Source organism: Cavia porcellus, unplaced genomic scaffold (assembly GCF_034190915.1).
Source record: "Cavia porcellus strain 051 isolate PalLab524CR breed Dunkin Hartley unplaced genomic scaffold, mCavPor4.1 scaffold_3, whole genome shotgun sequence".
Taxonomy (NCBI): domain Eukaryota; kingdom Metazoa; phylum Chordata; class Mammalia; order Rodentia; family Caviidae; genus Cavia; species Cavia porcellus.
The window spans coordinates 9,938,322-10,010,410 of NW_026947486.1; the positions used below are offsets into that span (position 1 = coordinate 9,938,322).

At 41.8% G+C, this 72,089-nt stretch overlaps 1 long non-coding RNA gene across 1 annotated transcript; it reads right to left on the minus strand.

Moving 5' to 3' along the window:
* Window positions 1-26,096: 26,096 nt before the first annotated feature.
* LOC134475412 (uncharacterized) lies at window positions 26,097-58,709 on the minus strand. Its single transcript, XR_010046510.1, has 3 exons — window positions 58,631-58,709; window positions 49,414-49,982; window positions 26,097-26,311 (listed from the first exon to the last, which is right to left on the minus strand). It is a non-coding gene; the product is annotated as an uncharacterized LOC134475412 (long non-coding RNA).
* Window positions 58,710-72,089: the final 13,380 nt, after the last annotated feature.

The following is a 72,089-nucleotide window of genomic DNA, read 5'->3' on the forward strand; positions in this document are numbered from 1 at the left end:
GTACCAATAAAAAAGGAAAAAGATTTTTTAAAAAAAGGTATTACTACTTTCTTGGTGATGATGATAAATGCAAACAATCATATTTGTAGTGCTGTCATAGTTATGCTTAGAATGTTGTTTTAATGTAGAGCACCATGCCTCCCTGAAGCAGTCATCCTTACATTTTGAGAAAGTGTTCTCTTCAGTGTTGAACTCAGCCTGCTTTTCACACATCACTGCCAGTATGGAGGATAGCAGAGAGACCCATGGGCACCTACAGAGCAGCAGTTTCATCTGGGCAAGAAATGTCCATTCTTTGTCCCATGTGGCTTGAGAGCAACTCAGGAGAAAATGATGCTATACAGATTGGAAACAAAAGAAGACATTGAACAGAAAGGTTCACTGGCTTTGAAGAGTGACAGTCTAGGGACCTTAGAGGAAGCAGGCATGTTCACCCATAAAGGACAGGTGATGTAAAGCCTGGGTGTTACTGGCCACTCAGATCTGCACATTCAGGTTTGTGTCCTTGCCCCTGACCAAACCAAAGAAGAACATTTGCTCTGGTGCAAAGGAAAAAGACCTTATTCAAAGCCAGCTCTGAGGAGACGGAAGGGATTCATTTGCTTCAAATTACCCTCTGTGTAGTTATATAAGCGTCTTTCACAGCAAGGACCAGAAGGGAGCGGGAATACAATGAGACAATACCAATCTCCAGGCTTTTTCCCTCCCTCCCAGCCACCATTCTTTCCCCTATGAAGAAGAAACTAGGCCCTGGACATCCTGGGGACAGTGTCCACCTATTCCTTTCATTTACCTGGGCTGAGGATAGGAAGGAGTGGTGAATATGACTCCGGAATGCGGAAGTTCAGGAAAGCAACTGGTCTTTAAAGAAAATAAAATCTAACTTTTAAACTTACATTTTGCCATGCTTAGCACATGAGGGTGAGGTAGGTGCATCTGAGGGCCAGGACCCATAGGGGTCTAGGTTTCAGGGAGAGGAGGCCATTAACACCCCACCACTGCGGTATTGCGTAACAGTCCTGGCATCAAAGAGGATATTCAGAAAATTGCTGGGTAAGAATTACAAAGCCCAGGGCTGGTGGAGCATGAAGATCAGAACAAGTTAAGGGTCCTGCTTGCTGAGCCTGAGGCCCACACTGGATTTGATGATTAACCAATTCTCTTGTTGAAAAATTCAAAGGTTGGCCACTAATTGAGGTTTCTAATGATACAGCTTTGTTAAAGTGCCCCCAAAGTTTGGAAGGCAGAGATCCGTAATTGTTCATTTTCTAGGCAATCCACAAGCCTCAGTCACTGTCCTGCCAGGCACTGGGATGGTAGATGGATGCATCCTCTAGAACAGAATTGTTTCTTCCAGGCCTCTTAGGGAAGGAATTCCACACAAGACAGTGCTCAATAGGCACAACTGGGCCCATCTTCTCACATTCTGATGTAAAAGGGCCTCATTAACTGACCCCAAAAGGATGCATAACCCGGATCTTAATCCTGGGCTCCTTCTATATTCCCCCTCCTCCCAAAAGGAGAGAGCTTTTATATTACTTTTATTTTCCTTCACCACTCTATATGGGGAATATTGTTGGTCATTAAGTTTACCTTTGATATTTGAGATTATCTATATTTTCATTAATATCTAATTAAAATTTACCATCTCCTTGGCTTGCCATTGCAGGTAAAAGGCTGTGGTACCATTAGCAGTGCTGGCCACTGAAGAATCACTGAGGAATTTTGCATTATGTGAGACTTGTGATAGCTATTTCAAAATGCCCTTCATGGTCATCACTTGTGAAATTATAGTATTCGTGCTCACCAGTGGATCTGGATATTTAATGCATCAATAAAGATATACATAGATTTCTATATGATTAAATTTTTATAATGCTTAGTTAACTATATTTCAAGTGCACTTTATTTTCTTTGTTTATAAGCACAGTTCTAAGAGAAGTCTACAGGCATCACTAGACTGCCAGAGGGCCCGTGCAACGGAAAGTTCAAGAAACTCTCATGTAGAGGGTAACTGGGTTGTAAAGAGCCACAACTAGATCTAAGTCAGGGATCAGAAATCAGAATTTGAAATTGAACTTAATATCTGGAAAAGACTTTGATCTCTCTTCTTTTGTCTCATCCTCCCCCCCTCCTTCCTTCCCACCCTCCTTCTTTGCCTTGCTTCCCCTCAAGCCATGTGCTTATTAGTTGTTCATTATGTTTTGTCAGCTATCTGTATTTGCAGCGGGAGTATTGCCCCTGTTGGCGCAGTTCACCAAGTTATTGAAAACACTTCATATCTCTTGTTCTAACCTTCTGCGCCCATTTTTGTTGAGTCACACAGACTGCGTTCAGTCTGACTATAAGGAAACCTGACTCACAAAGGTTGTAGATTTGATATCAAGAATGTATTTGAAGAAAGAATATTTCATTGCCCGGGGTCACTGGGGAACAGAGTCTAGTCCCCAGATATTTTTCTGGTCCTGCCTCTATTCTGACAGACACTGCATATAAGAGCTAAATTTTCTGTGTTCTGAGAAATCCTAAGTAATGCATGTGCGGAATTGCTCTTCCTCACTGAGGACCAGATGAATGATTATTGGGTGTCACATATGTTATCTCTTATGTATCTTTAATAAAAATAACAATGGCTACAACTTACAGTAGCCTGACTGTGTTCAGGAACCCTGTGGTAAATCCTTCGTATTCATTATTTCATTTAACCTTCCTACGACCCTCTGAGGTAACTCTTGAGCATTCTTTGCCTCACTGTACAGAGGAAGGAATTGAGGTGCAAAGAATTTCAGTAAATTTCTCAAGGTCACACCACTAGAAAGAGGTAAGGCAAGTTTCACACAAAGACTTGTTTGATTTCATAGCACTTAACCACCTGCCATCATGCTGCTCTGTTTTAATGGTAAGGGGAAGTAAGACATTTAATAATAGAACTTGGGCAAGGTGGAAATAAAGATGAGTTAGCACTGTTGCATCACTCTTACAGGGACCCGACCCTTCTTTCAACTCCCTGGCCTTTACACTCCGGAGGTGGCTGAAATACTGATATGCCTACCTAGGGAAAAGGGGGACCCTCCCAGGTAGGATTAGAAGAGGGACTGAGAGCCTTTTAGAGAGTAAGGAAAAAGCCTCTGAAAGCAGGCAGTTTGGTGGTTTTACTTCTAAAGCAACGAGCTAACCATCCAATGAGTAACCTTGAGCTGGCTTTCAAATCTGCTCTCCTTACCCCCTGTGGTTTAAACATCATGAACTGTTCCTAAACCCTGTGTTGTAACTAGCCTGAAGCACTGTATGACCTTGTACTCTTAGCAACAAGCCCACTAACCAATTAAAATACAGATACGCTGGGTGGGTAGAGACTGCCCCATCCCTAAAGATAGGACCACTGCCCAACTCCCCAATGCCTGTTATGTAAAGGAGGAGATGTCTATTTTGGCTTAAAAATTCAGAGGTTGCAGTCTGTAGTTGGTCAGCTCCTGGGCAGAAACATCGTGGAGGAGAGTGATGGTGGAAGAAAGTTGCTTGGATCATGGTAACCAGGAAGCAGCGAACAAGAGCCTAAGAGAAAATAGCCAGATATAGCACACCCATGATCCACACAGACACACCCAAAAGAAGCCTCTGTGTAACAGTTAAAGCAGATCTTCAACTTGATTGGTTTTGGAGCCATCCAGGGGACTAATAAAGCACATTTCTGGGTATATCTAAATGGGTCTGTAAGTCTATATCTGATCACCTGTCTCCTTCCTCCCTGGCACTGTTCCGTTCCTCTGTTCTGCTTTCTGGCTTGCATAAACCAAGCATCTTTGCTCCAACATGAAGCTTTCCCCTTGGAGCCAAAAGATTAAGGATTGAATTCTCTAAAACTGTGAGTCAAATTGAACCTCTCTTCCTTTAAGTTGCACGTGTCAACTATTTTGTCTCCATGATGGGAAGTGATTGATGCACTTTACTAGTCTCCTAGGTATCTCTCAAGCCAATTAATTTGGTGAAATTGCCAAGAAGATTATGAGCTCCTCAATCCAAGATTGGCCCAACCAAATAAAAGTTTCTGTTCCTGCTTCAAAACCCAACAACTAGTTTCCAGAAAGCTCTAGGTTGTGATGTGAAGGGAGAATAGGAGATAGACTGCAAAAATTGGCTGGTCTTAGAGGGCTAGACACCAACAAGCTCTGTGACCTTGGGGATGTTCCTCATCCTCTTTGGGTCTGGATCTGCTTTGTACTACAGGGAGATCGGCTGCTAGTTCAGACAGTCTATGATGCCATGGTTTAGAGAAGGTAAGATAATACTGCTGTGGGAGACTCAGTGTCAAGTAAATAGCAGCCCCTTGTGGATACTTACCTCTCCAATGTTGTGTCAATCTTCGTCTGATAATATATTGTGTCACCATACAGTTTGATTTTACTGTTCATTCCACTGCCATTCAGCTCTGGATTTTAGCCCCAATGTGGTGCTAAGGAGCTCTGATTCAGGAGTAGGACTGCATAAGCTCACGTTCTCACTCCATTGCTTACTGTCTATGCCTTAGTTTCCTCGTTTGTTAAAAAAAAAAAAGAAACAAGAAACTGGGCTTGACAGAATATACCAGCTATTCCCTTTCACAGGCAAGCAGGCTATGCTTACCCTGGTAAGAACTGTGGGAACCATTGGAAACTCTGCGATCTGAAGAGAGATGAAGGAATTAAATTTGAGCTTTAGTAGGATCCATTTGCCAGCAGTGCCCTGGATATTCTGAAACAGTGGCAAGTGGGAGGCAGACCTCTGAGAATCTATTGTTCTGCTAGGAGTTAGGGAAAAGGACCTGACCTTTGGGTGGTAGTAAAGAGGAAGACTTAGACGGGAAAGACAATGCAAGGCATTCAGGCTTCTGAACTTGGTGATGATAGCAGGTCTCTTTAACAGTAATAGCAGAGTCTGCAGGAGGAGCTGGTTCAGGAGAAAAAATAGCTAGGAAGAAAAGGCATTTCTTTCGGTTATGAGATTTGCTAATAGCATGAAATTTTAACTTTTGTAATGCAAAATCTAGCTAGAGTTGTCATAACAAGACCCCGAGATAAGGACTTACGTGCATGGTGTTTGTTAAGAAGTACTCCAGTGGAAAACAACAAGGAAGTGAGAGAGACAAGAAAAGAAAGAGGAAGAAGCCAGGCAAGGGCACACACAGGTGAGTCCCAGCCTCAGGCTGATCTGCAAGGGAGCTACGGAGTATGAGCAGAGCCTCCCCAGGTAAGGTGTCCGGCCTTCCAGGGTCCTGTCCCCATCAATCAATGGCTGTAGGAAAACTCCCAGGTCCTTCCAGTTCCCAGCACACTCGTGCCAAGTGGCTTCCTTCTCTCAGCTTGGGGTACTGCCCTCTTGGAGGGCAAGCATAGGTGCTGGGTGCTTGAATGGAAGCAGAGTAAGAGGAGTGGGGTGCATACCCAAAAGGTCAAAGAGAGCCTGAGGATCCGGGCGAGTGCCTGGACTATCTGCTGTTGCAGTGAACACTGTCTTGGGAAAAAACAGTGGTTTGCCAGTGAGGATTTTGGCCTGGCTGGCCGTCATCTTACCTCAACCATCTGCTGCTTTCAGAAATAGGATGTAGAATCCTAGATGAGGGTGTACTGTGCACCTCACCTTGGATTTGCCCTGTGCAGTGAGAAAGGGGAAGTCTTACAGCTTTGTTCCAGGAGGAGCAATCACTGGGCTGGCACATGCTCTGGCTGCTGGCATATCCCTGACGCTCTAGCTTGGGGTTGGGGTTGGGGTTGGGGTGGGGCTGCGATGTGCTCAGGCATGCAGAGGGCTCTGAGCCCAGCTCATTATCACTGTCAGTGTCCTGGCTTCCAAGACAAGGCAGACATTAGTGCTTCGGCCCCTGGCTGCCCTCTCAAAGATTGCCACTTGTTGGCAGCCAAGGACATTGCCTTCATGTGCTAGCTGATGCTCGGGCCATTAGTCTTTCTGGAAGACTCCAGAAGCAGAGGACTAGCCATCCTGTAATCACAAGTGGATTACTTCGGCCCTGAGGACCCTGGGTGTGAACTACAAAGTAAGAGGGGTAGGGAGATCCTCCTTCCTCCTTGCAAACACATAAATAACAATAATGAAAGCGATGAGAATATAAAAAGGCACCAGAGAGCCTCCTTCTCGTGCCTAGCAAGTCACTTTCCTACCCATTTGGGCCTGGGCCTGTTGAGTGAGGTTCCAGGCCAGATCCTCAGGTTAGCCAGAGACTGAAAGGTTAAGTCCTGGTATAAGGGAATATTTAGGCACCTGCTCCAGCCTCTGACTGCCTTCTGTTCTGATGAGTCCATGGATGTGCTATGCCAGCTGTTAAATAGTTTGTGTCCCACCCCTACTCTCATAGACTCCTTCCCATCCCCTTCTCCTGTGCTCTCAGTGGGTCCTTACCTACCCAAGTTCCGGGAAGGCACAGAAAATAGGCCTGGCTTTGATCTTGCCTTTCAAACAGCACACAGACAAACCAACAAGCAAAGAAAAGGCAGACAGCTAGGCATCTGCTCAGAAGTCTGGACAGTGTCTCTGATAGAATTGTGGGGGACCAGCAGCAGTTGAAAAGACAAGTATGAAATAAATGACCTTTATTTTGAGAATGTGGGGAGAGATCCCCAATCCCGTGGGGCGTGGCATCCCCCCCCCCACCCTGGGGTCGGGGATCTCTCCGTGGAACACATGGAGTGGGGGCATACATGTAGCTTAGGTGGGGGGTGGTGCCTGAGGGGCATTAGGAATGCACAGGTAGCCCATTGGCACTTGTTTGGCACCAGGGGCAAATTCCTAGGGGTGGGGAAGATAGAGTCACAGGTAAATTCCTAGGGGTGGGGGAGATGGAGCTCCTTGGGTCCCCCTGCTTTACCTGCTACAGTGTCCTGTCTGGGCCAAAACTCTTTCAGTCTCTTATTCTCCTCATGCTCCAGAGCTGCCATCTAGGGGCTGTCTTGTTCCCAATGGGGCTGGTCTGGAGTAAGCTGGCCAATGTGGCACCCTCTTCCAGTGTGAACTATGCCAACGTCCCTCAACCATCACCCCTCCACAACCATTCCGACTCTGTGATTTCCTCAGGTTTGGCATCCTTCCACAGGAATTCAGCTGATAAATGAACTTATACTCAAAGATTATTGACTTAATTTGTTACCTCCATCCAGGAGCTATTTGCATTGAAAAGAGATCCAGCAGGGAGAGGGCAATGCCTAACTGCAAAGAATGCCTTTCTAAAGGTAGGCTTTCTGACAGAGTGGCCTTCAGGAAGCCTCCTTCCAATCATCAGAGGTGACCTTTCTTTCAGTAAATGCCTGCTTCAGGGACTTCCCCAAGTGTAGTGTGCACACAAACGACCTGGGGTGGTTGTGAAACCCGGCAGATTCTTAGACTCTACAAACTTGATTTAATCCGTTCAGGTAGGGCCCAGGGATCTGCATTTTAATGGACTCATCACTTTCTGATAATGCAGTTCATGGATCATACTCTGGAAAAGCACTTTGACAGCACATTAGTTTGTCAGGTTTGCCATAACAAAATGCAACACTACAGGACTCAAGAAAATCAAAATGAATTTAACCTCAGTCCTGAAGGCCAAGAATCCAAGATAGAAGTGTTGGCAAGTTTGATTTCTTCTGAGTCCACGCTCCTGGGTTTATCTGTAGTGATCTTTTCCCTGTGTCCTCCTGCGGCCTTTCCTCTGTGCGTGTCCAACTGTCACCTCTCTGTGCACTCAGATTTCCTCTTTTCTTTCTTTCTTTCTTTCTTTCTTTCTTTCTTTCTTTCTTTCTTTCTTTCTTTCTTTTTTTGTGGTACCAGGAATCAAACTCAGGCACACTGGTGCCACTGAGCTATATTCCTGGCCCATAGATTTTCTCCTCTTACAAAGATACCAGTCATGTAGGATTGAACCCACTCCAACGACCTCATATTAATCACCTCATGAAATACTGTCTGAGGTTCTGGGGGATGATATCTTTGGCAAAGTTTGGGAGAACACAGTGCACGTAGAATCAAAATCCTATGAAAGCACCAACTTTCCCCCAATTTCCAGTAATTCCAAGAGAGAAAACACACCCAGGTTGAAAAACGTTGTGCAGAAATCGCTGAAATCAGTCAAGAAAAGGGAGGTACAGCGCCCCCTGTTGGTGCCTCTGGCCCCTGTGTAAGCAACCACCCTGGTTCACCCTCTAAATCGTCGTGCCTGTTGTTATTCCCCTGTGGGTTTAGAAATAGTCTTTCTTCTTTCAGCTTCATGGGAGACAACAGTCTTTGGCACAGGAACCAGTGTGCCCGCCAGAGACAGCTTTTGCCTCCTCCTTCGAGGATGTTTCTTTCCCAAGAAAAAAGCGAAGACCCTTCACCCTCCCCATTCATCATCACCGCGGGCAATCTAATTACAGCCTTGTCTTAAAAGAGGAACTCATTTACAATGGAGACTTCTTCCTTATGAAAATGTAACATCTTGAACTATGTTTTTATGGTCCCCTTTTACAAAAATAAAAAAAGAAATTAATTAATTTCCTTGTACACAAGAAAGATTCAGGAGGTCTTGCGGGTTGCACGAGGAAAAGACATTTCTCTCTCTCTCTCTCTCTCTCTCTCTCTCTCTCTCTCTCTCTCTCTCTCTCTCCCTCTCTATCTCTATCTCTGTCTCGGCCTCCTGCTGTGTGACAGTGAAATGCTAAAATGATTTTGGCAGGAGAATATTCTCAAAGGCTGTTTTTATTTCAGCAGCAGAAGAGTATCTCACAAGGCAGGCTGCACCTCTGCCCTGTGGGGCTGTTTCTAATTGCAGGAGGTGAGTTGCAGAAATCTTTCCCTGAGCAGGGTGGGGAGACAGCAGCAAGGAACCTGAGGAAGATAATCGCGTCTGCCACACTCAGCGCTCACCACTTAAAGGAATTAACTTGTTGGAATAAAATATTTCTATGGGTGCAGAAAACTATGCATTAGAATAATGAGGCTGACCCCTTCCTTATGCATTGCAATCACCGGCGTTTGTTTCTTCCCTCTCTAATCACAACATGTTATCTTCCTCCTCGCTCACACCTCTGTAGGCAAAACTGGCTGTGAATACTTTAGATTATCACCTTCTCATTTTCAGTGTGAAATAATTGCCCAAGGATGGAAACTGACACACAGAAATGTGGATTTCAGAAGGCAGCACTCTCCTTACGTAGGATAGCCCGAGTAAAATGGAGACAGATGGGTTACTTCGCCCATCCCTGCACTTAGCCCTGCAGAAAGAGACTTGTATTTTCTCAGACCTGGATTGATTTGAAATTTTAAAGACAAGTGGAATTTTGATACATTTTACTAAAAATCTATCCTATGCAGCAGCAGAAGAGTGGAGGTTTGGGGGGTAGGCTTCATTGTTTTCACTATTGGTTGATTTTCTCTAACTGGGCGCTGTGAGACCTTAGGAAAGTCACTTCAATTCTCCATACCTCAGTATTTTCTTTATAAAAACGGGACAGTAAGCTGGGCATGGTTGCACACATCTGTAACACTAGTATTCTGGAAGGCTGAAGCAGGAAGATTGCAAATTTCCATCTAGGAAACTTAGAACTTACCTCAAAATAAAATAAACTTTTTAAAGGCTGGGAATGTACCTCAGGGTGAAGGCTCCCAGTTCCATTACCCAATACTGCCAGTGGTGGTGGGCAGTAATAATAATGCTTAATAAATGTAAGGTGCTCAAAACAATGATCTGCGTGTGGCAAACCCTAAACATCAGCAACTCATACTTTTGCCCTTGGAAAGAAAGAGCCTTCCTTCTGCCTTTCAGTAATATTCATTAAGCCTTCTGCTCATACATAAGAGGTAACCTAGGCCCTGCCCTCAGGGAGTTTCAGTTTAGTGCATGTGCCAGATGTGCGAACGGTTTATTATAAGACAGATTTCAGTAAACACTGAGCAAGGATGAGAGTGACAAGGCGTGAAGGCTAGGGGAGACAACGTGAAGGAGGTGACAGAGGAGAACAAAAGAAAGGGGTTCGGACTGTGGAAGGAAGCAAGAATCCAGGCAAAGGAGAAGAAAGCGCACCGGACACACTTTAGGGAAAGGTGGGGTCACCTGAGGTAACATACATATGAATGAATGAGAGTTGGGGACCTCCTCTGTCCTGCACTTGTATTTCTAGGTAAAAAACCAACTGCAAATTGCTGGAGTAATTAAGTGCTCTGTATAGTTTTTTTCTTTATTTCTTTGAAAAAAAATTGAAAACTACTTAGAGATGAGCAAAGTCCTGTAGTGACCAACTATCATGTAGCAGAAAAAGCCTCCCCCGCCCTCCTCCTGTCCAGACAGGTCACTTATCACACCCAGTGAACTCTTTGTAGTCAACACAAACGTGCAGCTACCTCTGGGGTACGATGTGGCCGCTATTTAACTGTCACGTAACATGACAATCGAGTGTCCTATTAGAGCTAAAATTTAATTGTGAAGATGGGTACCATATTTAACTGCAATCCTGGGGGGAATTTAGGCTGACAGGCTGTAATTACCCAAACTGGAACCTGTCCAGGACCCACCTACTCTTTGCCAAAATAGCTATGGGAGTTTTAACCACGACAGGCAGGCAGGCAGGCAGGCAGGGGAAGCCAGCCTGTGGTTCGGCAGGCGGGGAAGCAGCTCCTGCAGCGCCACAGCGCCCCCTAACCAAGCTCCAGGCAAGCGCAAGCTTCCCCGCCCGGCGAGCATCCCTTCTCTGACCCTCTGCACTCCTCAGCCTTGCGCACCGCCGCTCTGAGCCCCCACCTGGATCCGATCCATCACGGTTATCAGAAACTTGCCATTTAAGGTTATGAGGCTGTGGGACCTGCAGTCAGGTTCTTGCCACCTCTTATCTCTGTCTGTCTGTCCTATATGTCTCGCTCCAGGTCCGGCTGCTACTCTCTTATCACGACAGAAGTACTTGTCCTGCTAAATAATTACCCACCAGAGCACTGTGTTTTCATCACCAGCTGCTGTTTCTACATCGAGATCAATTAAAGGCAATTTTTAACCAGGGAAGTGAGTTGGTCGGGCCGGTTACTAAAAACCCATTAGAATTCTTCCTGCAAAATGCATTGTATTTTGATCTTCCAATGCAGCTTTCACCAGAAAACACTTAAAAACTTGGTCAAGAAGAGGTGAAACTGACTTTCTGATGTCACTGAAGGGTTAAAAGGGGGAAAGTTCTGGGCTGCAAGCAGCAGTGTGAATAAATGTGGTCTTAATTTAAGGTTATGGATTTATAAAAAGCCTAGTTTTTTGTCTTCTGAAGTCTTTGCATTCATATCAGTTAAAAATAATTTAGACAGAAAATAAATGTTTGAGCAAACTCAAATTATTATGTGCATTTTAAGTAAACCTGTGTTTTCTGCTGCAGACATGGCATACGAATTATAACATTAATAATGATCATGATAATTTGTCAGTTGATGATATTTTCCTTCAGACCTTCTAGGCTGTTAGTTTCTGGCCCCGCTGTTTAGCTTAGCCAGTTTGTCCTTCATTACAGAGCTGATGATAACCACCCTTACTCCCTCCACAAGGTGAAAAGGCTGAGCCCTGTGGTTCTAGTCCCAACTCTGCACTAATTAGCTGTGTGACCTTGGGCCGGTTGCTTAACGTCTCTGGCTTGTTGTCAAAGAATGGAATGGTTTCAAGGAGAATCAGCAGAGCTATAATGAGTACAATCAAAAGATATACAGTAATGTCATCTGGAATTTTTTTTTCCTTTCTTAAAGATACAAATTCTGAAAAAAGAGACTCAAAGAATCAATTTCAACCTAGCAGGTATTGGTCAAGGCACAGTCTGAAGTTAGACTAAAACTAATTTTTAATTACCTGTAGGATGATTCTCCATGCAGTTTCTAAGGACACGCACACACACACAACAGGTGTATGTCAGCAGGAAATCTTCCTAACATGCTCACTTCTCTGATTCCCTGAAAAGAGATATATGCTACTGCTCTACAAAGGCAGCAACAACATTGTCAGAGCAGAAGTGTCTATTCAATTCTTCTAACAGTATAATATTATGTAGCTACTCCCAACTTAACAAAAATATGTAAGCTTGAAGCTGGAAAATTGCTGTCTCAAGAGGTCAAAAAGAATTAAACATCAAATATTTCATATAGTTTGAACTAAGGTGAAATGTGCTATAGTTTGGATCTGGAATGTACCCCAAAGGCCATGTGTTAAAAGCTTGGTCGGGGCTGGGGATTTAGCTCAGCGGCATAATCGCCTGCCTTGCAAGCAGGCAGTCGTGAGTTTGATCCCCAGTACTGGTAAAAAAAAAGGAAAAAGACCAAAAAAAAAAAAAAAAGCTTGGTCAACAGCCTGTGGTGTTACTAAGAGGTGATGGAAGAAAGAAGTAGGATCACTGATGAAGGGAGTTATGGACCCTAACCACTCCCACCCCCACCCTACCCCCGTTTCCTGGCCACCCAGGAAGTGAGCAACTTGGCTCTACCACATGCTCCCCAGCATTGTGTTCTGCTCACCATTGGCTCAAAAGAAATGGAGTCAACTAACTGTGGGCTGAAACCAAGAGCCAGAATAAGCCTTTCATCTTTTTTCAGGTGTTTATCTCAGGTATGTGTTACAGTGACAAAGTCTGTCTAACACACAGTGTATGTAAGATACAAACATACACACACCTCATGATAATAATAATATAGTACAGAGAGCTGTGATTCTTCTGTATTCTTATTTCTTCAGCAAAGCTCAGAAAAAGATTAGTAAGCCCTTCATATTTCTCTCCTAACATTTAGAATTAGACAACAAAAGCCTTAATAGTAAGAACTTTGGCATCCTAGGTCATGTTTTTAAATGTGGGAACAGTCTGTGATTGGATCCTATCATAGAGCCAGAGTTGACTTGTGGGAAGATCACCCAGAGGCACTGGTGGGGCCGCTGGCTGCCTCCCAAAGGACTGATACCTCGTGCCCTTGTCAAGAGTGATGGCAACGGAGATGGGCTCTCTGAGCCCTCCCCATTTAGTTCATTCTAAGATTTGAGAGCATAATGTATGTCCCTGGGGACACATTCTTTTTTCATTAAGAATTTATGAGTTAATTGGCAATTATTTTTTTACTAGCAATTTAAAAAGTAAAAATACAAGTATTATACCCAATAATGGTTTCAAGGGCAACTAATGTGATAGATTGTTCAGGGATATTTTCAAAAGAAAAAGCTGCAGCTACGTGGGTTAGGAAAGCATCCATGAAAAAAGTGACTGGATTTCACCACAAGTTGTGAACTAATGGTTCCAGACAGGAACAAGCAAATTTATCAGAGATTAGATTTCTTCATTTCATAACTTGCAATTCTGTAGTTTGTTGTTGTTGTATTTTCCACATCTATGAACCAGCCAGAATAACTAGACAAGGTGCTTCCTAAAACATATATTTAAATAATGACTAGATATTTTCATTGCAAAAAAAATACCAATAAATTATGGATTAATACAAAAGAAAAAAATAAAAACCACCTATAATCTCATCAGTCAAAAGCTATTACAGAATCCTTTTATCCAGATGTTTTCCTATACATCCACACCAATATTTTTAAAAATACTCAAAAAACAAATAGTTCTGTGATCCCCCATTTCTAGTTTTCTTTTTTCATTTAATGGTAATGACCTATCATAGACACTTTTCCTTCCATATTTTAAGTATCTACATAGTATTCCAATGTATGTTAAACTGATTAGCTACTGATGCACATTTAGATTGCTTATACTTTTTCTACTTTAAATATTGCTGAGACAATCGATCTTGTCATGCACAACTTTCTTCGTATAGTTGTTTGACTGTTCTTTACGATTCATTCCTATAGATAAAAACTGTGAGTTACAAAACAAGGCTTACATTGGGCATTGCCAAATTAATGACTTTTCAGAAAAAGCTTTCCCTATTTACAGTGTTAATGGCAAATGCCCATTTCTCCTTACTTTACTCGGTAAGATAAATGTATTTCATGTTTGTCAATCTGATCAACGAAAGAAAATCCAAGACGCTGTTTTATTCAACATCTCATTGATTACCAGTGAGATGGAACCTCTTCAGCCTTCATATATAGTTTATTTGTATTTCTTCTTGGGTGCATTGTATGTTCAGTCTTTTTGCCTATTTTTGCCATTTGGGTGTTCTACATGTTCTTGTTGATTGTAAGAGCACTTTATATACTAAGGATACTTTCATAATCCCTATATATGTAAAAAATATTTTACTCATTCTTTCATTTGTCTATTGTTTCTGTATTTTTTCAGTGTCAGAGTTTTACTCCTTTGTGTATTGAAGTGTTAACTTTTTCATGAGGAATTTAGTGTTCAGAGTCACTATAGAAAGCCAGCATATTCATCTGCATTTTATTTTTCCATATCAAAACACACTACAATTACAGCTCTCTTTTTCCTCCAAATTATGTTGCTTGTTACTTTGCAGAGGGTCTAGAGTGAAGGCATTAGACTTTGGAAGCCAGAACCGAGGAAACCTGACTATTAATAGTAACACTTCACACTTCTATTTCCAGGGAACTGTACAATCACTAATAAGTGCCTCCTCCTTAGCCCCATGAGTCATCATGCCTGCTATTCATTCACCCTACAGGACACCGAGGCACAGGAGTGGGAAAGCGGTGGCATTCCGTTTGGCAGGTGTCATTCTTTCTGGCCAGGACTTAAATCTGGGCTTCTGTCTCCTCTGTACTTAAACCAAGGTGAGACAATTCCTCCACAATGACTGGCAGTTGCCCAGCACACAAAGAGGTTGAATTCTCTGGGTGGAGAGGCACTGTTGTTCCTTCCCCTTCCCCAGAAAAGATAAGCCATATACCATACAGGACAGTTTGCAGTCTGGGACCTTCTGACTTTAATTTGAACGATGGAAGGGATGGTACCACTTAATTCACTGTTAATTTTTGACCAACAACATGCCTACTGCAAGTGCTGGGGAAGGCAAGAAAAGAGGAGAAAATGTGTAAAAGGAAAAGGCTTTTGAGCTCGATGAATGGAATGCTCCAGAGCGTGACCCTGTGGCTAACTCACATGAAACTCATTCATACCGCAAAGGTTGACTGGGCTTCGTCTGTGTGCCAGGCCTTCACCTATGAAATGGGGACACAGTGGTACTTTACAGCCTCAGTGGGGTTTCATCTGGACTGCTATGGGGGCAGCACAAAGGAGCCATATGGAGGCAATGATCTCTTTGCTGGGATCCAGGAAATGTCCAGGAGTTCATCGGGGGCAGGGAAATCTGGAATGGTGAGAGATGAAGGCATCATTCAGATTTCTGAAAATAGTGCAGAGAGGGGGAAGCCAGGAAAGCTGGACTCAGGAGAGATCAAAGCTACAGCACTGTTTCTTACTATCTAAGGAGAAGGATCTCCCTGTGTCGCAGACTGATGCTAATGTACTAAAATGCATAAAAATTAATTAAAAATCTAGGAAGAACTAGGCACAATGGCATATTCCTGTAATCCCAGATATATACTAAGGAAGCTGGGACAGGATTGCAAATTCAAGCCTGCCTTAGACAATTTAATGAGACTCTGTTTCAAAATAAAAAATAAAAAGAACTGGGAATGTAACTCAGTTAGAATGCCGGTGAATTTAATCTCCAGGACCACTAAAAAAAAAAAAAAAACAAAAACTACAAAAAGGCATTCAAAACACAAACTCCGTGTTGTACATTTTGTGGTGCTAGATTTAGAAGACAGAAATTACTCTGTCAAATTGCTAAAAATGTTTCCTTTATCCTCAGTTTCTGTAGTCATCTTTTTTTCCCTCTTGGTGTGGTACTGGGATTGAACTCTGCAGCTACCTCTGCAGCACCCCCACCCCCTCTGGCTTTTTTTCATTTTGAGACAGTCTTGGTAATTCAAGAAGTTGACCAGGGTGGGTTTGGATGCAGTGCTCCTGCCTCAGTTTTCTGTCATCATTTCTTTATTGATCAGCAGCAACCTTCGCTTGCTGGTACTAGTTAGCAAACCACACATTGTGAGGAGCCCTGAGCAAGGGAGAGAGATGGGGGTCAATCGCGTCAAATGCTGCCAAAGTATTAAGTAAATGAGGTCTGGTAAGTGTCCTGTGAATGTAGCAACACGCAGGTATTTGCAAAGAGATGTTTCAGTGGAGTGGTTGAGACAGAACCCAGACCAAGTTGGTTGAGGAGTTCCTCACTGTTCAGAGCAACTAAAAAATGCAGAAATGAAGATAAACTGTATTATAAGGCTCTTAATGCTGCTAAATATCATCCTTGTTTGCACAAAACATTTAACAGAAATCTGTGTTGTGACATGAAATAAGAACAGATCGTAATGTGATAAAGTATATCCTATAACAAAAGCATCAGTCTTAAGTCCAGAGACATGGATGCTCAGTGGAGTCAGACAATCACAAACCTGGTGAATTTACACATGTCATCAGTCCCTTCTGACCCAGTTTCCTATCTGTGCTCAAGGGAGACGTTGTGCAAGATCTCGTCCCCATGTTTGTAGTCAACTTTTGTATCCTCTGATTTTAATTTTAAATAATCACTATAAATATTGATGCTCCTGAAAAAGATGCAACTTACTGGGAGTCAATATGATCTGCTGAATCCTTCTGTAGCGCTTCTGGAGCCCCACTCATTGCCCGAAAACAGGTACCAGCAAGAACTTTCTTGATCAGTTACAAGTAGTAAAAAGAAATCTGCCTCTTCCTACAAAAGATTTAGGAACCAGAGTCTTAGAGTTAAAACTATAAATTCAACCTAAAATATAGAGATGAAAACCCAACCAAGTCTCAGAAATGCCAGAAATTTTGAGAATTCAGTCTGTGATCTGCTCAGATTTCTAATACTGATTAGATTGACTCTCTGGAAAACCTTGTTTCTGCTGCCCTAGGAAAAAAAGCATAGAAACTATAGGTTCTATGTCCTTCTTCTGGAAGCCAGGTAATTTATGGGAAGCGAGTGTTGGAGAAGACCAAGTTCAAAGTGATATTTTGTTTTGAAAAATTGCCCATCCTGTTCTTTGTGCTAATACTCTAATGTTCATGATGATAGTGTAGAGCTCACAATTTGACCCTGGCTAGCAAGGAGAGGAAAAAATCGTAAGGCATCTTTGGGAAAGACAACGGAGAAGGCAGTGGAGAGTCAGGGTAGGCAACAATGTTATGGTGGTAGTGCAAGCTGGAGGGAAGTCTCAAACAGGTGGTTTTCCCTTTTCTACTCAAATACCTTTGAAGTCCAGAGATGCTGGCTGGATCCCTAGTCGTCATCTTTGTCCTTTCTATTACTAAGAAATTCACCTGTTGATCTGTATTTAGTCTCTGATATCACAGCATCCAAATTCACTAAATTATGAAGTGTCCCTGTTGGTCTTCCTCATGCGCATTATGTATTACCACTGAGCATTACTCCCCTTTTATAGAGCTTACCATGACTGATCATGCATTTCATATTGGGCAGAATTAGTGGAGTTACTGCATAATCTCTCTTTCTGTCCCTCTGTCTCTGTCTCTCTCTGTCTCTCTCTCTCTCTCTCACACACACACACACACACACACGCACACAGACACACACACACACACACACACACACACACACACACACACACACATTTTATTCAATCCCAGCACAAGAAAGCCTTTGGGTGGGCCCAGGTAAACAATGAATCACCACGTGCTCCCTGCAGAGTGGCTCCCTAATAACCACCAGGGTTGAAAGCGGTCTCTGCTTTCTGCAGCCCTCTTATAGCTTCATACTCTCCCCTGCCTATTAGCTAAACTGGAACAAGCCATTGGGGTGCCTGCAACCAGATCTGGCTGAAGAAGTGCCCAGCTGTTGCTCTTTCCTCTCTCCAGTTTTCAGCCCCCATCATGTGGACTCATTATGACTGTGATCGTTGCTGATGACATTAATGCACTGTGCTGCTTCTCCATCGCATGTGCCATCTGCTCCCATCAGCCCTGTGGGGTAAGTGGTAGGTAATTGTTTCCCATCGGTGGTAGTCCATTTTCTCAGATAAAGGATGTGAGATTCAAAAATAAACATCCACTCTGAGTCATTGCGACAAGGCTAGTGTAGATCTAGGGGCAGCCACCCCATCTATTGCTGGTAGTAGGTGAGGCTGCTTTCCCCTGTAATTCAAGTCGAAGGGCAATTTGATTCATTAACAGTGACTCAGGGAGGAGGAGGTTCAGGGAGAGAGCAGAGACAAAAAAAATCCTGAGTTAGTATAAACCAGCAGGGTTAGTGCAAAAGAGAAGGGGAGAGATGGAGAGAGAAACTGGCGATTCATCAGCAAAGGCTTGCGAGTGGATGGGAATGAAAGATAAGACCCCTGGACATTCACAGTGGGAAAGAGCTTGGGCCACACAAGCTCAGCTTTCTCATTAGCTGTGGCCATGGCTGACTCACCAGGGCCTTCAGGTTCCAGACCAGAACTGAAATTGGGCCTGCAGGGCAAGGGAGTAGGGTGCAGAAAGCAGCAAGCAGAGAAGGCAGAATGGGGAATTTCCAAAGAGAAACAGACAGCCCAGCTCACAAATTACCATGGGGCAGAAGCATCATGATTTAGTTACATCTTCTCAGACTCCCAGGATGACCAATAGGGTTTGTGCTTTTTTTTTCAACTTTTTCATTTTTTTTTAAGGAAATTGCATCCTGTGGTTCACTTTTAACCTGTTTTCCCTTAAGCACTGCCAGGGCGTCCTCAGCTTGACCTTTACGTCCCCTCAAAGCTCATCTCCAGATACATCGGTCATTTATGAAATAAATATTTATTGTGATCCTGCCGGATACCAGGCAGCATACTTGCTGGGTGGGTGCTGTTGGCCTCAGGAACTGGAAGCACCCAGATTGGCTACTTGCTAGTGTTGCCTATGCAAAGCTATAAGTGTCCTGGACTTCTATTTTCTCCTCTCTGCAATGGGATAACTCTGCCAGTTTCCTAAGCGTCAGTGTCGAGGGAATCAAATATGTGCTGAGCTCAGGTTGCAGGCATTAAGGCCCTGGAGAAACACAGGGCTAAGACGACCAGCTTCCCTCCTGTGAAACTCACAAAACTCACAGGTACTGGACTTCTTCCACCCTCCAGGTCCTCCTCTCATGCCTCCTTGTGCAACCCTGACCTGTTGCCTGCATCTGCTGGCTGAGGCTGATTTCACACTTCCTGTGTTCAACTGCCTGTCCCCACTTGCATGACTGCTTTGTCATTCCTTGGACAGGGTGAAGGGAGACATTCTTACCAGGGCCATTCCATGGCAGCTGAGCTGGTATCCAGAGATAAGGGAATTCTGTTCCCCAGCTGCGTTTCTGCCAGTGTCATGCTGTTCCAGTCAGGAAAAGGAGAGACTCTAATACCAGGCTTGCTCCAATTGCAGCCAAGCCCACTAATTGATTCATGTTATTTTATTTTCTGTATTGGTGGTTAGGGCCCCAAGCAATTTTATGCAAATTTATGAACCTTATGCAAATGAGGGCATCCGTACACTAATTACACACAAAATGGAAGCTTTACGGGCACCTCCCCCATTCAACTGTGCCCTGACCCCCTCTCATCCTTTAAATGGCTCCCCAATCCCCCTATACCCACATAAACTTGAGATCAGCAATTCCCTCTCCACACCTCCCAGTTTGCAGACCACAAAGTGGTCATTTTGGAATATGTGAGGGAAAGGGCTGTTTGCAAGGGCTGGTGGCTGCCTGATATCCCAGGAAACCGCAGGTAGCCTTCGGGCACATCCCATCCAGCTAATTTTTATTTTAAATCTTTTGAATTCTATCAGCTTTTTTTTCCAATCCTCACAGGAGTGGTGAGACCAGTGCAGGGCAGCCTGCCTCCTGTCAGAGACTCACATCCGGCTTGGCAGGGTTCCTTTGGGTAGGGTCAGGGCTGCATGCAGACTTTTCACCTCCAGAAGACTCTGACTCCAACCTCAGGCCTGTTTTTCATTCCAGTTCACTGGCAACTAACTTTGGAAAGGTGCTGTCTTAGATGGAGTTCCCGAGAAATAGGTCTCAAGGTAGGAAGCCAATGAGATGCTCTGGAGTATGTGGGTATCACTTAGTGTCCACTTTAAAGCAAGGGGAATTTCTGTACTAACATACACATACACACACACACACAGAGAGAGAGAGAGAGAGAGAGAGAGAGAGAGAGAGAGAGAGAGAGAGAGAGAGACAGACAGACAGAAAGAAAGAAAGTTTACAGGTATCAGCTGCCAATAGTGCAAGGGTGGTAATCCCCGAAGTGTTTTTGGCTAAGACCTCCATCAATGCTCAGCATCTGGGGGTGAAGGGAGTGGCCCAGGTGGGGCACTAGCTGCACATCCTATAACATTTCTTCGTTTCACTGAATTTAACGTCCCAGTAAGACATGCATTTACATTACAGTGTCCCCATTTTATACCTGTGGCTCCTAACATGTAGGGCTGCTTGCCACCTGCTTGGTGAACCTCTGACCCAGAGTGGACCGCATGTGACTTCGATCCTGGTCTCCCAGACTCTTCTGCTGGCCTGTCCAGATGGGCAGTGGGCCAAGACCTTTGTCTCCAGCCACTTCCATATCCAAGGTTAGGATGTGCTGCTTTAGAAGTGTCTTACACAGCTAGTTTTTCTCTGCAGCCCTCCTCTCCTTACTCTCCCTTTGCTATGTGGTCTTTTTGAAAAGTTCCTCAGAGTGTGTGTGTGTGTGTGTGTGTGTGTGTGTGTGTGTGTGTGTAGTTTTTGGGGTGGAGGTATGGCGATGGAATCCAAGGGGACAAGAATCAGAGTCCAAGCTTTCCCTGCTCTCTGCCCTCTGCCCTCTGCCCTCTGCCCCTCCGCCCTCGGCCCCCATTCCTGTACTTCCTTCCCGTTCAGCCCCTTCCCCCACCTTCATCCTCCTTCCTCGGGGCCTCCCCTTCCTCTCTCATCCCTTCAACTGTCCTTCTAGCCCCCTCCCCTTCCCTGTCTCCTTTCACTGATCTTACTCCCTCCTCTTCTCCCTCCCATTCTCTCTCCTCCATTCCTCCTGTCCTTCGCTTTCTGCTCCCTCTTTTTTCTTTCTTTCCCCCAACTTCTTTTCCTCTCCCGTCTCGTCTTGTTTCTGCTCTTTCCTCTGGGTCCTTTCTTGTTCCTTTTTCTCCCTTTTTGAAACATCCCTCCTCCATTTCCGTCTCCAGTGCCTTCCTTCCCCCTTCTCTGCTTATCTTCCTCTTCCAGCCCCTTTGCCAACCCACTTGTCTCCGCACCCTCCACCCTTGACTCACAGAGGACTGTCACCCTCTCCCCAGCTGCGCTCTCAGACAGCAACCTGGGGAAGGTGAGAGAGGGGCGTGTTGTAGCTGCCGAACCCTCCGAACCTATGGAGAAGGCTGCCTGTCTCCCTGGCGCCGGGGTTTCCGAACAGCACGTCCTGAGCCCGTCCCCACCCGCTGAGGGCCTGGGGCCGGGAGTCCTCCAGTGACCACTGTGTTTGGTGCACTGGGGCCGTAGGGCTTGCGGGGCTCTGGCGGGAGAGGAAAGCGAAGGCGGTACTGTGATCCGCCTCCGAGTGCAGTCTCGCTCGCTAGGGGCAGGACGAAGAGGGGGAGTGGGTGAAAGAGGGGAGGGGTTCTGGCGGGGAAGGGTGTCTGGATCCATAGGAACAGCCTGTCGCCAAGGCTGGCGACTCGCAGAATGGCTAGAGTGGGAAGGCTCTGCAAGTCCGCGCACCTGCCGGAAGAGAAGAGCAAACCTCCATGCTGGGCGCTCATTCTCGCCGCCCTGGGATCTTGACTTACTGGGGTCTTCTAAATTCCGCCCTCCCAGGCCCAGCGTTCGGCTGCCCACACCCCCTCTATCCCATCTGCCTGGTCCCCAAACTCCTAGCCCAGTGCCCTTCCCATCTGCCCCTCAGCGCTTCTGGATTCTGTTAATTACTGAGTGCCAACTCTCCTTCCTGATTTCTTCTCCCCTTTGGGAACCTACTCCCCTCTTTGGAATTTTATTCTCTGGTTTCCTGGTTGAATCTTGTCCACTCAGAGTCCACTATTAATCTCTGATAAGAGCTTATATATCTAAAACTGCCACGATTTTAAGAATTGCTTTCCCATGAATTCACCCATTTTATTGTATGTATAGCCACTGTAGAAGTCAAAGAAGCCACTAGCCCATTTTACAGATGAGAAAATGAAACTCAGGGAATCAGTGTTCTTTCTGACACGAAGTCTCTCCAGACTGTCACATAAGGCGGTTCAGATCATGCACTGCATAAAAGCCCTGCATTTAAAGAAAGAACTGTTCAGATGGGAGGAATATGCTCAGATCTGAGTGTGATTGAGCATTTATGAAGATATTGGGCCTCCGGGGCAAATCCAGAAGCAATGATAGAAGTGCACATTTCTTCCCTGCAGAAAATTTCAGGGCTTGTACACGCTCATAGAAAACATTCATAAGATACCATCAAAGCTGTAAGAAGCACATAGGCATTTCTGCCTGCCTTCCTTGTGTAATCAGGCTTCCTCAACCTTGCTCGTGTGCCTTCGCCATGAGAGCAAAACAAAGGTAGCTACTAGAGAAGACAGGTATTCTGGTTGAAGCTGTCATATATCTGAGGGCTTAGCCCCAATCACCAACGCTTCCTCTCTGCTCTGCAGTTGCTCATGGGCCCAGGAAGAGCAAGCTAGTCTAGTCCAGCTCAGATCAGTAGAAGCACATACGCTACTATGCTTGGGAGTGCTTGTTACACAGTAATAACTGATCCATGCATGGAAAAAGAACAGACTTTTGCTGGAAGAAGCAAAAGGGTTAGATGTCTCACTTTGAACAGTAGCCCAGCCGAATGGGGTCCTAAAGAGAATAAAGATTCAATGCGTGCTTTCCAGCTTTCAGAGTTCTGTCACAAGCATTTCTGGTTTTCACAAAACACCCTAAGGAGAAAGAGAGACAGCTGATTTATTTCCAATCATCAGATGAGAAAACTGAGTCTCAGGCAAGTTTCATGACTGGCTGGAGGGTCAGCAGCTAGTAATAGATGGAGTCAGAAAAGCAGCCAGGCCAGTTGGCTCCAGTTCTATGCTTTTGACAATGCTCTGTGTGAAGTTTGTGGAAACAGAGGTTCAAGGAAGAACTGCTACTGCTGGGTGCAAGGAGGTGGAACAGACAGAAGGAAGGAGATGGGCCTCAAGTGAGAAACACAACCACCTGGGGAAACAAGAAAAGAGCAACAGCTTTGCAAGGAATAGACATTTATGCCTGTGGGATCCCTGGGACTTATTCTGAGGCTGTCCCAAGGCCCCTGGGCTGCCCTTCTAGGAAGCTGCTGTTCACTACCAGATCACAGATGACCCATATTTCCTGAGAATTTTTCTCCATGCAATGGACTGGACAAAGAGTAGAAATGTAGTCAGTTTCTTCAATGTTATTACAGTAGCATTTACCATGGGGCTGGCATTGGGCCAAGTTACAGATGAGCAAACCAAGCACCTTGTAATTAAGTTGTACAACTGGCAAGTCACAGGGCCAGTATTCAAGTGTAGGCGATCTCTCTTCAGAATCTGAGCCCTGAGTCACCACACTGACAGTGATCTCTCTGCACTTAGCGTTCTGCTCATCAGGATACTCCAAGTGGCTCAAAGAATGGATGAGAAGAAAAATGAGACCACTTTGCATGGACAGCAGCCATGGAGGCAGGTCCATATCTCCAAGGTAGGTAGCCACAAAGGTGGACTTTGTTTTCCTTCCTTTGCCTACAGTGGAGCATGCACCTATGTTTCTGGTCTTGCCTATTAATTCTGGCCACATCTTGAACAATTAGGAGCCTACTCTTATGGGAGCAGGAAAAAATGTGCATGTTTTCTCTCCTCTACATAGGTTTGCATAACTTGCAGTATAAGTAACCCTGGTTAAGTTTTTGGTCTTGTTGGTGAATATCTCAGAACTGGTTCTGCAGGTTAGTTCCATATGGAGAAATCCATATGGCTTGAAGGGTAGTCTGTTTCCATGAGATGTCATCTCCTGTTTGGGGGCAGGAGAAGTGGCCTCATTAGGTGGTGATCTGTAAGTCTCTGCTTCTCCTGGAATGAGTACAATGACTAGAAGTCTTGTAAGCAATTACTGAAGAGGTCTGAAATAGGACATAATAAAAACTGGTAGCCAGATGTCCCTGAAAATCTTGTCTCAGTCTTGAAGGGGGATAAGCTTAGTAAATTTAGGCATATTAGTATTAGTATTACTAATGTATTAGTATTAGTACTGTGTCTCTACGTTTAGGTAGAGATTAATGCTTATATGCATAGCTGAGCAGGGATCTGACCCAGAGTTTTAAAGTGCTGATCAGAGACACCAAACTTTATTCTGCTTTAAGTTATCCTTTGGGCCTTTGAAGGCCCGACTTCTAAGCTCCTGTTATATAAGTGATAGTTCCCAAAGGGCTTGGTAATCCTCTCTGTGTGCCCCAGCCCCCTGCTGCCACTCCTGTTCCTTTGGGTCTGCTTACACCAGGTATTGGATCCCTCACGGGCCTAGTCCACAGGTGCATTCTCTTTATAAGACTACCATCTGCAATGCATGGCTCAGCCTCCTTCTCCTGCTGGAGTGCTAAGAAATTAGGTGCAAGGCACATCAGTCTCATTCCCAGTGTAGCTATGTACTAAGACCAGACAGTATTCAAAAGGTAACCCACCAGCAACAGGCAAAGCGTCCATGTCCGATGCAAAGGTTTGGGTTTGGTAGACACATGCTTCCTGAAGATATAGAGTGAGGAATGTACCTCTAGCTCCTCATCTGTGCGCATCAGTTACTAGCTGAGATGCGATAAGACAACCGAGTAGCCTCCACACGTCCCTTGGCCAAGAGAGAATAAAGTCAGGTGCATCTGTGTTTGAGGTTTCTGCTCACTCCCTGGAGTTTCTCTGTAAGCTAGAAGTGCTTTCTGGAGCTTGATCCCCAGGTTCTGGCCTGTGTAGACAGGCTGCATGAGAAGAATAGTTTTAAGGCCACTGCTTATGGTTTTCTTTTTAGGGAACACCTCTTCAGTCTCCATTTACACAGAGAGTGATGGACGGAGTCCCCAAGGACAGCACTCCCTATATCCTGCCTGCTCATCCTGGACAGAGCAGAGCACCTCCCTGGGCCCCTTCTGATTCCAGCTTTTGAGAGGATTTAAATAAAATTAAACAAGATTGAGACAATACACGAGGGAATCAGGGTACTTCTTGCCCCCTGCTTAATCTCTAGGGGCTTTACACCCTTATCTGGACATCTATGTTCTAGGGAAATCTTTAGGAAGCTCCTGGAAGAGACTTCCCTTTGCTGTGTGCTATGTGCACAGGGATCTCCTAGGTGTGGCTCCTAGCAGTAATGTCCAGCCATGATGCCGGGAATTAAACTCATCACAATGGGAAAGGGAAAGTGTTTTCTTCAATTTCGTTTCTTTTGATTGAGAATGCTGTTTTGATTCTGCCAGAGCCCACAGGATTGCACTGGGCATGACTATAATAAGCCCCACTCCTCTAATCTTCAGTAGGACACATTTCCTGTGTGGCAGGCCAGTCTGGGCAGCCAGGTGTGCTGACCTCTTTGCAGAACTCTGGCTTCCTTCCGGTCTGTGAGACTCCAGCAAAGCTCCATTTCCATATTCTCCGGCAATAACTAATTAGCAATTATAAAGCTCTTTGAAATATGAAGTGCTGCATGATAATATCTGTAATGAGCCTGATTCTTTCCCTCTTGCAGGAGGGAGGGGGAGTAGGTTTTACACCCATTATGGGGGTGTTGAGGGGAGGTCAGCTTCCTTTCCTTGACCTGCCAGCAGCCCTGGTCTCTCTGAGTGGACTGGAGAAGGGACTTAAGTTTAGGCAACTAGCCTGGGAAAGCAGCCCACTGGCAAAGCAGCGCTGTTAGCCTATTCTCCTCCATTCTTCTAGCCAGCTCCCCATCTGCTGCTTATCAGATCAGCTGAGGCTCTGCCCTCCCCTGGGTGGGGAAAGGGGGTGAGGATGATGGATGGAAAGGGGAGAAGAAAAAGGTGGAGTTAGGCTGAGGAGAATGAGTTGGGCTCGTGGTATCCTTAATGTGATTTAGAATTTCATATTAATATATCACCTCGGAAAAAAATTAATGAGAAACGTGAAGAAAATAGGATAATGAATATGATAATATATGGGGAGTGCTTTGGGCTTCATGGAACAAAGGTGCAAGGAATTATTGCTGTGATTTTCTCATGGTGCATATATATTTTTATTAAACTCTTTTTTTAAAAAAATGCCAGTAGATTCGCTTCTTTGCAGGGTATTAACACCCCGCAGAGGAGTCGTTCTTCAGTTAGTTCTCAGAGCTTCACCCCACCTCTTGGCTGTTTTCTTGTGGCTTTTCTAGAGTCTTCCAGCTTAAGGGACACAGAGAGTAGATTACAAGAGTTAGTAGCTTTGCCCAGGATATCTGTGGCACACATGCCTGAGGAGATGCTTTCCTGGGCAAATGGGGCTCAGGAGGATGGCAGGGATGGGAGGGAGTGTTTAAAACAACCCAGAATCAGAAATCAGACTCTAGCTGGGCAAAAAATTTGGGATAACCTGAGGCAAAGAGCAACTTTAGTCTACCAGCCTTTTCCTTTACCCAAGAGGCCGCTTAAGTCAGACATATTTTGATAATTTAAATATAATTAAGTGAAAGTTCCTAGGTAGAAGAGAACTTTGTGAGGCATCTTGCAGAGGGCCACAGAGACTAGAACTGAGAGGACAATGACAGTCTCAGTCTGTGTATCATATACAAAAGTCCCTCGACTTACAATGGAGTTACACCCCAACAAACTCATCATTGTAAGTTGAGGATGTCATAAAATGCATTTACTGTACCTAACCTACTGCATATCTCATTTTGGCATCATAGTACACTGTAGGACATTGTTTTCCCGCATGATCGTGGGGCTCACTGGGAGCTGTGGCTCACTGCTGCTGCCCGGCATTGCCAGAGATATCACATCACACAGCAGCATCCCAGGAAGAGGTGAAAATTCAAAGTATGGTTTCTACTGAATGTGTATCACTCCGTAATGCATATCTCCTACCCCTGCACTCATTTAACTGGATACTCTGTGTGGGTAGAGAGCAGGCTAGCCGTGCTCCAACAAGTTCCCCAATGTGCCCAAGCTGAAGGATGCCTGTGTTGGAAATAGTATTCCACAAGAACCTACAGGTTATCCTGCTTCAGAAGAAAATAAAGGGGGTCACTCCCTGTGGTAACAGTGCACAAGAACTATGTGCAAAAGCTAAATAGGAAGCTCTGAAATACTGAATGTGACTGTTTGAAAAGGGTGGTGGCAAGAAGCCCATTTGTGATATGTCTGGGGATAACTTCAGCTGACCCCATGGAGAGTTCTGGAGCTTGAATGGTCCACCAGAGTTGCAATGAGTTGAGACAGGACAGCCAGACCTTCATGTCTCTCCTCAGTGTTCAGTCACTGGACTAAGAAGAGCCTGAAAGGGATGTGAACTTGGCATAGAGCTCTTAGCAGCTGAGACTTACCCTGAGGGGATTAAGAGCTGACAGCTATCTAAGGACAGTGAGTAGTGAGCCTACTGGGACATCACAGTGCCCATTACTTTGGATGTGTAGCTTTAGTTGCTTCAGGTAAGCAGAAAGCCAGAGTGAACCCCCCAGCTTCATTCTCATGCCCCATCATGACTCAGGCCTCTCACTCTGTCTGCTACCTTAACTGTAAGGAAGGATGCCTCACACCCAGGCAGCAGTCCACAGTGAAGCTGCTGAGCACCTCAAGGGCATAGGTGGCAGAAGGCTCTGGGCCTCCTTCTTGCCTCTGCCACCTGCTGAATGACCTTGGTCAAATGTGTGTGCCTCTTTGAGTCTAATCTTCAATAGAAATTGCTAGGAGGATTAGACATGGTTGCTCATAAAGGGCTCAGGAAATCATAGAAACTAATTCATTCAGGAAATATTTACTGAGAACTCACAATATGTCAGACTAAGGATATTTTTCTGCCTGCTGGGAGTCAAAACACTAATGGGGATCTAGAAGTTCAATAAAATATGTTACTACATATTGTGGTAAGTGATTAGAAGGAATAGAAGAGGGTGTTAAAGATACAAAATAATTTAGATGGAGACAGTGACGTGGCGAGGCCTCTTTCCAGCCGTGATGTTAAGCTGAAGAATCAAGAATGAGGAAATCTTCTGGGAAATTGTAATGATGGGGAAGATATTTTAAGCAGAGGAAGTAGCAAGTACAAAGGGTCTGAGGCAGGAAGACGCTCAGCTGCTCAGAGGAGGATGATAGGAAATGAGGGGGAAAGTTTCAGATTTTATGTATGGTGAAGCAGGAAGCCATTGGAAAACTTTACACTGGAAATCGCACCTCTGATTTGGCTGTTGTGTGGACAGAGAATGTAGGGTTAGCAGTGAGAACAGTAAGGGACCATGGTTACATTTTGTCAAGAGACAAGGGCAGTGGGAACAAATGGGGTCATGGAGGTAGAGAGCTGTGGACAGACGCCAGATAGACTCTAGACTGACAGGACTTAGTGATTGTTTGGAAAGCAGGAGTGAACAAAAATAAGACATCAACTTCAGCTCCTTGGTTTCTGGCTTGAGTGACTGAGTAGAGGGTGTGTCATTCTAGAATGTTCCAAAAGATATGAAAGGAAAGAACATAGGGGAATGGTACTCAGTAAGGTCTAGTTATCCTAAACCTAATTGAATAAATCCTAATAAACAGAGTAAAGCATTTCTGAGCCACCCCAGGGGCTGCTTAATTCAGGCAGTAAATAAATGGGATGGCTAACAGGAAGTGTATCATTATGCTCAGTGATAAGAAAAGGGAGAAAGAAGAAGAAAATGACAAAGAAAAGCAGATGATGGAGTAAACTAACAAGAGATAATATTCAGTGAGCATTTACCATGGATCATATGCTATTCTAAAAACTCTAGACTCATTATACTATTTATTCTTAATGAAGCACATAAAATATTATTCTCATTTTACGTGCAAAGAAATGTAGAACCAGAGAAGTTATGGAGCTTGCCTAAAGTCACAAAGTACCTCACAAGCCCAGCTGACCCTAACGGACATCTACAGGGGCCCCATCAACACTTTCACATATAACCTCTACTCTTGTGCAGCTTTGAATCTATCAGCAGGGAACCTCAAGATTCAGAAGTTCAATAACTCACCCAGAATTGCTCAACTACCAAAGGACTGAACCAGCATTCAAACTCAAAGCTAATTCCAAAGCCCCTAGTGTCACCATTGTACCTTTCCCCAAAGGCATTCCAACTGTCTTTGAGTGTAAGCATACTTCTCATATTGTCACACTGTGTGACCATGGCAGCATAAAAGATGAATGATTACTCAGAGATGAGACTTAGTTCAATCACGGAGAGGCCCAAAGGGGCTCCTTCAACTGAAAGTGCCCAGCATCAGGGAGACTCCCAGGAGAAGCCCTGAAGCTGGGAACACTCTGGCTTTTATTTAGAATATCAGTGGAAGTGAAAAAAGTAGAAGAAAAACATTTTGGGTAAGGAGCTGTCTCAAGGCTAGAAGTTTTTCTTGGGGGAAAAAGGACAATGGCCAGATACAACATGTCTCAATAATGTAGACTTCTTATTGTTTAACCATTCACTCCTCACAGAGCCTGTGTGCTTTTGCCCTGCAGTTTAACCATTCTCTCCTTGGTCAAGTCCCCCATACTATATTTCACTCCAATAGCTAACTTTTATATTTGTGATAAATGGAGCCACCAGATATCAGTTCTCCCTCTCATATTCCTTGATCCCCATCACCATCTTGGGATTCAAACCTTCATCTCTCATTCATTGGTCCATCTCAGTGTATGCACCCAGCCAGCCAGTACTTCTTGAGACCCAGTTATGTGTTTAGTCGAGCTTTTGGGCCTGTGGAATGTACCAAATGAATATAATGTAGTGCCCTGACCTTGGGGATCTTACAATGCAGTTGGAGAATAATCAGTAACATTTATGTAACTCTTTTTTAGTATCCAGGACACTGTCACATGCTTTCATCATCAGTCCTTACCATTCCTTAAGGTGAGGAATCTGAATGCTGCCTATATGAATCCCTTTCCCTTCCCATCACTGGGACAAAATACTAGATACCCACAATTTAGAGTGGTCAAAAAGCAAAGAGAGAATGGAGGACATGGAGATGAGAATATACCCATTCAGATCACACTCCTAATGATCCACCCCTTCCAATTAGGCACTATCTTTGAACTTGAGACTTTTGGGGGACATTTTAGAACTAAACCGTAATACTGCCAGTAATCAAAGCACTTGGAAGAGGGTCCTGAGGCCCAGAAAGAAGTACATCTGCCTGACACCTTGACTGTGGCCTTGTGAGATTCTGAGCAGAGAAGAGAGGTAAGCCATACTCAAATTCCTGCTCTGAGAAACAATACAAATATTCATTGCGATAAGCTCCCAAGTTGTGGTACTTTGTAGGCAACACAGGAAAAAGATTCTGAGGGACACAGCAATATGTCCCATCCCACAGTCTCCCCACTGTGTGATTCTGACAGCCCTCCCATTGAGGGAACAGACCCATAGAGTTCTGGAGTACTTCTGACTCCTTGACAACATAGGACAGTGATAGTGACACTGATTTTGAAGTCAATATCATAAAAGTGTGTCTTCCATCTTGTCACTAGGTTGCTTGCAGTTGGAGCCTGAGCTGCCACATGAGAGGTCTGCCTACTCAGATACAGCCATATCATGAGGAAGCTGAAGCTCCATGGTTCAATGGCAACACTCTGATTGGCTAGCCATATCTTCAGGTTAGCGTAGGCTTTGGACATATGAAAGAGCTAACCTTCAGATGCTCTCAGCTCCAGCCTTCCAGTCTTTCTAGATGAAGTTCTAGACATTTTGAAGCAAAAACAAGCGAACCCCATTGTGCCCTAGCCCAACTCCTGACCCACAGACTGTGAGCACAACAAATCATTGTTGTTCTCCATTAGTAAGTCTGAGTATAGTTTGCTACACAATAGTAATCAGAAAACATGGCCAAACCCCAAATCCATAAGATATCAAAGTAAATTCTACCTACTCTATGGAGAAGAACTTCAAATTCTCATGACAAAGGCCATAAATATACAATTCTAGCACGGTCCCTAAAGGGCTGAAAGCAACACCACAAGCTGCCATACAGCCTTCTAGCCGTTTGTCTTGAGGATTCCACTGAGGCTTAGAGAAGTTTTCTGCTTTTTCCCTGATCACATGCCATGTTGGTGTCAAAGCTTCAGAATCAACCTTAGTGAATATTCAGGACTATCCACATCTATGGCTTTCCAAACCCTGATCTACCCTGATCTGGGACTGGTTGCGTGAACTTGACCTGAGAATGACCTTCTCAGTGAAAGAGGAACCCAGAAAATGTATACCATGAATGGTTTATTTAGCCTTTAGGAGCCCCTAGCTGGTACCTGCTGTAAATGGTTGCATAGCATCAGGATTTATTGGACTTCAGCATCTTGTGTGTCTTTTTTGTGGCTGTACACCCATGATGGGCCACCATTTTTTTTAAAGATTACAAATATAACATGCTAAAATCGTATTTGTTACATTTATACATATTTATATCACACATTTGCAGTATATAGAGGCTCTCAGAATATATATTATTTATAAGCAGTGCTGTGGCTCAGGTTTGTTAGAAAGGCTCAGAGTGAGTGTGTGTTTGTAAAGTGCTCTGAGGTCCTCTGGGATAAGGGCAGCTATGTAAGTGTAAGTCATTATCATTAAACTAAAATGCCTTCCTCCGATTACTGACAGCACCGAAGAGGTTCTCCCGCCTCCCCAGCCCTGTGCAGGGCCTCGTAATGCTGGATAATATAAAGATAATATTACTGTAATAAGTGCTTTGTAGCATTTATGCCTTTATTAGCAGCAGCCATATTGTAAGAAAGGGAGAGGACCCCAGAAGTGCTGAGGGGTTGGTGCTGATGGCAGAACACTCAGAGGAGCAGAATCCTAGGTCCAAGTTTGAGGAGGGGATAGTACAGTATGCCACCAAATTCTCATGCATCATCCCTTCCTGCAGAACCTATTATAAATTTCAGTTGACCCCGAAATATGCTAGAGTCCAGATGGCTCATTGGTTGGGTCGGGTTGCAATGAATGCAGGGACACCCCAGTGCATTTAAAGTGACCATCTGACCCCAGATCCTGGAAGCCCCAAATTCCCCTCAAGATGCTCATTTTGATTGCTGTGCATCTGAGAGAACCAAGAGACCTATGATGAAATTAACTTCCATAGCTGAGCAGTATCATTGGTTGCTCCCTTGTGACTATGACAGATCACAAAATGTAGAAAGTACTTTCAAACAGTTCTTACATGTTACAGTGAACTCTTCCCCTTAGAGTTGCATGGGGTTGTTCCATGTCTACACGTGTGTGACTCTTTCCATACAGGGTACATTTATCATTCTGCCATCCATTTGCAATAGAGAGGTCCTCAAAGGAAATGTGTTCATGATTGTATGTGTATCTCAGGACATTGAAAAATCTAGGACAAATAAATCAACATCCACCACCTCATTTGACCTTTCTAACAGCTCTGTGAAACTAGTGTTATTCGGCGTACAACCTCAGCTGTCCGGCGCCCCTGACGCTGCATCTGTGTCAGACCCGTCCTCACGGGTCATGGCCCAGTATTTCCTGATGGCCACATTCAGCACTGTGAGGTGTGCAAACCATTAGCGCATCCCTCGCCCACTGAACCCTGCCCAGTGAGCTCATGCGAAATGATCATGTGGAGCTGCCGCGCCTGGCCATAGGTCTGCAGAGGAGGAGCTGGGCAGATCTGGGGTGCCCTCACTGGCCTCTCTGTGTGTCTGGAGGACTCTGGATTTCTGCGCCCAGACTGCTGGAGTTCCCTCAGGCTTCCAGGTGCAGTGAAGGAGAGAGGTGGGTTTGAGGCTTCCACATCAGCCTCCCCATTCCCGGCTTCATTTGGAGACCTGCTGAGCTCCCGATAGGTGGGCTGGCCCACACTACCAGCCTAGCCCAGCCTGTTTAGCTGCCGCGCCTGGCCATAGGTCTGCAGAGGAGGAGCTGGGCAGATCTGGGGTGCCCTCACTGGCCTCTCTGCGTGTCTGGAGGACTCTGGATTTCTGCGCCCAGACTGCTGGAGTTCCCTCAGGCTTCCAGGTGCAGTGAAGGGGAGAGGTGGGTTTGAGGCTTCCACATCAGCCTCCCCATTCCGGCTTCATTTGGAGACCTGCTGAGCTCCCGATAGGTGGGCTGGCCCACACTACCAGCCTAGCCCAGCCTGTTTAGCTGCCGCGCCTGGCCACAGGTCTGCAGAGGAGGAGCTGGGCAGATCTGGGGTGCCCTCACTGGCCTCTCTGCGTGTCTGGAGGACTGTGGATATCTCTGCAACCAGGGAGGGTCCACAGGTTCCTGAAGCACTGCGGCCTGTGGTGAGTACCCTAACCCGGCTGCGATTGAAGAACTGTGGAGCTTCCAAGGGGCAGGTGGGCGCACAGTGTCCCTGAGGCCCAGCTTGTCTGGAACTGCGGAGTTCTGAGCAGGCAGAGGAGGGCCACTGGTTCTGTAGGCCTAATGGCTTGGAGTAGCACGGCGCCAGAGTCCCAGTAGCTCCAAACATAGAAGGGGATTTTCAACAGATCCTGAGGAAGCTTTCAAATAACACTTGAAACACAGAAATATAGGAAAATGACAAAACGAAAGACCAAATTACAACCTCAAACCTCCAGCCCATCTCAAGAAACCCTAGGAGCGATGTATATGGAAGAAAATATATCCCATCCACCTCATATATCGGACACAATAGCCACTGAAATTGACAAGCAACTCCAGGAAGCTTTAAAGAAATTCAAACTCGAAATAATCTCCCAGATAAAAGAAGAAATGATAAAAGAAATGAAAGAGATTCTAAATATATCTAAAGAAAACACAGATAAAAAATTGGAGGAACTAAACAAAAAGATAGAATCCCTAGACGAGCAATATAAGAAACAAACAGAATACATAATGCAGATGCACAGAGATATACAGGAAATAAAAAACTCCACTGAAAGTTGTAAAAACCGCCTTAATGAAAGTGAAGATAGAATTTCAGACCTTGAAGACAGGATTGCAGCTAGTGAACAGGAAAGGAAAGATCTTTTGAAAATAACAAGGAACCAGGAAACAACAATTCAACAACTGCAAGACGATGCAAAGAAGAATAACATAAGAATGATAGGGATTAATGAAAGAGAGGGAGACAACATGAAGGATGTCAGGAGGATATTTAGAGAAGTAATAGCTGAAAATTTCCCAAGCATGAGATCAGAAACTGACATCAGGATCAGTGAAGCATATAGAACTCCAAACAGTCATAACCAAAATAAAACTACACCCAGACATATAATAGTCACCATCCCAGAAATCCAACACAAGAATAGATTATTAAAAGCTGTCAGAGAGAAAAGACAAATCACTTATAAAGGAAAACCTATCAGAATCACAGCAGACTTCTCAGCACAAACGATAAAGTCAAGAAGAGCATGGAGTGAAGTATTCCAGATCCTAAAGCAAAATGATTTCCAACCAAGAATGATATATCCTGCAAAACTATCATTCAAAATAGATGGTGCAATACGATACTTCCATGACAAAGAACAGCTGAAGAACTTCATGAACACCAAACCAACCCTGCAAAAAATATTGAAAGACAGTTTAGATACACAAAGGAAAAAACCACTAAGCAAAGCAAATAATTAAACAGAACAGAAAGATAAAGATGCAATAGCAGAGAGATAACATTCCTACAATTAACCAGCACTTAACAGTAATAACCATTAATGTAAATGGTCTCAATGCACCAATCAAAAGAAACAGACTAGCAGAATGGATCAAGAAACAAAATCCAACCATATGCTGTTTACAGGAAACCCATCTAACCCAGAAGGATACTCACAGACTGAAAGTCAAAGGATGGAAAACAATTCTTCATGCAGCAGGAATCCAAAAAAAGGCAGGAGTAGCCATTCTGTTTGCAGACAACGTGAACTTTAAACCAACAATGACCATAAAGGACAAAGAAGGTCACTACATACTCGTAAGGGGAAAACTCCAAGAGGAAGAGATAACTATCTTAAATATATACGCACCAAACTCCAGAGCACCCAGTTATATAAAACAATTATTAACAGAAATGAAAACTCAAATTATCAGTAACACAATTGTAACAGGAGACCTTAATACACCACTGACACCAAGGGACAGATCAACCAGACAGAAAATGAGCAAAGAAATAACAGAACTGAATCACACCTGTGAACAAATGGGTTTGATAGACATATACAGAATGTTCCACCCAACAACATCAGAATACACATTCTTCTCAGCAGTACATGGATCATTTTCTAAAATAGACCATATATTAGCTCACAGAACATATTTAAGCAAATGCAAAAAAGTTGAAATCATCCCTTGCATATTATCGGATCATAGCGCTCTGAAATTAGAAATTAATGACAAAAGATACTGCAAAAATTCCACAAACACATGGAAACTAAATAACACACTCTTGAGTAATGAGTGGGTCACAGAAGAAATTAAAGAAGAAATTAAACAATACCTAAAAGAAAATGAAAATGCAGATACAACTTACCGGAATCTGTGGGATGCAATGAAAGCCGTTCTGAGAGGAAAATTTATTGCACTGAGTTCCCACATCAGGAAAACAGAACGAATACACATAAATAACTTGATGCTACACCTCAAACAGCTAGAAAAAGAAGAGCAAGTCAAGCCCAAAGCCAAAAGAAGAGAGGAAATTATAAAAATCAGAGCAGAAATCAATGCAATAGAGACTAAGAAAACAATCCAAAGAATCAACGAATCAAAGAGTTGGTTCTTTGAAAGAATAAATAAAATCGATAAGCCCCTAGCCAACCTTATTAAAAAAAGGAAAGAAAAAGCTCAAATTCATGCAATAAGAAATGAAAAAGGAGAAATCACTACAGACCCAATAGAAATACAGAGGATCATCAACACCTATTTCGAAAACCTCTACTCTCAAAAGTTTGATAACACAGAAGAAATAGACAGATTCTTAGAAGCATATGAAGTACCAAAGCTAGATCAAGAGGATATAAAACTGTTGAATAACCCAATCTCTGCTAATGAAATTGAGAATGTAATTGGGTCCTTGCCCACCAAGAACAGCCCAGGCCCAGATGGATTCACTGCAGAATTCTACAAGAAATATAAAGAAGACCTAATGCCGACACTCCTCAAACTATTCAATGAAATTGAAAGGGAAGCAATCCTTCCTAAGTCATTCCTGGAAGCAAATATTACTCTAGTACCAAAACCTGAGAAAGACCCAACTATAAAAGAGAACTATAGACCGATCTCCCTAATGAACACAGATGCAAAAATCCTCAATAAAATATTGGCAAATAGGATCCAGCAAATCATCAAGAAGATTATACACCATGACCAGGTGGGATTCATCCCAGGAATGCAAGGATGGTTCAACATACGCAAATCAATAAATGTAATCCACCATATCAATAAAGCCAAAAATAAGAATCACATGATCATCTCTATAGATGCAGAAAAAGCCTTCGATAAGGTCCAACACTTATTCATGATAAGAACTTTACAGAAAATTGGAATAAATGGTCTTTACCTCAATATAATAAAGGCCATTTATGACAAACCAACAGCCAGCATCATACTAAATGGCCAAAAATTGAAAGCCTTTACTTTAAAGTCGGGTACAAGACAAGGATGTCCTTTATCACCACTCCTATTTAATATAGTACTGGAAGTACTAGCCAGAGCAATTAGGCAAGAAAGAGAAATAAAAGGGGTAAAGATAGCAAAAGAAGAAGTTAAATTATCATTGTTTGCAGATGACATGATACTCTACATAGAAGACCCCCTAAACTCCATTGAAATACTCTTAGATACAATAAATAAATTCAGTAATGTGGCTGGATACAAAATCATTACTCAGAAATCAATAGCATTCCTATACACGAACAACAAAATTACAGAGAGGGAAATAAGAGAAACTGGACTATTCACATTAGCAAGCAAAAAAATGAAATATTTAGGAATTACTCTTACGAAAGAAGTGAAAGACTTATACAGTGAAAATTATAATACACTGAAAAAGGAAATTGAAAATGATCTCAGAAAATGGAAAGACATCCCTTGCTCATGGATAGGAAGAACAAACATTGTGAAAATGGCCATTCTCCCAAAACTGTTATACAGATTCAATGCAATCCCAATAAAAATATCATCAACATACCTTATAGATCTAGAGAAATCACTCCTAAATTTCATCTGGAACCAGAAGAGACCTAGAATCGCAAAGGCAATTCTAAGCAGCAAAGACAAAGCAGGAGGCATCACAATCCCTGACTTGAAGTTATACTACAAAGCAACAGTAGTAAAATCAACATGGTATTGGAATCAAAACAGAGCTGAAGATCAGTGGAATAGATTAGAAGATACAACCACAACTACGAACACACTCAACCACCTTATTTTTGATAAAGGAGCCAAGCAGGTTCACTGGAAGAACGACAGTCTCTTTAATAAATGGTGCTGGAAAAACTGGCTCTCCATTTGCCGAAAACTAAAGCTAGACCCATGTCTATCACCATGTACTAAATTAAAATCTAAATGGGTCAAAGATCTGAATATTAAAACAGAAACACTAAATCTATTGGAAGACAAAATAGGTAGAAACCTTGGAGACATAGGAGTAGGTAAAGAATTCATGAACAGGACTCAAACCGCACGGGAAATACTTCCCAGAATCAATAACTGGGACCACTTCTTATTAAAAAGTTTCTGCATGTCAAAAGAAATCTCCAGCATAGTGAAAAGAAAACCCACAAACTGGGAAAAGATTTTAGTGAACTCTCTCTCAGACAAGGGCCTCTTGTCTAAAACATACAAAGAATTAAAGAAACTCAGACCTCCGAAATTCAAAGATCCAATCCAAAAATGGGCATCTGAGATGAATACGCAATTCTCAGATGAAGAAATGCAAATGGCAAATAAATACATGAAAAAATGCTCATCATCATTGGTCATTAGAGAAATGCAAATTAAAACCACACTGAGATACCATCTCACTCCTGAAAGAATGGCCAGGATCAAGAAAACCGACAACAAATGCTGGAGAGGCTGTGGGGAAAAAGGAACTCTCCTGCACTGCTGGTGGGAGTGTAGACTGGTACAGCCTTTGTGGAGATCTGTCTGGAGATTTCTCAAAAAGTTGGGACTGGAAATCCCATTTATTCCAGCTACTCCACTTCTAGGCATATTCCCAGAAGAACTGAAAGCATCATACCACAGTGATTTATGTGCACCTATGTTTATAGCAGCACAATTTGTAATCGCCAGATCTTGGAAACAACCCAAGTGCCCATCAACTGAGGAATGGATAAAAAAGTTGTGGTATTTCTATACAATGGAGTATTATTCAGCTATAAAGAAGGATCACATTGAGATATTTATCAATAAATGGGCGCAGCTTGAGACCATACTCATAAATGAAATAAATCAATCTCGCATGTGTGAATAACCGAATAGTTTCCCTAATGTAAGTAATGATTCAAATATATAAAAATATGTGGTAATCATGATTCCCCATTAGGTGGCCTTGAAGCCTTATAAAGTTTTCACTCATTAATTAGAAAGGCTTTATTCTGGGCTTCTTGATATGAAAATATTTGAAGCTAGAGTATATGAAGTTTTACCCAAGTATTTCAAGGAAAAAGACACTATGGTAACTACTATTAAGTCAGGTTATAAGGTGGTGAAGTACTAGGTTATTGAAACAGTCATGCTGTGACCTCTATTGTTATATCGTTATGTCCTGTTTTATCTCAATCTCCCCCTTATTGTTTCAAAAAAAAATTATTTAGTCATTTCTTATGTTTGTCTTAATTAAAGAAAAAATTCAAAAAAATCAGGATATATAAATAGTAACTCTTTTCGATTTCCTATTAACTTGTTTTGAAGTCCTGTAGTACTCCCACGATCTTGTTTTGACTGATTAGACTCTGTTCCATTCTATATGATAGTATCAAGTTTGAAGACATAGGCAACTACTTTGAAGACAATAAGATTCACTAAGATACCCATTCTGGTTTGACTATTGTCTTCTTTGGAAGTCCTGTAATGTTTACAATGCCTAAGTTTTATTGGTCTTGTTCTCTACTGTTTTGTCCAACTTTATAATATCTAATAAGATAGACAATTCTTTTTAAGGAAACAAGGGACAACGTTGATAACCATTGTTGATAAACTTGTACTCTGTTCTACACCATGTGCTATGTCTATCCTTGGTATTGACTGACAGCTTTGTTTTGCCATATTTGACTGTATTCTTCCCCCCCCCCCCAAAGAAAGTAATAAGCACTAAGGAGTAATAAAATCCAAGATGTGTAAATTTTGTTGTAAAAAAGAGAGGGAAAAAAAAAAGAAAAAGAGCTCTAACGGATATAACAGCAAGTGTGTTTGGGGGTGTTAAATAGCTGACTTTATCAATGTTTTTGGAACATTGAACACAGCTGTTTGCAGTCTCCCTGTTTGAATGTCCACCTTGTGTTCTTTGATACTGTGATTTGAGGAACTATTTTCAAGAAAATAGTGTGTAATCTACTAGCAGGTAATTTCTTACTGTTATGGTTTTTTGTTTTGTTTTGTTTTGTTTTGTAGTTCTGTATTGCGTGTACCCTTACGCCGCTTTGGTTTGTTTTGTGCTTTTCTCTTTTTCCTCTTAAATAAAAAAAAAAAAAAAAAAAAAAAAAAAAAAAAAAAGAAACTAGTGTTATTCTATCATCATCATTTTGTAGAGGTAGAAACTAAGATTCAAAAAATTTGAGTAGGCCAAGACAAGTGTCAGGAGGATCAAATTAGAATCCCAGCCTTTGATCTGAAATACATGGTCAAGGGAGAATTGGTACACCAGATAAGGATCTACCTTCCATGATTTTAATTTGGAGGAGACAAAATCAGGATGGAAAAATCATTACACTGGTTATCCAGTTGTATGACAAAGCACCTCAAACATACTGTGAACAATCACAGTAGTGATCGTTTCATCTTTAGCTTTTCCAGTTCTGGGGTGAGTGAGTTCAGCAAGGTAGCTCTCTCATATAACTGCAGTTGAATGGCTGGACATGGGAGCATCTCTAGAGCATGAGAAGACTCCAGCAGCTGGGGCTGCCACAGCTTGCTTCCTGGGCTGTCTGTGTGGTCTCTCCACACAGTCCTTCCAGAAGGGTGCTTCAGCTTGGGGACAGCTGGATTTCTTAAGTGGCAGCTTAAGGCTCCCAAGGAGAGCATCCCCTGAGAGGGAGCCAGATAGAAGCTGCACTGCCTTTTATGATCTAGCCTGGGAAATTTTTTGCTACTTTTGTAACTGTTTATTGGTAGTGAATCAGGAAATCCAACTCATACTGAAAGGAGGACAAGAATTAGGCTCTGCTTTTTCATGTTTTAAAAGCAGCACCTCTGTCAAGACCACTCCACATTTGAGGCTCCTTTCAGGACCAGACCAGCACATCGGCAGGACGTTACCCTCACCCAGCCTTTCCATTCACCTTCCTCCTACAGTTGGCCACACCCCCAGTCACCTTAGTACAACATGGGAGGTGACCCAGGCTCTGGCTAATGGCTTCATGCTCATGAATAACACCAAAAGGTAGTGGGCCAGTGTTTTTGTGTCCTGATTAAGGAGTCACAATAACCCTTAAACAAAAGTCCTAGAAAGGGGAGCACAGTGGGAGATGCTCTCCAGGTGGCAGCCCCAGCGACAGTCCCCAGGCGGAGCTGCTGAGAAAGTGTGTTTGCCTTTTGGCTGAGATGCTTTAAAACCCCACTGTCTCAGTTTCATTTTGAACCTGACAGATAAAAGGCCGACTTTGACTGAGAATATTAACTTTCTGGCTCCTGCCCAAGAAAGCTGAACAGATGAGGAAATAATATAAAATAAAAGGCGTCTGCAAACACTGATTGTCGGCTGCTTTCCATAAAATACGCCCACTGTTATGTGTAACACTTGCCGAGTCTTTCATTTCTGGGCCCCCTCCCTCTTTTTTGCTCCTGGTGCTGAACGCACTGCCTTCTCTTATTTAGGGAAAAAAGACATAGAGGAAAGAGTGCATGTGCTGAAGACAGCCCCAAGCTTCTCTCCATGAGGCACTAAACAGGTGAACCCACAGGCTAAAGCTTCCTGGGCTCCCCGAGGAGAGCAAAGGAGACCCAGTCCCGGCGCCAGGAGAACATGGCTTCCCAGCCCCTCGCTGGTGCCTGCTCAAGGCCGCCTTCAGGCACCAGGGGAGCAATGCCTGCCAGGAAGGTGCTTCTAGCTGTGAGACTTCCTCCAGGCATCACATAGGGGCCCCTGCAGCCACTCAGAGACCCCCTCTATGACCATCCGCTCAAAGGAAGAAGGAAGAAAAGGGAGGGAGGGAGAACGGGAGGAAGGAAGAAGGAAGGGAGGAAGGACAGATGCTGGGAGAGAGGCTCAGGAAGTGATTCTCCATTCCCTGCTCCACAGCTGCTGTTTAGTAGCTGCCCCTTCGGGTGATTCTTAACTCTGAACTGGGTGACTGAAACAACTGAACATCATTGCTTGTGGTTCTGCAGGCTAGCAGTCTGAGATTAGAGTGCCAGCAAGGTTGGCTTCTTCCAACGGCCTTCAGGGAAGCATCTATTCCGGGCCTTGCCACAGAGACAGCAGTCTTGCCCCTGTGTCTTCACCTTGCACTTCCTCTGTGAGTGCCTGTATCCAAACGTTTTCTCTTAAGGGCATGTGCCACTTTGGACTAGGGCCCAATCTAAAGCCCTCACTTTAACTTGATCATCTATCTACTCTGTCTCCAAGTACAGTCCATTCTGAGATACTGGAGCTAAGAATGTCAACATATAAATTTTGAGGAAGACACAGTTGAGCTCACAGTTCAATAGCCTCCAACACAGAAATAACAGCAAGTGCATTTTTTCAGCTACACTCACAAGAGCAGCCTGCAAGTGCTGATCAAAATACATGGTGAATGTTTACATTTTAAAAATGTATTACAGTAAAAGACTTGCTGCCACTAATCCCTCTCAAAATTTTCCCCCTCGGTTTGAACACAACTATTGCATCATTCTTGCCACTTGCTGAAGCAGTTCCAAAGGCCTCTTTCATGGGTGCCTGTAGGTGGTATGTTCATAAACGTGCTAAGTGCTAAGTGATTCTGTTTAGTGCCATCTGATGGAAAAGCAGGCTGGTGGAAACACTGCCGTGTATCCTCATTCACCACATCTGATACCATGTGACTTCTGGTTTTTCCCCAAAGTCAAAATGACCAAGAAAAGTAAACATTTAAAATCAACTTAGGGCATCAAGTCAGCTACAACAGTGCAACTAAAGATACCCATGAAAGAGGACTTTCAGAACTGCTTCAAAAAGTGGCAAGAAGGATGGGAATAAGTGTGTTTGAACAGAAGGGAAATATTTTGAGAGGGACTCATGGCAATGCATCTTTTATTATGATAATTTTTAAAATGAAGCATTTACCATATTTTTATCACACATGGGCACCTCATAATTTTGGCCCCCTGCCTCAGCCTGTCATTGTATCTGGTTGCCTCTGTAGTTTGTTCTCTTTCAATTTTTCAGTCAGTGGAAGCTCAGAGTCTGCAAACACAAGCAAATAGCCAGGAAGGCAAGGAAAACAATGTTAGAGGACATCAACTCTCTGCACTGCCACCCCAGTACTACACAACCAATTTGGTTCATAAGGGAAAGATTGGACGCTCTAGGAAGATAATATCATACTAGAGAAAACAAGTGGAAGATAGCTTTCTGTCTTGAGAACTTCCAATGCATGGTTGGGGCAACAGATAGAAACTAAAACCCTACTACCAACTACACCTGGGATATAGGACACAAAATTATAGTTGTTCACATCTTATTTTGTTATCTATAGAAGGAAGAAAAAGATATCTAGCTATTCAAGATCTGAAATATGTTTGATTGAGTCCAGTCCACCAAAGTCTGGTCCTTTTTTAATTGGTTGTATCTAAGAGGTCAAGCTAGCCTAGCCTAAGGGAACTACTTCTTCCCCTAACCTCAGGGCGTAAGGTCAGAGTTCCAGGAAGTGAAAGAGAGCCCAAGGGGGCCTGTGCTCACTCCTTGCAACTGTAACCAAAATCAGTTGCCCATACAACTGAGATTATTTCTAGAAGCTTTATTTTGTTCCATTGCTGTGTCTATCCTTGTGCCAACAGCATAGCTATCTCTAGTATGGTAGCTATAAAGGAAGTCTTAAAATGATTTATTATTCACTATTTTAAAACTTTGTTTTAGCTATTCTAGTTCTTTTGTCTTTCCATGTAAATTTTAGAATAACCTTGCTTATATGTGCAAAAATTCCATTGCAATTGTATTAAATCTATAAATCATTTTGGTAGCAATTTACTATGTGATATTTCAAAAATCTATGACCATGGTGTGTCACTTTTCCATGATATACCACTTTTTCTCCACTTTTTAAATTCTTCTTTGATTTCTGTCATCACTGTCTTACAATTTTAATTATACAGATTCCGTACATACTCTATTATATGTATGCCTAATTAGTTATTTTTGGAGCCACTATAAATTATGCTGCTCTTTAAAATTCTGTTTTAGTTTTGTATAAATGTTTATCTACAAACTTGTTAGACTCGTTGATTCTAGGAATTGTTTTCTAATTTAAAAGTTTTAATTGGTATATGTTTGCAATGCATGTAGATTCTTTCAGGTTTACTACATAAACAATCATGTGGCCAGCAAGGGAAAATTTTTCTTTCTTTCCAACACACACACCTTTATTTCTTTTTCTTGCTTTATTGCATTCTCTCATTCACTAGTGTTAAATTGGAAGGGCACTTATGGTCATCCTTGTCTTGTTTCTGATCGTAAGGTGAAAGTATTCCATTTTAAGCTATTAAGTATGACATTAATTTAGTCTTTTTGCAAGTTACTCATTATTTTGCTGAAGAATATTCCTGTTTGTAACTTGCTGAGTCTTTCATGAATGAATGTTGAATTTTATAAGTGCTTTTTTGTTCAGCAATTTACATGATCTTAGGTTTTTTTCTTCTTTCAACTGTTGATATTGTGATTTACATCTCTTCATTTTTGAATATTATATTTTTGAGTTAGACTCTGCTTGATTAAGTTATTATTTTGTATGTTGTTATATTCAATTTTCTAAGGGTTCACTGAAGATTTTTACATATGTTCTTGAGAAATATTAGTGTATAGATTTCCATTCTTGTAGTCCTTTAGTTTGGCTTTAGTATCTGGAATGTTGGCCTCATAAAGTGAGTTGGAAAGTGTTTTATCCTCTGCTGTTTTCTAGAAGAGTTCATAGAACTCACTTCTTGAAGTGTTTAGCAGGTTTACCATGTGGGCCTAGAAATTTCTTTTTTGGAAACTTTTAATCTATGAACTTGATTTCTATAATAGATAAAGGAATTTTCAGCTCATCTATTTTATCTTGGGTGAATTTTTCTAATTTGTGCATGATAAGGACTTGGTCTATTTTATCTAAATTGTCAAATTCATGTGCAAAGAGTTATTCATATTATTCCTTTATTATCTTTGTTTTTCTTGAGACAGGGTCTTGTAAAATTGTCCAGGTTGGCCTAGAATCTTCAGTCTTACTAGAGATAGTCTATTGACCATTTTAATGCACTAACTTTTTGTTTGCTAGGTTTTACCTATTATTAATTTATTTTTTATTTCATTAATTTCTGCTTTTTATTAATTCCTTCCTTTTACTTGGTTTGGGTTTATTTTGTACCTTTTTTCTAATTTCTGATGGTGGAAGCTGTTTGTTATTATTTGAGATTCTTTTCTACTTTAAGCATTTAATATTATAAATTTTCTTCCAAGCACTTCCATAGACACATTACGCAAAATTTAATGTGTTATATTTTAATTTTTGTTCATTTTGGTTACTTTAAAATTTTCCCTGATATTTTCTCTTTGGTCCATTGACTATTTAAAAAGTATACTTTTAATTTTCTCAGAATTTGAAGATTTTCCTGTTACCTTTCTAATATTCATTTCTAGTTTAATTCTATATTGTTTAAGAGCATGCATTGTATAGTTTTAATTCTTTTAGGTTTGCTAATAAATATTGTATATTGCCTATTGTGGTGCATGTTTCATGTTCACTTGAAAAAATGTGCATTATGTTGTTGCTAGGTGGTATGTTCTATAAATGTCAATTAGATCCAGTTGGATGACATTATTGTTCACTTCTTTTATATGCTTGCTGATTTTCTGCCTACCAGTTGTATCACGAAGAAAGCAGTGTTGAAAAGTTTCTCACTATAATTGTGGATTGGTCTGTTTCTCTTTTCAAGTTTTTCAATTTCTGATTCATGTAGTACAAACGCTTTTATTAAGTGCAAGCGCATTTAGCACTGTTATGTCTTCTTGGTGAATTGATCCTTTTATCATTATGTAATGTCCCTCTTGATCCCTGGTAATTTTCTCTGAAGTCTTCTTTGTCTGATATTAATATAGCCACTCCAGCTTTCTTTGGTTTAATGTTTGCATGGTACATCTTTTTCCTCCTTTCACTTTTAATGTACCTACATCATTATAATTGAAATGAGTTTCTTATAGAAAGCTTATGTTTGGGTTATATTTTGATTTTCTAAGCATCATCCTTTTAATTGTGTTTGGGCCATTTATATTAATGTAATTATGGATATGGTTGGATTAATTCTGCCATTTTGTTATTTGGTTTCTTTTCATTCTTTCTATTTTTTTATTCTTCAGTATCTGCTTTCTGGTCCAATTTGTGGTGATCAGAACATTAAGTAGTTTTTATTTTGGAAAAATATTAGAGGTATCAAAAAGTTGCACTGACAATATAGAAAGTTATTATATACTCTTTAGTCAATTTTCCTTAACGTTAACATCTAACATTCCCATGGTACATTTTTAAAAATTAAGATCATAGCTGGCATGTCATTAATTAAATCTAAACTTGTCAAACTTTGTCAAATTTTCTACTAATTTCATTTTTCTATTGTAATATTCAATTCAGGATACCACATTGTTTAGTCAGTGTTATTTGAACATCTTTAGTATTCAATTCTATCTCTTGTAATTTTGATGATATCTTATATATTATTTTAGTGATTTCTTTAGGAATTAAAAAATATGTACTTAAAATTTACACTATCAACGTAGAATTAATATTTTGCCATTTCAGTTCAAAATAGAAAATTTATACCATTTAGGATCAGTTTTCTCCATCTGTGTTATAGCTGTTTTGTATGTCTTATATATTACATTAACTTACATTAAAAACTCTACAAGGTAATGTTATAATTTTTCTTCAATGATCAAATATTTTAAATATCACAAAATAGAAGAATAATCTATTATGTTTATACAGGTATACAATATTGCCCTTGCTCTTCTTTTATTTCTAATAGTCGAGCTTTCCTTGCATTATCATTTTTCTGTCATTTGAAGAACCTCTTTTAGCAATTATTTTAGCATAGATCTACTAGTTACAAATTCTTTGTTTGCTACCATCTATTATCTTTATTTCCACCTTCATTTATTCTTAAAGCATAGTATTGCTCAATTTAGGAGTGTGCTGACAGTCTTCTTTCCTTTTAGTGCTTTAAAGATATTGTGCCACTTTCTACTGGCCTCCATCATTTCTGAGGAGCTATCCATAGTCATTCAAATTGCTGTCTCCCTGCAGGTAATGTGTTGTTTTGCTTGAGCAACTTTCAAGAGATTTTCTTCATCTTTATTTTTCATCAGTTTATGATGTATCTAGGCATGGATTTATTTGGATTTATTCTGTTTGGGATTCACTTGGCTTCTTGAATACTTAGGTTTACGTCTTTTGCCAAACTTGGGAAATGCTATAATTTGGATCTGGAGTGACCCCCAAAGTTTCATACATTAAAGATTTCATCCTCTGTTTGGCACTATTGGTATGCAGTGGAACCATTAAGAAATGGGACCCAATGGAAGAAAGTTAGGTCTCTGGGTTAGTGGGTAATACGTCCTGGAATGGAATACTGGGATCCTATCTTTACTTTACTTCTCTCTCTCTCTCTCTCTCTCTCTCTCTCTCTCTCTCTCTCTCTCTGTCTCTGTCTCTTTGGCTTGCTCTTGCTTTTGCTCCTCTCTCTCTCCTTCCTGGGTAACATGAGGTGAACAACTTTGCTTCACCGTGTGCTCCCATCACCCACAATTATCAGCCTCACCAAAAGCCCAAAATGATGGGGCTAAAGGACCATGCTTGAAATTATGAACCAAAATAAACCTTTCTTCCTTTTAAATTGATTACCTTAGGTACTTTGCCTCAGTCTCAGAAAACTAGCAGGTAGTTTTCAAACATCATTGCTTCAAATGGCTTTCTCCTCTTCTATGAGTCTTTGACAACATTAATGTTAAAACTCATATACCTGATGTAAATACAAGATCATTTTTCAGTCTATTATTCATATGAGACAGTTTTTATTGATCTATTTTCACTGTCACAGACTTTTTCTCATATTGGATCCATTTCTTAAACTTTTTATTATTTTCATTATTCTATTTTTCAATTTTAGGATTTCCACTGATCATTCTTTGTACCTTCTGTGTTAACTTTTGTTTTAAGAGTGTTTTTGATTACTTGCTTGAATGATTTTTTAAACAGGTATTTCAAATTATTTTTCAGATACTCCCCAAAAGCACATCACTGGTACCTGTTGATTTTCTGTTTACATGAAAGTTGAAATTTTCATGGTTCTTCATAAGATGAGTAATTGGAGTTGTATTCTGGACATTTTTAGTGTATTACTCTATGAAACCCTGGGTTTTGCTTGAATTTTATGGAGTGCAAGTATTTCATCTAGTTAGGTCCAGGCTGTAAGTTATCACTGACATTCTTTTGGCTATGGATCCTATGTTAGTCCACTTTTCAAAACCTTTGCAATATACTTCAGATCTGTCCTGAGTGTCAGTCATCCAGTAACCTGTCTGGGACCTAGGCAGCGGTGTATTTCTTAGTTTATTCTTAGTCTTTTTGGTATGCTAATTAGGAGCTAAGGTCGATATGTACAGGCTTAGAGTGACTGGCCATGAAGTTTTAAACTGTTTCCAGTAGAGGATAACAGAATGAAGCAGGAGATAGGTATGGAGGGTCTCTAGATAAAACAGAGCCACCATTTGTGTTAAGAATCTCAGAAAGGGGTTATTTTTTTTCCCATCACAGGCCCAATCAAATACAAGTGGAAGTCTTTGGCAGCTCAATGGAAAAAGAATGAATTCTCAAATAAGTACAATAAACTCTCCGATCTTCCCTTCCATATATACCAGGCTGAGCTTCTTCAGCATCTCTTAGGCAGCCATTCCATTGTTTATTTTCTATAGGCTAGGTAAGCCTGAAAATAAAAATAAATGATCTCACTGTGAGTTATCACCATGATTACTGACACCTAAAGATAATTTAGCATGTGTCAATGTGACCTCCCCCCTTTTTTTGGCAAGGGAAAAAAAGAACCATACTAAGGGGATTTTTAAGAAAGTATCTTAAGCATTTAAAGCTGGAGGGACCTAGGTCTAACTTTTTGGTCCTACTGTTGTCTGATTTCAATCACCACCTTAGTATTTTCGTCCACTCTACTAACCTTAAATAGCACACATATACTAATGTCTCCCAGTTTTTTTTAATCTCTGACCAGGACCTTGCCCTTCAACTTCAGATTGTAAATTGAAATCCCTATTCAACATTTCACTTAGGTATCTACTAAGTATATGAAATTAAATTGCTCCAAATTGAAGTCCTCTGCTTCTGCCCGTATAGTACAACCTGTTCTTTAGTGCAGCAGCCAGCATGCTCCTTTTAAAACTTACATTGCAGGGAATTCTTCCTGTGCTCAAGGTCTTTCCTCCCAGAATCAAAGCCCAAATTTTATGGCTGCCTACAGGGACCTTCACAATGTGACCCTTACTTACCTTGTAGTTGTCCTCCCTTTTGCTCAGCTGGTAGTGACTGGTACATTGGCCTCTTTACTGTTCTAATACTCCAGCATGTTACTGCTCCTTGGCCTCTGTACTGGCTGACATTTCTCCCTGGGCCTATCTTTCCAGTTGTTGTAAAGCTCACTCCATCACCTCAAAACGTCTTTACATTGTCAACTGGCTTATTTCCAACGAACCCTTCTCTGACCACATTATCTAAAGTTGCATTCACATTTATTTTTCTCTACCATTACCTTTTTCCCACACTATTATCTGACAAATTACATAATTTATTAATTCACTAATATACGTTCCCTGAGGACAGGAGATTTTTTTGTCTTATTTCTTGTTGAATGTCTAGATTCTGAAACAGAGTAGATGCTTGATAATCACATGGTGAAAGAATGGGAAAAAATAGCACTTGGGTCTGCTCTTACCATAGCGGGCAGAAGATGGACGTTTGAGTTGTTTATTGAGTGTTTCAGAACGTGAGCACTGAAAAGTTCCAGAGGGGTTGCTAGAGCAGGCTCAAAGTTATTGATGACATAGTATCTTCTCAAAGAAATCAATGGTTGAGACACCTCTATTATTGCATCCTCCTAGGAGCAAGTATCAAAAATGCCAGCAGCATGAGGTTCTGCACAGATTGACTCTTCTCAAGGTGTTGGAAACAGGTACGAAATTAGAAACTGGGAGCTTTGTACTTGGACTGATTCACAGGTTTCAGCATTTCAACTTCCCAAGTGCTGCTACTGCTGCTAGCTTCTGAAATATCTTGCACACCAACACCCCAGCTCCTGCTGATGTGCGCATGCGCACACACAGACATGCTCACTTGTTTTCCTGCACCAGGTGCTGCTCAGTATAACCCATCCCCACCCCAGCTTATATCTGAAAGGCTGAGATGACTACTCAAAAAAACTTTTGCTGAGACAGAATTGTCCAAGCTCCCTATTTTCCAAGGGAATGAGGTGTGTCTGGTGGTGTCCACAGGTCCCTCTTGCATCTGTCAACACAATAATATATGGCAAATAATAAGATTTCACTGCATTGTGGTGGTTTACACAGGCATGGCAATATTGTGATTTCAAAACAGTATAAGTCAGTAGACACCTGAGTTGACTGTGCCTTCTCTACCATCTTCCTGGAAGACTGGGTTAAATAATCTGATGATTCTTTAGTCTCAGAATTGACCCTGGGCCATTCCTTCCAATTTACAGGGCAGAATTAGCCAGTAATCCCTTTTGGAATCTTTCCTGTTTTCACTATGACTCTGTATTCCCAGGAGTCCAAATTCCAAGCTATACAGAGTTTTGGGAAGGGAAATTTGTAACACAGCACTTGTTTGAGGTACTTTGTTTCTTCTGTGTCTAAGTAAGTTGTGAACACTCTTGCAAAAGTAGAGCCTAAGCAAAATTAGAGCCCCTTTCCTGGAAAATACACAGAGGCTCACAGGAGATGCCAGCCAACTCTGGAGCCCAAGGTTAAGAATATCGTTTCTAAAATGAGCATGGTAGCACACTGGTAGGCTAAGCATGAGGATCTCAAGCTCGAGTTCCATCTTGACAAATCAGCAACTTAGTAAGACCCTGTATCAAAATAAAAGATTAAATAAGAGCTGGGAATATGTCTCAGTGGCAGGGCCTTGGATTCAGTTTCCAGTAGGATGGAAGAAGAGATAGAGAAAAAAGAAAGGCAGAAAGAAAGAAAGAAGAAAGGGAGGCAGGGAGTGAGGAAGGAAAGAAAAAAATATTACATCTATTGTGTCAGAGACCCATTTTTAATTAGCTTTATAGCATTTTAATTATACAGTGTTGTGTTTTAGATCTCAAATCCCCTCTCCCCCAAAGCACTCAGAGGCAGGGCTTGTGGAGGGTGATTGGATTAAAGAGACTTGCTGTTAGGAGCTGGGGCCTGGTTAGAGGCAGGTCACTGAAAATGTGACCTAGAGGCATTTATCTTCCTCCTCGACTCTTCCCTTCTCTCTTTGCTTCCTTTTTCCACCATGCCAGTTCTGCCTTAAGACCATCCAGGCATACAAAGACTGAGACCTCTGCAACTTTGAGCCAAAATAACCCTCTCTTCTTTTAGGTTGTAGGTGCTTAGTATTTTGTCCCAGCGACAAAGAAAGTGACTTCAGAGATACAGTTGGATTAATTTTGACAAATGTGTACATTCATATAACCACCACTCTATGAAGCTATAAAAGATATCCAACTCTAGAAAGTTTCCTGTGCTGTTTTCCAGTGAAGACCTCCATGCACTGAGATAAACATTATTCTAAACTCTACCACTATAGATTAGCTTTTCCTGTTCTAGAGCATTATCTAACTGAAATTACATTATATTTATCCTTCTGTGTATTACTTCCTTTATGCCTCATGTTTTTGAGATTAATTCATGTTATTGATTTGTCCTCTTTATTTCAGTTTATCCATTCATTTATTGATAACACTTGAATTGTTTCTGAGCTTAGAATATAGTAAATAAAGCTCTCTAGCATTCACATATAGGTCTCTGAACATATGATTTCTTTTCACTTAGATAAATACCTATAAATGGATTATATCTGTAAGTTTAACTTTTTAAACTATTGCCCAGTTTTTCACAGGTTTTTGTTTTTTGGTCTTTTTCCTTTTTATCAGTACCAGGAATCGAACTCACAACTGCCTGCTTGCAAGGCAGGCGCTTATGCCGTTGAGCTAAATCCCCAGCCCCCATCACAGGTATTTTTAAAAACCATTTTACATTGTGATTAGCAGTATAGGGAATGCTTTTTGCATGTCAAAAAAGGGTTCTAGGAAAAAAAAGCAATTATTAGTTCTCAGAGTGTTAGGAACAAGCAGGGTAAGCCCTTTTAGCTTTCCAGAGGTTAGATTCTCTTACTGATAAAATGGAGACAAGACTCCAAGAGTTAAAAGTTTGTGACATAGAAACACCCTTGGAAAGTGCTGCATTGTCCACATGAATAGATTGGAATGGAGGGATTGTCTGGGCCAGACTGCCATGCCAGCCAAAGTTTTGCAGTCTGAGAGACCTGGACTCTGATCTTGCTGGAGCCTCTATCTCCTGGATAAACTTATGAAGCCACTATGTAAACTAGGATTGTGATACTTCCAGGGCTGAAGGATTAAATGAGTCAAAAAATGTGGATAAAGTACCAATTCCAGGACTAGCAAGGAGAAGCTACTCCGTAAAAGAGGTAGGCCAGCTGAGTGATAAAGTTAAAACTACCTCCACTCCACCCTGGCTGTGGGACCTTGATGAGTATTGCATTACTTGGGACTCCCAGGAAAACACTCTTAGAGATGGAGGTGGAGATAGAAATAGGTAGATGGGATTGGAAGTGGAGATATGAAAATGGAGACGCAAAGATAGAGACATGAGTTCAAGAGACTTGGCAAAGATTACTTTGGAGCTCAAGAGCAGTGAGTGGGCAAGGAAAGGAAGAAGAGCTGGGCTGAGGGAGGAGGTAAGCTGCTATGATGCTGTCACAAAAGAGATTTCACGGGACCCCTTAGGACCTCTGAAGACCAGATGGCCCTTCCGACTTTTCCTGAATTGAGGTGAGGCAGTGGGCCTTCACATTTCTGCATGATTCTGTCATTCAGTGTGGGGATAAGACTTCCATGGCAGTTTCTGCAGGGACATTAAATGTGAATGCTCTCCTTGTCAACACTCCCAGCTGTTAACGGAATGAGCATCTCAGGCCTAAATGGGCATTTGAGCAGCGCATTGAAACACCCACTATACCTCTGCATTTCTCACTCTCCTTATCTACACAATAGGCACAACCACAGTGCCTACTTCATTGTTTTAAATTAGGATTGAAAGGGTTAATAAAAGTCCTTAAAACAGTGGCTGAGATGTTATTCGTAGTACTAATATTTTAGAAAACATTCGATAAATTCTCTTTAAATGAGTGAACAGATGAATTAGCTCTTTCAACCCTGTCCAGAGTGAAAGACAAATGTCCTATTTGCCTATCTGGGAGGAAAAAGCCCACTGGCCAGGTGACAAAGCAGTTAGCTGGAAAGCTGAGAATTCAGTGTATTTTAAGCCATGGGATTCTGGTGCTCAGAGGAAATTTAAATCTCCTTTTCCAAACATGTGCTGCACCTGAGGGTTCAGTATTCCCCATGTGCTCCTTGCCAGAGTCCTTTACCCTCAGTGTGCTGAGCTGCAGTATGGGGATTTGACAGCTGAAGACAGCTCAGCAGGGTGCGGGAAAGCAGATATTTAATGTGCTTTGACAATACAAAGGGTTATATAAACGACCCAGTTTCTGTAATTTTGCTGTAACTGTCATGGGAATTGCTACAGACAGATACGGAGAAGGCCCTGTTTATGCACTTAAACTTTAAAAGGTTTAACCACTAAACACACAGTCTCTTTCTCTTCCCCTCCCCTCCTCACAATCCTGCATTTAAATTGCATGGGGGGGGGGGCGTGTAGGGCAAGGGGATGGCAGTTAGAATCATGGGTTACCTCTGTCTGTGTCTGCCCAGCTCCTGGACCAGAGCCCCACTTTTGGACTCTAGGTCCTGGGCCCAGTACCTGCCCCTGGCCACCCTCCCCCAGATCTCCTTACCTGCTGGCAGCCACAAATACCCAGAGGGGAGGGAAGGCAGGAAGTGAAATGTACTGGCTCAGAGCTCACAGCTTTGCCCAATTTAAATCTGGTTCCTGTCCCAGTGTTGAAAGCATGTCGCTGTTTGATTCTTGCCATCTCATCTTAGAAGACTTTTCCCAAGGTGGGGGTGGGGATAGTTCTAAAGCCAGACAGGCAGGAGACAGGAGAGTTTATGCTTGCAGATACCACAGGCTTCCAAGCTAAGTGCCTTAGCTGAGCGAGCTCCTGGCTGCTGCTGACATTTCTCAGACAGGAGATCAATAAGTGGGCAGAGCTTGAAAAGCAAATCAGGCTTCGACCTGCCCTGGGGAACCCTCAGCAACTGTCACAGCAGAAGAGATGTCCCAGAGGAGGCTGGGAAAGACAGGGGGACACAGATAGCCTTGATATGGCTGAAATGGGGCCAGAAAAATGGAGGCTACCCAAGGAGATGAAAGGGTAAATGCTGCCACCTCTCCCACCCCCACCCTTCCATCATAGTTGCTGAGTGTGTAAAGACCCCTGACTTCTGCCTCCCAGGTAAAAGCAGACACTTGGAGGTGGATCTGCAGCTCATATGGCATTTCCAGTCCAAATGACACAGAGCAAATAATGTATGGAGAGCTGTCTTAGCTAGGAGACTCTATATTCATGGTTGTTCATTTCCTACAGACAAGTCTTATCCCCTATATCTGACTATCACCTATGAAGAGTTTAAAGATTTATCCAAGCGCCAGTTAGAGGCACAAAGGAATTACCTTTGTAGTAGTAGACATGCATGTACATGTACATACACAGAAGTGGATGCTAAACTTGGTTCTAGTCTGGTGAGCCTGGTCCATGCCAATAATTTAAACAATCTCATTGAAAATTTGGTATCTTGTTTTCAGTAATCACACTTTCCATATTGCTCTGTGTTCCTTGTTTGATGTCATCAGGGTACAGGGGAAAAACACTCTATGTCTTATGGTTATGGAGGAAAGGGGTCTATACAGCAATACTGTCCCCCTTTCTGTGTCTTTCATGTCTCCACCACAATAGATGTTCATGGTGTTGGCAACTGCTGAAATCTGCGAACTTAAAATTGGTGAACTTATAGTGTCATGTGGTCTTTTCTGCCATCTCAGCTCCTACTCGGCCCTGGTTGCTATTAAAGATCTCTGAGGTGTCACTGTGACTCCTAATTAGTTTTCTGTTTAAGTGGCCCAGTCAGTTCATCTGGTTCTAGGATCCTTTTCCCCCTGTGATAACAAATCACGGGCAAGCTCTCCAACCAATATCTTGCTAACATCTATGTTCTCCTGGGGTCCTTTGGACATTTCTTTGACACCTTATATACCAAATGGAATCTAGGATAACTCTGAAATGCTAACTCTGCTTGCTGTCTATATCACTAGGTGCTGCCCTGAGTTACTGCAAGTGCACATGCAGGTTAATTCCTCCTGCAATCTCAGAAAGAGAATGAATGATTTCTGCCCTTGATCATTTCCTTCATTCCAATCAGACAACTCCTCATTCTGAAACTTTGGCCCAGAGAAGATCACAAGGAACAAACTTTTCCAGTCTGGTCAGAATTCTACTTATGGCATATACACTGTCTTCCTGACCCAAGATTCTTCATGGTTTAGCTTTTATGAGAGAGACTGGGCTGAGAAAAAAATGACATCTTTACCTTGAAAGGAGAGCATGACAACAAGACCTTGAGAAAGATAGTTTACATGAGCTGTGATTTCAGTGGAGAAGTAAGGTGAAGGAATGAAGGAAAGCGAGATTACGACACAGGGTAGGAATAAACCCCCATATAAAAGAAGGCAGGGGCTGATTTCTCAAGAAAGCATAAAGACAGCCTTGTAAAACTGTCCAGCCAAAGGGCAGGGGACCGGGGCTGTTATCTACCGTGTCCCATCTGACCCTGGTGGAAGATTGTCTCTGGAGTTATTCATTCCCTCCCACTTCTGAGCTGTCCAGACACACAGACAGGCAAACTCCCACATGCATGGAGAAGACCCAGGGACGAAAAGAAAATAGGCATGATCAACTTGAGGAGAGTCCACAATACACTGGTTGCCGAATTAGAGATAGATGAAGGAGATGTAGAGGATCACCAGAAGTTTCTTTATACTACCCCCAAAAGAATTCAAATTTAGAATGTATTATTCATAACAATAGCTTTAAAGTTCTTATCTAATGTGTCTACTTTAAGATGGGAAGCAAAGACCCTAAGAAGTTTCAATTTTTCCAAAGTCAAAAGGATTGAACGCTGAATCACAAGTAGAACTTAGGTGCCAGAGAATCATGCCAGAGCTCTTTCTACTGTATTATATACAAATTCACTCAGTCAATGATAGTACCTTTACTGACTTGCTATGATTTTCATTATGAAACATAAGGATAGTTCCTGCTTTCAAGGAATTTGCAATGTGGTTAATAAGAGAAGCTTAGTCCTTTGTTATCATCATAAGCATTTGCTAGAAAGGGGACTGGCTTAAGTACCCTTTATTCAGTCACACAGTGCTCCAGAAACATGAGTCCAAAAGGGCTTAGAAAACACAGAGTACCTATTGTTGGCATGCACTGAGAAAATTTTAATAGAGTATTAATCTGTGCTAGGAAGTTATGACAGGAAGCTTCTACAGGGAACACCTCATGATTCCTGCCTCCAGGTGTTCATGCCCTTATGAAATACTCTTCCCTTTGAGTGTAATTTAGACCCTGTGACTCACTTTTAATGGATAGGAAGTAATGGGATAGAGCTTCCAAGATTAGGTCTAGAAAAAGACCATGGCTTTGGTTCTGGATATGTTCTCCCATGCTCTCTTGTGTTGACTGCTCCTGGGCTGACCAGCTTCTATGTGATGAGACAACCCTGTGGGGTGGTAGGGGTGACCAACCTGTAAGCAGACTTCTGAGACTTGCTAGCAACCCTGTGAATGAGCTTAGAGGCACATATTTCTCAAGCTGAATCTCAAGATGAGACTGTAGCTTAAGTGCCGCCTTGATTTCAGCTACATAAGAGATGTTAAGCCAGAGGATCCAGCTAGGTCACACCCAGATTCTTGATCCTTAGAGACTGTCAGATGATGTCATTTTCTTGGTTTTCTTGACTAATTTTTGAGGTAATTTGTTACATGGCAATGAATAGCCAATGCAGAAGGCATTGAATTAGATGTCAGCAATCAAAGTATGAGTAATATAGGGACTTAAGAGCATAATAGAAATCCATTCAAGCTGTCTTAAGCAGAAAACAAGACATATTGGAAGAATTTATGGTTATCTCCTAGAACTCAAAGGCAAGAATACCAAAAGAACTCATATAGACTAGAACTAGAATTTAAAAAGCACTGAGAACCAGGTAGTAGGTCATTTTCTCCTGACTCCTTATCCACAAAGCCATTAAATCTTTTGTGATGGCCTACTTCTGTCTCGATGACTGGCATTTTCTATTTCTCCTTGTATATGGGAAAATTCAGGCACTCTTGTGGGCCTCGTATGCTGGGATGGCTAATTTTATGCATCAACTTAACTGGGCAAAAGGATAAACAGAGAGTTGGCAAAATATTTCTAGGTGCTCTTATGACGGTGTTACCAGAAGAAATTAGCATTTGGTTTCATAAGCTGTATAAAGAAAACTGTCCTCACCTATATGGATCTGCCATTGTTTCATCCACCAAAGGCCCAAATAAAAGAAAAGGTGGAAGAAGGATGAATTCATTTTCTCTGGTTGGGTTGGGACAGCCACCTTCTCTTGCCCTTAGCTACAAAACAAACAAACTAAACAAGTAGAACCTCAGGATCTTGGGCCTTCAGACACTGACCAGGACTTGCACCATTGGTTTTCAGGCCTTTGAACTTGGAATAGATGCAGTGGTGGTGAATCTGTGGCATCTGTGTCCTAGGGGGCTTTTTGTTATCATTCACAGTTCTAAAAAGTTCGCCATCATTGAACCAAACAACATCATCCACTCTCCTGAGCCTCCAACATCATCCACTCTCCTGAGCCTCCAACATCATCCACTCTCCTGAGCCTCCACCTCACAGTCCGTAGGTCGCAGGACTTCTCATCTTTTATAATCATGTAAGTCAATGACTCAAAGTAATCCCTTCATCCACCTATCTATCAATCAATCATCTATTATTCACTTATCTATTTCTATCTATCATCTGTCAAATCTCCATGTACCCCATTTGTACTATTTCTCTGGAGAATCCTAACTGATATAGATGCCCTCTCCATTTGGGCTTGATAGACACTTTTGACTTGCTGTGATTGAATTCCCAATTCCTGGAAGAAAATGTCAATTGGCCTTAGATCAGCTGTCCATTTTCCATCTCCCTAACAGAAGTAAATATAGGGTTTGCTTCTCTCTCAGGAAAAAAAAAAAAGAATAACCTTTGAAAAGGCATGGGAAGCACAAGCTAAGTAACAAAGAAATTGCTTGAACTACCCCTAAGAAGTTTGTCTAAGGTGAGAAGAAAGGGATTTGGGCTGTGCAGCATTTTACTTGTGTGTATTTAACTGGTGGACTAGGACTACACTAGTGGGGGAATCATGCTACAAGAGTCAACTGATTGACTTCCTGGGGACCACTACTCCTTCCTAGACTTTAGTCCACTATGAGTAATATGAGCAAATTAACTCCAGGTGGTCTCTACTGGGCCTTTTTTCTGAGAAAAAGAGAGAGACAGAGACAAAGACACAGACAGAGGGACAGGGAACCAATTATTAGGGAAAGAAAACAGAGATGGCTTCCCAGACAGCCTTGTGGAACTACAGTGCTTGGCATTGTACACCTGCATGGCTGAGGTCTCCAGCACATGTTGGAGACACTCAGGTGTGTGAGGCACTTGTCCAGCACTGAGATTGACCTTGAGAATTGTCAAACCATGAACCCCAGCTTTTACAACAAAAGTATACATCTGAAAAAAAAAAGTTCAGGTACTCAGAACTTTAGAAGCTGTCGGTGGCCTTGAGCTATGTACAGTGGAAGCTACCTGGAAAGTTCACAAAGCAGAATATTAAAAAATAAATAACAAATGTTTACCTTCAAGGCTCTTCTGTCTTTCTGATGAAGAGTGTTGGGAAGACCAAACTTGCTTTTCAAATGGCGGGCTAGGGCGTACCCCATGTAGCGCTGTTGTCTCGCATGCATCCACCCTCCCACGCCCTTCCCTTCCTTCCTTCCTGCACAGGTGCACACACAGAACCTCCTGAGTCTCAGTCTCAGACATTCCTCTTTGAGCTGCCTCTCAGTCACTCAGAGTTCAGCCTGCTGCTGACACCATCATATCTGGAGGGCAGCACCAAGTCTGTTCCCCAACTTGTGTCATTTGTATGTTGCCACCTTATTCCAGTATTGGTGAATTTAGTTCATGTTTTAATAATCTCAGCATAGAAACGCCCTTCTATGCTTCATATTTCCATTAATTGGAAGGAGAAATGGGTGGAAATAATTACCTCTGCTTTGTTCAAACCTGAAGTAAGTGTGACTCAGGTCTGGAATCTGATAAGAATGTATCTTTCTAGGACATAGGATTTACACAAGGCATACCAATTTAATGTAGGAGACACATTTTTACTTTGCTTTCTTCTCTACATTTTTCCCTTTGCACAAAGAGACGCATTTGTGTTCTAAGGGGCTGGGAACCAGCTACATCTCTGTGATACTGGGAAACCACTTCCCTCATCGGCGGAGGATGGATTAGTTAGTGCCAGTTAAATGCTTTGAAATGAAATATATTCTGTACCCAAATTGTCAATCCGATTATAGTCCTAGGTCTAATATCCAGGAGAAAGATATAGTTCCTGGCTGGCGTTGCAGTTGTTAAAGTGGGTCTTTCTTTGGGGATCTATGATTGCTTTTTCCCTCATGATTAAAGGACAGCACCTGGGAGAGGGGAAGTGGCACCAAGATCTCACCCAGTGACTAGAGAGGGGGAAGGAGGAGGGCACAGAGAGGGAAGGAGACATGAGGCCAAGCGTGATGAGAGGAAAGAAGCCAGGGATTGCACATTGCATGTGAAGGAGAAGGAGAGGGAGATGGTGGGAAGGAGGGTGGGAGGTTGGGAAGGAACAGAAAGAAAAAGAGAAAGAGAAAGGAGGGGGGCAGCTATTATTAGGATTAGAGAGAGAGTGCCTCTCCTTATATTTCTGTGAAGCCTGCTGAAAGTAAATGTAGTCTCAGAATAGATAAGGTTTACCCTAACAAAAAGTGCTGCTTTTCCAAGTTAAGGTGTTACGGATTATTTGATTTGGATTTGCTTTATCTATTGGCTTATTTTATTAGTGGGTTACTTAGCCAGATGTATTTTGTAGTTTCAAATCCAACTAAATCTGACTCTTTTTGTATTTGGTCAAGATAAATTTTTCCTTTTGCCTTCAAATGCAGCCCAGTGACAAGGTCCTGGATTTGATCTCCAGCACTGCAAAGAAATTTTTTAAAAATGTGTCCTGACTGCTGCTCCAGCTGTGGAAAGACATAGACCTCCGTCATGTTAAGTAACAGGTCCGGCCTGCCTGAACCCACTGGAATTCTGTTCTTGCCTTTGTCCAAGTTGGAGAGGCCTGCGCTCAGGCAGTCACGCAGCTCTCTGGAATGCCGACAGCAGAAGCCTGCTCTTACGGGATGGTCATGCTGAGCCTGGTAAGTTGGATCCCCTCCTTCATCTGTGGGAAAGAGCACAGGGCAACTCAGAGACAGAAAAGATAATGAGCAATGACAAGAGAAGGCTCCTGTCATGGAAAACCCGACAAAGAAAAGGTGTGAGTACTGCTGAGGCTGTGAGTTATCTCCCCTGGAGGCTGTCAGTGCCCATGCCAGCCAGGGCTCACCCAGAAAGAGCTGCAGGTCACTCATTCATTCATTGTTCTTTGTCTCCTCCTTTTCTTCCTCCCTCGCCCCCCCCAACTTTCTTTCAGTATGTTCCTGCGTCCACTTTGAATTCATCACTTATATTTATTCACTGACATTAAATATGTATATATACACATATGTGCAATGAAAGTAAAAAATTTTTAAAACGTATTACAATAAAAGACCTTAACTGTTTTACATGGTATCGTTGTGCTTCCCTCAATGCCCTGAATTGATTCAAAACATTTACCTTTCCTGATCATTTTGACTTCGGGGAAGAACTAGAAATCACACCATGCTAGATCTGGTGAATAAGGTAAATGAGGACTCAGCATAATGGTTTTCAGAGCCTGCCTTACCGTGGCATGGCAGTCAGCAGGAGCATGCACTATATTTTTTTTTAAATCACACCTTACCTCATAAAGACAGAAGACTTTCAGTACTGTTTCAGAAAGTGGTAACAATAATGATATAAGTATGTTTAAAGTAAAAGGGAGTATTTTCAAGAGGATTAGTGGTAATGTGCTTTTCACTGTAATAAGTTTTTTCTGACTTATTCATTCACTCTACTTTTAGATCATATCTCCTTTTTTTTCAGTGAACATGTACTGAGAATCTATATCAGGTACTTTTCTAGGTCTTAGGCTTATGATGATACATAAGACAGAGATTCTGACTTAAGAGAATCAAACACATACCCAAGTAACCATATTATGGATTAATCAAAATACCGATCCTAAAGGAATACCAGTGATGTTTGGGTTCTCAGAGAACAGTTACATCTACCTGGAGGATCTCAGAAACTTTTAATTTACCTTGTTTATTATTTTTTTTATTTTAAAGGGAAACAATAAAAGTAGCAATAAAACAGTTTGAAAACAGGTTATTAGGAGAGCTTTAATTGATTCATTGTATTATTATTGTCTTTGTAGATACCCAGAAGGAAAATAATTGGGTCAAAGAGACCTCTAATCCTAGTTTCTTAAGGAATCTCCACACTGATTTCCACAGTGGTTGCACCAGTCTACACTCCCACCAACAGTGGAGAAGGGTTTCTTTTCCTCACACCCCTGCCAGCATTTGTGTTCAGTTGATTTTATGATGACAGCTATTCTTTCTGGAGTGAGACAGAATCTCAGTGTTGTTTTAATTTGCATCTCTCGAATGACCAACGATATTGAACATTTTGTCATGTATTTATTTGCCATTTGTATTTCTTCATCTGAGAAGTGTGTATTCATCTCAAATTCCCATTTTTAAGTGGGTCTTTGAATTTGAGGGGAGGTCTGATTTTTTTCAATTTTAGATAAAACTCTTTTGTCTAAGGGACAATTGGTTATAATTTTTTCCCACTCTGTGGGTTGTCTTTTCACTCTGTTGGTGATTTCCTTTGTTTTGCAAAAGCTTTTTTACTAAGGTAAGATCTCATTTGTTGATTCTTTGTAATATTTCCCTTACACTCTGAATTTCTTTCATGAAGTCTCTGCCTACATCTACATTTTTAAGATTTCTACCTATTTTCTCTTCCAGTAAGTTTAGTGTTTCTATTTTAATATCTAGATCTTTAATCCCTTTTGACTTTAGTTTAGTGCATGGGGATAGACATGGATCTAGTTTTAGTCTTCAGCATGTGGAGAGCCAGTTTTTTCTGCACCATTCATTAAAAAAGCTAGTGAGCATGTTTGGAATCTTTGCCAAAGATAAGGTGGCAGAGTTTGTTTGGGGTTGCATCTGCATCTTCTATTCTGTTCCACTGATCTCAGGCCTATTTGTTTATTGTGTTGTTTTTTGGTGTTTGTTTGTTTGTTTGTTTGTTTTTGCCAATACTATGCATTTGAGTTGAGCCTAGAGAGAGGGAGGGAACTTTTCTCCATGACCATATGGGACTGGCAAGAAATCCAACTGGCAGTAGGCCCTGTCAAAGAAGGCCAATGGAGGCCAGATGTAGGGTAAATGCCAAGACCCGTAAACCACTCAAGATGACCTGGCTATAAAATCAAGCAAGTAAGGTCAGGAAATAGAACTGACGGCTGGGGATCCCGGTGTTGCACTACCTTCCTCTCCAAGAAGTCCCCCCACCCAGTGTTAAAGGCTTCTTTCTTTGACTGCAGAAAGATCACCAAAGACCATAGCTAAAACACAGCCATTTGAGAGAAGCAGGAGGAATGGCTGCCTGCATAGTGAGTGGTCTCCTGGAGTCTTTTCTAACCCACAATTCAATCTATATCAGTTAATCACAATTGCTAATTTTCATGTAAGTGTCGTATATTTAGTCCAAGTTTGAGCAAAATTAAGAATGTGGGATTTTGGATCTCCCAGACCAATACTATTTAAGGGGAGGGCCATAACTATGTCAACTTTTAGTTTTGGCAAGAAAGAATGTGCTAAGGGGCTGGGATTTAGCTCAGCAGCATAAGCACCTGTTTGGCAAGCTTGAGGTCCTGAGTTTGAAACCCGGTTCCAAAAAAAAAAAAAAAAAAGAATACACTCAGAATTTACCAATTTGTCTCCACATGTGGCAAAGACTGCTAAATGCTTACAAATATCTTTTCTCCTCCTCTTCCAGAAAAATATAGTGGTATTTTATTTGAGATGGCAACATGGGAGAATCAAAATCATATTTTCCAGCCTTTTTTTGCCACCAGGCAGCATGCTTGCAAAAACTCTTAAAGAGCTTTCCATGATATGAACTTGGATTTTCCTCCCTCCTCTCTTAGTCCATCTTCCAATTTAGAATTACTACCTCTGTGAGATCATGGTACATTAGCATCATTAATTTGGGTCTCAAGTTTAGGGACTTGAAGCTTCCCTAGGAGACTAGGAGTAGCACACCTGCTCTGGGCTTAGAGTCTTGAAAAGCTCTCTTAAGTATTTCCAGCTCTCTCCAATGCTGCCGGCCCATCAGTGACTCTTGTGGGTTTGTGAGGGGAGTGAGCATACTGAATGGCTTTTGCCTTCTGACTCTTCAATCTCTCTCTCTCTCTCTCTCTCTCTCTCTCTCTCTCTCTCTCTCTCTTTCTCGACCCTTTTCCATTTTTTCCCCTGCTGTCTGGTAATAACTCCCTTTGTATTTATACACTCATTTCATAAATAGCACTATGCCTCTTGTGTATTAGTCTGTGATCAGCCAGGACTGCATTAAGTACTCTAGGTATTTGGAAAGAGAGGAAATTGGGTGCATGAGATTGGTTGCAAATGTATTGGCTGGAGGGAAGTGTGGTAGGCACTATGAGTTTCCACTGTGAATTCCCTTCAAGGAAAGACTTATCCCAGTTATGGAATTGGTCAGAAATGTGTTAGACTGCAGACAGGGGACTATGGTAGGCTCCGCCGTGAATTCTCTTCAAGAAAGAACTTATCACAGTTGTAGGAGTGCTGCAGGCAAACCGTATCCAGCTGAAAGCCATCTTCCAGGTCTGTCTCAGGTGCAAACAATGTCTTGCTCATAACTATGCCCTCACAGGGCATTGTTTTGGCCCTCTTCCAGATAACTGATTCTCTAGACCTTCCTGTCGTGCTAACCAAGACTTCATCAGACCTGAATCACATTCGGATGTTCCCTGCACAGTCTTGCTTCTTCTTGGTCTTTTTCACAAATGTTATCTTAGTCAATACCTGGTTGTCCAACACCATTTCAGTGTCAGCTTTCAAAGAAATCAACCTATAACATGAAAGAACTCATAGATTAGTAACTAATTGCAGGAAGTCACAGATACCAACCACTTGGTTGGAGAAATAGGGCAAGGGACATGTTTCTAGAGTGCAGAGTCTGCTTACAACTACATGGCTGGAACATTTGACATGATTGGAGCAGAGCTGTTGTGGAAACTCCAGAGGCCTCTCTGAATAATCCATGTCTGGAGCCTGGAACAATTCATTGTTGATTAAGAAGCAACCAGAAATAGAGACAAGAAAAATGTCCCCTATGTCTCTCTCAGGCTCCCATTATTCACCACTTCTTCCCATTAGGAGAAACTGCATGGAAGCCAGCTAGCAAAGGAGTCTGGGAAATCATTTTTGTAGGGTTCCAACCCTAAATGACATAGAACAAAAGCGTAAATATAGAGCTAAAAGATGCAGAATACTACCAATAAACTCTGGCGTCAATTCCCCATTTTGGGTAGAAGAATTGAAGAGGAAGGACAGGCCTGAGTGCTGAGAGGAGCTCAGAGACCTGTCTAACAACTTCTTACATCTCATGAATGACTGACTCAGAAGACTCAGTTTATGCAGTACTCGGGTTCCTGATCCCCAGCATGTGCAAATATGTTACACAGCAGTAGATGATTAAAACAGTTAGTGATTAAGAATGTGGTATGGAAGAAGCCCATAAAGGAATCTTACAGAAAGTGTGAAATGAAGACTTCATCAGGCCTGCATCACATTTGGATATTCGCTCTGTCCAATCTTGCTTCCTCCCGCTCCTTTCCACAAATGTTGTCTTAGTCATGCTTCAATGAGTAGAAAAGGGTGCGAGTAAAGAGAACAGCAAATGAAACTGCTAGAGGTATGAAAGTACACAATGTGTTCCAAGATTTATAGTTCATTATTGCCAGATTGCAAAAGTGTGGGAGTACACAGTAAGAGATGAACCCAAGAAGTTAGAAAACAAAACCAGTGGCTTTCAAACCTTGCTTTTCATTAGAACCAACTAGGCAGCTTTAAACAGGGAGCTCTTTGAACCTCCAGAGATCCTATTGAAATGAATGTGAAAAGCTACATTGACATAGGAATTTTAAAAACTCTTCAAGTGGCACTGGAGGAACTAGAGTGTGGTATCTGCATCAGACAAAATTTAAGAAGACATCCCAAAAAATCAGTTACCAAGATCAACAATGTTTGAGTGTGATATTTTGTTACAAACTCAAATTTAATCTGCAAACTCCATAGTTAATTAAAAAATTGTGAATAAAGACAAAATGCTTGGGTAATTCCAAGGTGCAATCAGTATTGAGAATCACTTTTCTAAACCCAGAAGGAAATTGTGTATTTTCCTGTAAATGTTCAGTTTTGTTTTGGGCAAAGGAAGGATGTAGGTTTAGGTATCAAGCAGCAAGAAGACATAGTCAAATGTCTGTTTCTGAAAAGTTCTTTTTGCTGTTGGGTGATAAGCATGTGAGAAGTATGTGGGAAGTAAGTACAGCTGGATTTCAAGACCAGAGGGAGACAGAGTAGCCAGAAAGATACTACATAAATCCTTCTGGAAAATGATTCACTGTGAAGTCAAATCAATTATAGCAAGAAATTACGGGAGCAGATGGATGAGTCAGCAGTGTGCTGAAACTGGCTGAACCAGCTCGCAAGGGTGGGTTTCCCATGGTACATTCAGTGACATCATACAGCTACCTCCACTTCACTGTGATGAAGACATTTACACTACAGAAATTGGCAAACACCATCAGAAGAGGGAGTTGGTTTTGTTGTTTTTCAAATGTTTTAGTATAATTACTTGCTAAATAGTTGTGTAACCACAGATGAGAAACACATTTATGAATACCAGTGAAAATTTGATGATGAGTTAGGCACAGGAATAGAAAAGGGCTGAAATGATCTATAAGATGACTTCCTAGTGCCAGTAATGAAATTATGAACCTTAAGAAGAGATATTGGCCCTAGGTTAATTGATAGTTGAAAGGGACAGTGTGCAGGAAAGTACCTGAGGTCACCCTTAGTTCCGTAAGCTCTACAGTTGGAATATTTCAAGGGTACCTTCTGGTAAAGTTCAAAGTAGCTCTGAAGAGTCAAAAGCCCTAAAAAATTTAGGGCTTGCCTAAAGGACATCTTGAAAGACAAGCTGACCAGGAAGGAATTGAAGCCTCTACCTTCTCATCACTTGGTCTGTGATCATTATGAGTCTGTTTCAGGGAAGGAACTATGAGCCTAACTATTATGGGGTGGGTGTTTACTGATCACCACAGAAGCTACTGAAGGATTAATATTATCTGCTCATCTGAGAGTTAGGACAAAAGTGTTAATTCTTGGGTCTGCTCTGCCAGCAATTTGTTGACTATCCTAGGACAATTCATTAAATCTCTTAGTTACTCACTTTCTTTATCTGTGAGATAGTCTTACTTTCCTTCCCATGTTGAAGTGTGATTAGGATGATAAAATGAGCTAATAGCTGTTAAGTTTCCCCTAAAAATTTCAAAGAACTCTTCAAAAGCAATATAAGATCACACAATTATAAAACCTTCATTATACTAATAGCATTATGCCAGTCATCTAATAATTTTTGAAGACCTAGATGAACCACTTCAAAGTCACTATAGCCAAGAATTTGCCTCCAGAGATATTTGGAAAGGTGGTTAAGTTTAAATTCTATGGATGGTGATTAAAATTTTGTTTTATTTTTCACTTCTGACTTCATTCCTTCAGAACTTAAGAAATCACTGCTCTCTCTCAAAGCGAAGAACTTCATTTGGTTTTATAATAAGAAATTTCATTTTAGTTTGCCTACTTGTTTTTGAGTTCAAAGTTTCTCTACATATATTATCATTTAAGTTAGAGGAAAATGATCTTCCTTAACTAGAGCACAGGGCCACGACCTTGCCTACATGATGGGCAGCTAATCCACTTAGAACCAGTGTCTTGCTTTGTATAATTTATAAGACCCCCTGAAAAGACAGGCCTCCATAGATTAATATTTCAGCTGTCTTCCCTTCCATTTCATCCTCTGGATGTGGCAACAACAACCACATGAATCATTCCTGAACTGAGTTGATATCAAACATTTGGAGCTTCATCTGCATTCAACAAAGGTTCCAGCTCATTCAAGGGAATTTCCTACAGGATTTCAAATACATGGGCGATTTGCCTTTGACATCTCATTGGCTGTAATGTACACCCTAGCTGCAATGGTTTTTACATAAAATAGCTTTAAATCCTTCAACTAGCTTTAAAGTCTTAGTTAGAGATGGAGATTTGGTTCCTTTCCTCTTAATCTGAGCAGGCTTGTGACTGTTTTGACCAAGTCTATAGTAGAAGTATGTTATGCATGTGAACTCTGAGGCTAGGTCATAAAGGGTCAACAGACTCCTCTAAGTCTCTGGAAACAATTATTTTCTAAACACTCTTCCTCATGACTCTCCCTTTTAGGAGTAAACTGTTATGTTAATAGAAATCCATGCCACCAAGAAAATCATGTGTAGGTCTTCTGGTCAACTACACTAGGGGAGCTGAGCCTTTGAATTGTCTCAGTTCAGGCACTAGGAACATTAGTGACTAAGCATCCAGATGGTTTTAGTCCCAGTTACTTGAGTCTTTCTAACCTGAGGCACATTGTGAAACAGACATTATAAAAGTAAGGACAAGCCACCCTTGCTGTCCCTGTCTGAAATTGTTACAGCATTCATGAACACACAAAATGGATGTTTATGCCACTGAGTTTGGGGTGGCTTGTTATGTGACAGTAGATAATTAGAACACTGAATGACTAAGTTAAAGTTTCTTTGTCATTCCCAAATACATAAAAAATTACTGGCTTAATCAGAGAAGAAATTTCAAAACGAGCAGACTGTTCTGGACCTCTGACTATAAAGTACTAAATGAGCTTCACAGTGGGAGTTCTAGATTGTTCTTCACTGTGTGCTGCCTGCTTGGTTAAAAAGCTAACAAACAAACAAAGGAAAAGATCAGGTTCTGGTATTGAATTTCCTTTCTCTGTGATATCTTTACAGATTTTTGATGACTCATTGACTAATTAATTTACTTATTGAATAAATATTTACTGAAACTCTATTATGCAACAGGTGGACTTCTAGATGCATAGGGTGTACTGATAAGTAAAATACACATGGTCTATCTTTCTAAAGCTGGAGTTCATCTTAATCTCTTTCATGCCATGGAACATTTTGACATTTGATGAGGCCCCTGAACCCTTTTCCAGAATCATGCTTTAAAATCCACAAAATGTAAAAAACTTAAGCTCATAAAGGAAACTATACTGCAGCAGTTACCAAAATATTTGTAAAATATTTGTGATATATTAATCTATGTGATTACTTATTACTATGTTAAACAAAAAGATCTAGTCATGGATTGAATTACTATTATGGTGCTGGTGAGTGGAAATAATATACTGGGACGTTTCCAAAGCTTTTTTTTTTTTATGAAAATGTCTTTGATATCCCTTGATAACACAGGTATAGCTAAAGTTAATGTGATTTGTTATCTACAAATCTAGTACAAGTAAAAGCTAGATTTTAAAAACATTTAGTGAAAATCAATATGTATTTTTTTCTCCAAATTAACGGTGAACTCTGTCATCTAGGTATCTCAGGCTGAATACCTTTGATATGGTATTATAGACAGATATCAACCAAATGATGGCACTAATGTGTAAGAAACCGTCATCCTGCTATATGAATGTGTTAGTTTCCTGAGACTACTGTAACAAATAACTGCTAATTTGGTGGCTTAAAACACTAAAAATTTATTTTTTACCAGTTCTAGAGTGCAGAAGTCCAAATCTCAGTGTCACCAGACTGTGCTCCCTCTGGTGACTCCAGGGAAAAAATCTTTTCCTTGCCTCTTCTGACTTCCCGTGGTTGCTGGTCTTCCTTGCCTGTGATTTTCTGATTCTAGTATTCAAGGCCAGAATCTTCCAATCTCTCTTCTCTGTCTTCACCTGGCCTTCCCCTCTGTGTATACATTACACCTCCCTTTGGTTCTGTTTTACAAGACACATGTCATTATAGAGAGTACATTTGGATAATCTAGGATAAACTCCCCATTTCAATATCCTTAATTTAATCTCATCTGTAAAGTCTTTGTTATAGAAAGTGACATCTATAGGCTTCAGGGTATAGACATACTTTTGAGGGGCCATTTTTTACCCTACCACAGTGACCCAGGGTTCTATTGGAACCTGGGGTGATGATGAGCCAATAATGGCTCCTCTATGGATAAATCTTTGGGCTGATTAATTGAAGGAAGAGTGAGAATAACTAGATGAAATAAGAAGAATAACTACATTAAATAACTAGATGAACAAGAAGTTGAGAAAACCCAGAAGCTGGGAAATCTATGTGGTATTGTAAGCTTAAAAAACTGCTGTGGTTTAAATGTTTCTACCAAAAGCTCATGCTGAAATTTAATTGTCCTTGTGACAGTATTGGGAGGTGGGGCCTTTAAGAAGTGATTAGATTAGGAGCCTCTCCCCTCATGAATAAATTAATGCCATTAACTTGGAAGTGGGTTAATTGTTCAGGGAAAGGCTTTCAAGATTTTTCACCATTTGAGGTCCTCCACCATATTATAATGCACCAAAAAGGCCCTTACTGGGTGCCACTACTTTGATAATGGACTTTCTAGACTCCAGAACTGTGAGAGACTACCCAGGCTGGTATTTGATTGTAACACCAGGAAACAGACTGAGACAAAAGATAGATGGTGTATCTAAGGCCCAGAAGTGGCCCGGGTGGAATGTATAGGGATCCTCAAGAGAGTTTAGTGGTGGCTGCTATTTGAAGTGTCTTATGGGATTCAGTTTTGTGTGCTATAGCAATGAGAAGACATCAGAGGATACTATATGCTCATACCTGTGTTTTTGAAAAATCACACTAGTTTAGGAGAGAAGAACAGGTTATAAAGTGGGAGACTGCAAGAATAAGTGGTGAAGGAAACCAATTAGGAGGTGTGGCAAGGTCCCCAGGGGACCAGCAAGACACAGGGGAGAGGTAATAAGGGAGGGGATCCAAATAGAGGTTAAATCAATGGATACTTTAGAAAAATTAGTAAATCAGGACACAGTATAGGTTTGAATAACTGTAAGAAAATGGACTAGTCGGTGTAAGTATGACTTTTAATTTACAAATCTGGGAGCAAGAAATAAATTGAGTCTTTATTTTACCATATTTAACTGAATCAGCTCTGAGCTAGTGGAAAATTTAATCTCTAATGGAAATTCTTCACGCCCCCTTTCCAAGGCAATGTAAAAGGTTTAAGCACTGCATGCAGTGCAGATATTTGAAGAAGGACTCCAAGAGTGTGTTTGCTGCTAGGTGACTACTGCTGATATACATATCTTGTTGAGGCTCACATGGGCTCTTGAAAGCTGTTGTGGTTGTTAAGGACAAGCTGAGCCAAATCTTTTGCACAGGTTCTGAAAGTTGCAGCTCTTGTTGCTTAATAACTCATTTCCCTGCAATTCCAAAGTGATCTACACCCATATGCACAGTTCTGAAATTCTTCTGATAGATGAAACTTTGAAATGAGGAGGCACTAATTATTCTGCTTACTTGCCAGCAGAATGCAAGAATTAGAACAAACTCCATACTGGGATGGACATTTATTAATTTTTCAAGGAAATCACGGAAATAGTTCATCCAACCTGTAAGCTTGGGAAGTCTCCAGTCTCTATTCTTTAAGGGGCTCCAACAACCCCCTTGCTTGAAAGATCTTCCTGAGGCCAATTTCAAATTCCACAGATGTGTAATTGAATCTCTTCTGTTCAAGGTTGGATACAAAATCATTTAGAACTTGAGCCTAGAGCTCCTGGTGGATAAGGCTATCGGCCTTGCTATTTTCTTGTGGTTTGTTCATATCTCTATTTGGGTTTTCCGTGAAGTTAAAATGCAGATAGTTTTATCAGGAAGTTAAGGAACCACCCCCTAGGAGAGTAAAGAAGTGACTTTCAGGAAGAAAAGCCAGCTAGTAAAATGAATGTCTTCAAGCCAGTTACAACTATAGCCAAATAGAGCTTGCCTACTGTAGGAAAAGCACTAAGAACCAGAATAAAATACATACTTCTGAAATACATACCATCTGAGAGGAGAGAGAACTGTAGTATTTATGTACCAATTCTACATAATTACTTATTGAAATGTACTCCCAAAAAAGCCAGTTTTCTGATACTTTCAGCAGCAAAGTGGGCTCCACGGCAAAAGGAAGTTCACAGGATAGTCAGTTCGTCTGCTGGCACTTTGCTATGGGTTGGTATGCCCAAAGTACAAGGGTGAGAGGGTATGGGGAGCATGCCAAAAGCATTTGCCACAGGTGGGAAGAAAGCCTATTACTGGTATTTTTTTCTTCTATCTAACAAGTTGTTAATTTCACCAATGAAAGCCGACTGTGGTAAATTGGGGACAGAGCTCAGTGGAAGAGCAATTGCCTGGCATGCACTGAGCTCTAGAATTCAATCCCCACTCCCACAACAAACAAACAAACCTGTGCTAGTATTCAATGCAAGGGAATCACAGTGAAACTTCAAGTGTTGATTGGAACACCAACAATGGCACATTTGGGGTAGGCACCTCTGGGAGGTGACCTCTCTAAGCTAATGTCAACTAAGGACTTCTGAAGAAAGGAAGTATCCAATAGGCAGCTGATGACCCTTGATGGCTGAAACTATCACATACAAAAAAATCACATGCTCTATGCTGAAATCACTCAGAATGAATAACAAACATCAACATATCTGACATCCCAGAGCCTTTTTGTTTGAAGACTTTACCCTACACTGTCACCAAGTGGGAGAAGAGGGCTCAGGTCCTTCACTATCCCTGACAACCTGGCCCCCTTCTTCAAACAGTCTCAAATGGTTTCGATGTCTCTTCCACATCTCTTAAAATTCTTGAAGTTTGTTTCCTTCCATTTCCTCATGCCACCCCCCTCTTACACACACACACACACACACACACACACACACACA